Raw genomic sequence first — 72,089 nt, forward strand, 5'->3', positions numbered from 1 at the left:
TGAAAACATTACAGATGGACACAACACAGGTTTTATAAAATAAGTATTATTTTATATAGACTTAACACAAGACCCAAACGACAAAAAACCACAATACAGTAACAAAATGATTTTAAGATGGTAGAAATAACTAAGTTCACTTTAGATGGTAAATGCAACACGTTTCTCACAAAGTACCTTTGGATGCGTCACGCAAGATACACAAAAGGTTCGCAGGGAGAACGATGCGTCGGTTCCTTGCTTCGGGGGAGGCGATGCGTCGGTTCCTCAGTGCTTGCGCAAAGTAGGCAATGTGTCTGTTCCTTACCGGAGAGGAGGTGATGCGATCGATCTCGAGTGCGTCCCGGTTGCGATGCGACGATCTGGTGTGTTGCAAGAAGATGGCACCCTTGATGCGATGCGATGACGTGAAGACGATGCGTGCACGCCCGGCGGCTGTGCGGCGACTCTGTAACCTTGGAGCCGCGTCAGGCCCTGCAACACGCTTCTCCGATGATGCGACGGCGACCCTTGTGGTAGCGACACGGCTCTCCGGTGATGCGACGACACACGGCTGGGATGAAGACACGCTTCTCCGGTGATATGACGGTGACCCTTGCTGTGGCGACAAATTCTCCGATGATGCGACAGCTGCGGATGCGACACGCTTCTTCTCGTTGAGTCGCGCTTCCAGCTCCCAACAACACGCAGGCTTCTGCAGCCAGAATTCCCAGCAAGGAAATTCAGGGGGGAGCTGGTTTTGAAGTCTTGTATCCCTCACACTTCAGCAGGAGGCAAGCACAGTTCAAGCCCTTGGAGATTCTTCTTCAAGATGATGAAAGTTGCAAATAAAAGTCTTTCTCCTTTGCTTGGAAATAAAGAAACCACCGGAGACCAACTCCAGCAATTACAACTGGCACAGGGGAAGTCAAAAACACCTGCAAATTCTCTGGCTCATCTCCTTGGCAAAAGGTCCGTCTTGATGTCCAGAAGTGATCTAAAGTTCTGGGGTCTTGGTCCCCCTTTTTATACACACAAATCTTGTCTCTGAAGGCAGAGAGTGTCTGTACCTAGTCCAAACCAGTTCTGGGTGCATTCTGCCAGTGCACAACTTCTTCCTTTATCATTGTGGGCCAGGGTCATCAGATGCACCACAGGAGGTGGAGCCAGCATTGTGGAAGGCAGGCACAGTCCTAATCAGGCCCAGGTGATACTCCTCCCACCACTCCCAATGCAGATAGGTCTATTCAGCCTTGTGCTGACTCACCCTGTGTCCTGGAGCCCCCTCAGCCCCTGTCACTCACAAACCAGACATGGAATACACAACCTAGCAGAGGCAGGCTGGATGGTTAGGCAAGAAAATACCTACTTTCTAAAAGTGGTATTTTCAAACACAGAGGGGTCGATTCCGATTCCGGACGCAAATCGTACCGACCGACATGGACTCGGACCGGAGACCGACCGACATGGACCAGCGCCGTATGACCCGTGCAGTACGATGCAACGGTGTGAATTACAACCGACACGTACGGAATACAAGCTGTACGACCGAGCCGTAGGGAAAATAGTGATCCGGCCGGAAAACCGACGCGAGTTTCACCGACCGACACAAACTCGGAATGAACCAGACCGACCCGTACCCGCGATGTCCGATCCGCGCAGTACGATGCAATGCGTGTAAAGCCAGACTGACTCGCACGGAGACCAAGCCGCAGGACCGACACGCATAGAAAACCGGGCCCACAAGTAATAGAGATCTCCGCGACCGACGCTTATGAAGTACAGAAGATAGGCAGCGTGAACGAGGCGGAGATGCCCGCACGAGCCAACACTAGCGTCTGTTTCCGTCAAAAGAACGTCTCCTTCATGCCTACAAAACCCAATGGAAAAAGACAAAAAAAGGACCAAACAGGCAATGACAAAGCCAATAAATATCAAATAAAACAAGCATTGGTATAGCCAATAGGTCTCGCTTTTGGGACCTTATAAGTATTTAGTTATGCAACTGTTGCATGGCTAAACATTTATAAGGTCCCAAAGGCGAGACCTATTGGCTATGCCAATGCTTGTTTTCTTTCTAATCGCGGCACCGGTGATATACTTTTAACATTAAAAGTAAAGCGCGGATGCCATGATTATAGCAAAAGTAAAGAAATAGATGTCTGTTTCTATTTCTTTACTTTTGCTATAATCGCGGCACCGGCGCTTTACTTTTAACATTAAAAGTAAAGCGCGTGTGCCGCGATTATAGCAAAAGTAAAGAAATAGATGTTTGTTTCTATTTCTTTACTTTTGCTATAATCGCGGCACCGACGCATTACTTTTAATGTTAAAAGTAAAGCACCGGTGCCGCGATTAGCAAGCTAAAAATGCTACTGCCGGCCACAGTTTGCAGTGCATGTGCGTGAGTGGTGCGCGCGCAGCAGTTATCACGCCATATGGCGCCTCTGCTGAAGCGCGCGCGCCCGCGCACGTGCACTGCAAGCTGTAGCCGGCGGTAGCATTTTTTAAAGCCCTTACTAAAGTCTCTCCAAGCAATGCAGGCGCGCTGACTCAGCGAGACCTAAAAAACCTGGGACAAAGACACACCCACAACTCCAATTATATAAAGGACTACAATCACTACCATGATCCCTTGCAAACAGGAGACACAGCCAGCAGCAAACACCAACACACAGCAACCACAGACACACTCACAACTCACCCATCACACAACTCACACTCCATCAGCACCTCACCAAAAGCACTCACACATACAACTAGCTAAACCAACACTAACCCACCCTCACTTGCACCCTCACACACACATCACTCACCACCACCACCCATCACCATGTCCCCAAAGAAGAATCCAAAGTTCACAGATAGTGAGGTAGAAGTGCTGGTAGACGAGATCATCAGAGTAGAGCCACATTTGTTTGGTACATTGGTCCAAAGGACCCCCATGTCACAGAAAACAAAGATGTGGGCGAGGATTGTGGACAAGGTGAACGCTCAAGCACCAGCAAGGCGCACAAAGGAGGTGTGATGTGCGCAGGATGGTCAAGAAACTCATCGAAAAAAATCATGCCCTGAGTCAGTGCACCGGCGGTGGCCCTCCTGCCAAACCAGTCTACTTCAGGACCTGGGAGGAGAAGGTGAGGGACATCCTACCACCAGAGAGCATCCATGGCCTAACAGACATACCAGAGCCTGGTGAGTACACAAACAACATACCCAATATTGTGTGGCAAGGGGACAGTGAAACCATGCACTGCAAGCAAAGCCACAGTAACCAATAGATAATCATCCCAAGATGTGTATGCCAGTCAGACAAACACAATACCTGCCATCTCATAGTGACTTGGAACTGTCTCATGACATGCACCAACCTACAAACAAATAGAGCAAGGCAGTGGCACAAAGCTAAATAAACACTGCCAGACAGTTTGCCACCACAAACACACTATATCACAGTGCAGCTGACTGATAGGAAGGAATAGTTGGGATGCAGGTGAAGTGAGTGTATCCAAAAGCATGATGGGCTTTGTAGTCACAGATGATGCTCCCCCTCCCTCCTGATTGGCCCATCAAGACCTCTCTGAACCATGCCCACATCACAGGGAGTGGAAAATGACTGACAAGATGGCTGACACTGGGTCCTGCTGTGGGGAGCACAAGGCCCTGGTAGGGCATGTGCGCAAATCAGAAGCAGGACACCACTGACTGATATCCTGAAAGACAACTTACACGCCCTCCAATTGAAGCACGTTTCATGGTGTGATGTCTGGCCGGGTGGGAAGGAGGACTGACGGCTCTCACCATACTTACCAGCATGTTGAGACACCCCCCCCAACACAAACTCCACACAACCCACCAGGTAGAATGCATTGACCCACACCTCTGAAATATCAGCAAAAGATACCCCGTACTGTGTGAAGCACAGGGGCTCTCTTTGGACTTGTAGCCAAACAAACACCAGGATTTCACAGTCAGCCATCTTGCCATTGCTGTCACACCCCCTCACAGGGAGGCAGAGTCAAGAGGGAGGAAGTATGGGCATGCTAGGAAGGAGGTGTAGCCAAGAGCATGATGGGAGTTGCAGTCACAGACAATACACACACACTCACATGGCCCAGCAAGCAAACACTGAACCATGCTCGCCTCACAGGGAGTGGGAAGGGACTGACAAGATGTCTGACACTGGGCTCTGTCGCGGGGAGCACAAAGCCCTGCTGGGAACTTGGCAACAACAAACACCAGGACTTCACAGTCAGCCATCTTGCCATTGCTGTCACACCCCCTCACAGGGAAGCAGAGTCAAGAGGGAGGAAGTATGGGCATGCTGGGAAGGGGGGTGTAGCCAAGAGTATAATGGGAGTTGCAGTCACAGACAATCCACACCCACCCACATGGCCCAGCAAGCAAACACTGAACCATGTTCGCCTCACAGGGAGTGGGAAGGGCCTGACAAGATGTATGACACTGGGCTCTGTTGTGGGGAGCACAAGGCCCTGCTGGGAAATGGGCAACAACAATATCAAACTCTGTCCGTGACAAGCTTGAAAAAAGCAGTGTACAGGCAGGCATCTGTTCGTACAGTAGAAAATGTCATGTTTGTGAACCATTGATGCCTGTAGAAACTTAACTTACATTGTGTGTCTCTTCCAAACACAGGTGGTGCTGGAGACCCAGCACCAAATGAAAAGGATTCCCAGTCCCAGACTCTGGTGGACACTGAGCTCTCTGGTTTGACTCTGTCTCTGTCCTCTTCGGATGACGATGACCAACCTGGCCCCTCCGGTGTGAGTCATCATGCAGCACCAGCAGCATCAACATCTGCACCCCCTGTACCCAGCATCTGGAAACCGACAGGGCACCCCGCCAACATGGACAGACCAAGGCCACTGAACACCCACAGTACAGGGACACAGGACCCCCGGAAGCTACAGCAAACACCACCAGCAATACCACCCAAGGGGTCCCAGTGTCACCTGTGCGTCCCGCCGCTGGTCCTGTCCGTGTGGATAGGGGTACTGGGAGGGGTGGGAGGCAGAGGGCGCGCCTTGCAGTGGGGTCTGGGCTGCATGATGACCCCCAACTGGCACGCATCATAGATGCGTACTAGGATAGCACCGGAGGATTTGGCCAGGTAGTGGGGATCCTCAAGGACATGCAACAGGAGCAGGCTGCCAACCATGCCCGCATGGAGGCAAAGTGGGATGCCCTTACTGTGGTGCATCGGGACATACTCCAATGCCTCCGCCAGATTAACACAAACCTGTCCATACCTCTCTGTGTGGCCACAACATCTGTTGCAACACCATCTGCCAGCGCCACAGGGAGGGAGGAGGACTCTTGCGGAGAGTCCCCTGCACCGCAGAGGCCTGCACCTGAGCATCCCCCCCCCAAGAAGAAGAGGGGTCCTCTGAAGAAGGACATGTGAGAGGCAGATGTCCCAGCACATCCCTCAGGGCCTCTAAACCTGTTCTGGACAATGTTCTTTGTGTGCAACCCGTTCACCTTGTTCAATCGCACACACCTCGCCCACATGACATGGAGGGTTCATGTTGGTCCAATGTAGCAGATGACTGTGGACTTTACTCTGGGCATTTCATCTACCAGCACTTCCAACTCTAATGTGAACTTTGGATTCCAAAACCAATGTACAGCACCCACCATCCTGTGCACTTTTCTCACACATGTTCGAAAATAAACTCACCAGTACACCATACTTGCCCCTGTTGTGATTCCAACTTGTCATGTGTCATGGAGATGTCGATCTGCTTCACAACACAGTGCATGCCAAATACTGCAACAATGTGACCAACGTTAGGTGAGTCATGGTGATGTGACACATGTGAGGGAAACACACCACTATGGCAACACAACACATACTCACCATGGCCATGTTACTCATCCCACACAATGATGTTGACCTGAAACACATAGGTATGCCCAAACACAACACCTATCCACAGGTGTGGTAAGCAAATGTCACTCAGATGTGGGAAGACAGACAACGCACCTAACAAAGCATAGCAGAGGTTCATTACACATCAGCAACATGTTTATTCAAAACTAGTTGCAAGACAATTGTACGTTACGGTGGACACACGGTCACAGACTGTCTGAGAATTGTAGTCCAGGGGTGTGTGGCATGTCACTTGATATCAATTGACTACTCCCACACTGGTGTCGGATTCTGGGTGTTGGGGGTCAGTGTTGACCAAACAACAGGCAAATTACCCTGTGAAGGACTGACACAAGACATAGTCAAAAGCACAGCAGAACAGGAGAAAAATGCAATACACATGCACAAAACATGTCACAAGAAACCTACATAGAAACAAGTTAGCAGTACTACCCTATTGTGAAGTACAGACCACCTGAATGGACACATCACTGCACGCATCCAGTCAAGTGGCTCACAGACACACTCAGACAGCAACAGAGCAGCCACAACACATTCCAGACTAACTCCATACATTGACATAACAACCCTGGAAACTCACATTCAGGTGAAGTTGTTGATGAGCTGTGAGCGGACATCACCCTCATCCTCATCATCACTGGCATCGTGACCCAGGCCGGGATCCTCCACAGGTGCCGGAGGTTGGTCATCGTCATCCTGGATGAGAGGCACCTTCTTCCGCACTGCCATGTTGTGTAGCATGCAGCATACAAGGATTATTTTGCACACCTTTGCAAGCTAATATGGGAGGGCCCCTCCGGTCTTGTCCAGGCAGCGAAAGCGGCTTTTCAGGAGGCGAATGTCCGCTCAATCACCCTCCTGCTCCGACCATGTGCCTCATTGTAGCGCATCTCGGCTGGTGTCACAGGGTTCCTGAGGGGTGTCAGCAACCACGGCATGTTGGGGTATCCGGAGTCACCTACACTCAAAAAAATGAACAAGTAGATGAGTTTTGTAGGAGTACACATACAACATTGACAAACACACACAATGGTAAACAATCAGTACACACCGACAAGCCAGGCACGCTGATCTGGCATCTGTGACATCAGCGTTGCAATGCGGCTACTCTTTTTGTAGGCATCGTGCGCAGAACCAGGGAACCGTGCACACACATGTGTGATACACATGTCTGCAAGACATACAACCAGAGCATTGATCGAGTGGAAATGTTTCAAGTTCCGGTATGCCTGCTCATGTGCCTGTGGTGTTATCAGGGCCACATGTGTCCCATCAATAGATTCGATGTCGTTCGGCATCCTCCCCAGTGTATAAAAAGCATCCTTTATTTCAGGGAGTTCAGCTGGGCTAAGGAACTTGAAGTACAGGTCAAGCAAATGCAACATCCCCTCCAAGACATCGCGTAGCACACGACTAAACATAGTTTGCGACATACCACCTGCTGTAGCCACAGTGTACTGGAAGGTACCAGTAGCAAAGAAGTGCAGGGCTGCCATCACCTTCACCTCTGGGGTCAGTGCTGTAGGGTATATCTGGCCAGGTAGCAGATGTGAAGCCAACTGCTCCGCCAAACTCCTCAATCAGTGGCCTGGTGAAGCGGTACCGTCTGATGCAGTCGCGTTCCAGCATGGTTTCAAGGTCTGGGAACGGTCGATGGACAGCTGGTACCCTGCAGAATAGAGATGAACAAAGGAAGATTGTCGGTTTATTCACCCATGTGGGTTGGCCAGGCTCAATATCACATGATACATCATGACATTCCACTATGTACTGAGGTGTGTGCTGTTGGGCATGGACACATATGTCACCTACATGACCATCACCTCACATCACAATTCCACATGTCCACATAAGTCCCATGTAGTGCAATGGCCAATCATTTGGCTGTGTCACCCGACCTATGTACTGCTGTGACGTTAAAAAACACACACCACAGTGACAAGTGAGGCCTGATGTCTCCCAGGCATCACAAATCTTTGCCATGCAGATACCCAGGGTCCCTGTATTGCCACATCGACACTGGCATGGACATGGCGTATCACGTACACACCACAAGGCAAGCGTGAGTCCCACAGGTAGTGGCCACTGTTGTCCCTGCAGGCCCTACATGTACGTCTCTTAGACACACACACACCATCAAGGTTGCTGCATATACCACATGGATGTGGAGACTGTCTCCCATTGGGCACATTTGATCAGACACATCTGAGACACAACATGCACACAGACTGTGGATGCACATCTGAATTGTGGCTACAGGTCTCACTGTGACGTACATGCCATCACCCCCAGGACGCAGGGTGTATGTGACATGTCCTAAACATATCCAACATGCAACTGTGTCCGTGACTCATGCCCATTACTGTACATTTGCACATCACAGTGGTAATGTGCACAACACACAAAGGATTCTGCCCCCATGTACATGTGCACAGCCTGGGAGTGGCTAAACAAAAGTGCCACCCAACAAACCAAATGTTGCCCCCCCGCCAACACACAGGGAACGCAGCCTTTCATGCCATGGGACACTGTGTGGACAATGCTGTAGTGTGGTAGGTGTGCACAGGTGTCCCTGGCAAGTAATTGTGTGTTTAATCCGTCAAATAGTCACACCAATGAGGTCCGACGCGGGTGACAATGCGTACGCATTGCACGGTTCATGACCGAGCCGTGCATACGCTTTGCCATTGACTGCAATGAGGTCTGATGCGGGTGACAATGCGTACGCATTGCACGGTTCATGACCGAGCCATGCGTATGCTTTGCCATTGACTGCCATGAGGTCCGACGCAGGTGACAATGCGTACGCATTGCACGTTTCATGTCTGAGCCGTGCGTACGCTTTGCCATTGACTGCAATGAGGTCTGACGCAGGTGACAATGCATACACATTGCACGGTTCATGACCGAGCCGTGCGTACGCTTTGCCATTGACTGCCATGAGGTCCGACGCGGGTGACTGCGTACGCATTGCGCGGTTCATGACCGAGCTGTGCGTTCACTTTGCCCTTGACTGCCATGAGGTCCGACGCAGGTGACTATCATGCATGCGCGTCAGGCAGGCATGGTCCGAGACAGGCGTACGCCTTGGCCATTGAATCGTATGGAGACGGGTGCATGTGTATTTTAAAAAATACGCGTTGTACAGTCAGTTGACCGAGCCGGGCGCACCCATTGGCTCTGGACTGTCATGGAGACGGATGCGGATTCAAAACTTGTACGAGTTGTGCGCAGGAAATTCAGTTGGATGCCTACAACAATGTTGCAATTCCTAGTGTTTCATGAAGGTGAAGATTTGAACGATGCAGAAGACGTGTACGAGTCTTACATTTCCATGGATTGGCCAGATTCATAGAATGCAACCGTGTTGGACCTATCACTGGGGACACATGGCACAGAGTCTGCCTCTGCAGCACAGATATAAGGCTGGCTGGACCCCAGGGAGCTCACTTGCCTGCACTACATGCTACTGGACCACATCCCTGCTACCACTGCTGCTGTCTCTGCATCCTCTGGCTCCTGCTATGGCACGTACTCTGGAGAGGGCCCCAGCCTTCTCTGAGGAGGAGAACCAGGCCCTGCTGGACCGGCTCCTTCCACAGTACAGCAAGCTGTATGGGAAACCAGGGGAGCAGGTGAGTGTGCGGTCCACTGCCTTCCTAATTGTGCATGTTGTCTTTCATCCCCCAAAGTGTGTAGGTACATGTAATGAACAGGAGGTCTGCTGCTAAAGTGCATTAGTGCAAGCTTAAACTTCCCAGGCATTGTTAACTTGTCAGACATGCAGGTTATTTGTCCTTTCCCATGGTTGCACTACCTGTGTAACTCATTTTCCTTTGTGATGATGACATGTATATCCAAATGTGTGCAGCACAAATATGGGGCATGTGTGTTAATGGACTTTTAACTTTGTCATCCTCACAGGTTGATGCCCACCAGAAGCAGGAGATATGGCTGACCATCGCCCAGGCAGTTCGTTCTGTGGGGGTCTACAAGCGCCGGATCTGCAACTGCCAGAAGAGGTGGCAGGCCCTTCGTGGCTGGAACCGGAGGATCGCTAGAGTCCAGCTGAAGCTGTCACCTCCACGCAGGAGAGGCGGACACCGGACCCTGACCCTCCCACATGCTCCGGATCCTGGCGGTGGTCTTCCCGGACCTGGATAGGCAGCTGAAGGCCAGACAGCAGCAAGGAGGGGGTAAGTCCATGCCTAATCTGTGTACTATGTCTGACATGCTAATTGCAGTCTTTTGGCCTAGTCACACTTCCACATTACGTAGGTCTTGTAATCCAATACTCAGGTCCCTCAATTGTGTGATGCACCCTCCTCATCTGTTCCACAGGTGAGGCCCCTACAGTCTGTTGCTTGTGTCAGTAGGGCACTGTGTCCCTACAGTCAGCTATGCTTCAGCTTCCGGACAGCATCTGTTCCCATGACTCTGTTGTGTGTTTCATGGGTGGTTCAATTGTTAACCCCATGCCTGGGATCTGAGATGTGATCTGTGTGTGCCCTTGATATGTGTTCCAATTGCTGGTCTGACTCGCCACATGTGGCTGGGGTATGTCAAACAAACCCATGCAGCAGGGGACTCCAATTTGTGGGCCTCAGGAGTATGTATATAAAGTATGTCACACTTGCTTAGCCACCTGACAACTACTGTCCAGGGCCAAACACTGTTTCACGTAGACCTGGGCAGTCATGCCTCCTCAAGGGCATTTAGAAACACTCTGTAATCCCACTCCTGTGTATCAACTTACAGGTTATGCTTAGTGACATGTGTTTTCAGGTGTCTGCCTCTGTGTCATTATGGTGTGGCTTCCTGTTACGTCCAACTGGAGTGTCCATGATTTTGAGGGTCAAAAGGACATCTGAGATGTGACTGTGAGAGACAAGACCTGTGTGACATATAGGTGTGTGATCATCTGACAGCGCACAATGGTGTATGCAACTGTGTACTTCAGGCAGCTGGGTTACATGCATGGCAGACTGTGATGTGCTAATGTACAGGGAGTTGTGTTTGCAGAGACTCATATGTCTGATTTGCATGATGTGGGGTCTTCTGGGTCCTGGATATGTTGGTTGCAGGGGATGGGCAAGTGCACTTGTCATCTGCAGAGTTTGCTTTACCCCTGAGCTATGATTGTGACACAGTGCATACTGTTGTTGTCTGGATGCCCTGTCCCTGTGACAGGAGACAGTGTTGACTGACTTTCCAGGCTTGCCAGTGCCATGGCACTTAACTTGCTATGAGTGATCCTGCATTGTGTTCAAGTGTGCACCATGCACCCCAGTGTGGCATTGACTAGCAGGACATGAGAACATCATTGTGTGTGTTGCTGGCATGCATCACAAGCATGTGAAATGAGTCTCTGGCATCCCTTCATCCGTACACCTGTACTGAGTCAGTGGCAAGAGATGTGCTGTGTGTATAGTGGCATACTCCTACATGTTCACTTGCATGTCCGACTAATGTGTGGGTGGTGCATGTCGGCACATTGGGGTATTAGCATCCAACATGCAACAGACATATGGGTGCAAGTCAAGGAGGGATATGTTTGCCATGGTTGATGTTGAGAATGACAATTGGCTTATTCTAAACAGTGTTGGCACTTTGAGCAGTGTTCAGCTGATGATGCCAGGGCTTGCCCTGTGATGTGATGTACTCACTGTGGTGTGTGCAGTCAGTGTAAGTGACTGATGTTGTTCTCTTTCTTCCTGTTCCTATCCAGATACATCCACGGCCACAAGAGGGGACAGCTCCACGGACCAGGAGGAGCCACAGAGCCTGACAGGGACAGAAGGAGAGGAGTCGGGGGGACCCAGTGGCACGGAGGGCGAGTGGAGCCACACGAGGATTCGTCAGCACCATCCTCCCCAGCTGAGGGCCACAGCAGCTTTGAGGATGACTCCCTTGTGGAGGCAGGTGTCAGTAGCCACCAAACCCCAGCTAGTGAGGCTGTCCCCGCCACCGCCCCACCACCACCATCACCACCTTCCCATCGGCACCCATCCCAGAGGTCCGTGGAGGATCCCGTGTTCGGGAGAATGTCTCCTTTGTGCCAGGCACCGCACCCCCTGCACCTGTGTCCCCTGCTGCCCTGAGTGAGGAGTCTGTGGATTTACTTAGACAGATCCATGTAGGGCAGACATCGATGCTGAGTGCCTGCGCCTTTTCATTATTAGTACGGAGTGCCTGCTGTAGTCTAAAGATACCTTCGCTCAATGCCCATTTGAGGAATTCCGCCCTCCATCTCCCCACAGTTGGTCCCTTCGCCGATTTCCAATGCAGTGTGATTTCTCTCTTAGCTAATACGAGACCCAGATCTATAAATTTGCTTGTCACTTTCGTTTTAGCAGTATGTGGGAACCAGTGCAATAAACAAGTACCCTGTTCCGGTTCTATAGTACAATCAGTTATTCTACATAGCAAATCCAGCACTTCCTCCCAGTACGTCCCTAACCTCTCACAACTCCACATCATATGCTGGAAATTGGCTCCCTCTAAGTCACACCTCGGATATTGAGCTGCGGCCGCACTGAAATACTGATTAATCTTAGCTGGTGTCAAGTACGCTCAATGCAGGACATAAAAGTGCACCAATTGAAATCTGTCATTCCTCGTGCTCTTCCAGGCTCTCTTAACTAACTAGGCCCACGTCTTCTCGGGAATTTCCCTGCCTAGATCCGCTTCCCACTTCTCCCGCAACTCACAGAACGTTTTTTGTGCCTCTGTCAGCATGCGCCTGTAAAGGCACGTGATAGCCTTAAAGGTCCCTGCAGTCATAGAGGTCTGCGGCTCCAACAATCCCATCCTCCCGTGGCGTTGCATTGCCGAGACGAGACAAGCGCTGAATGTAGCAAATAGTCCCCTCGCGGGAGATCATATCTCTCTTGCAGGGCCTGAAATGACAACAGGGTTCCTTGGAGTCACTAATCCATTACATCAATTAACATAGGGAGCACTTGCACTGTGGCACTGAATAGCAGTGGCACAGTACCCAAAGCATCTAGACCAGCAAAACATATAGCAAAAACACAGGAGGCAATAGCAAAAAATGGAAGGAAGACTCATGCCAATGGTACCAGGTCTAACACACACCATCAACATGTGCTGCAGCCATAGAAAGAGAGGCCCTGTCAGAGGAGCCCACAACTGCACGCACCTGTCTCAGCAGCTCCAGATTCCCCCTCTGTCAGAGGGAGGGGACATCCAGCAAAAACCCAGGAGCCAAGGATGGCAAGACACCCGCCACTGCCAGTAAGAGCCCTCAACCCTAATGTCCTCCTGTTTATGCTACACATTCACTTTGTTGGACTATTCCTGCCCACTTTTCCATATCTGATGGGAGGAGTATGTTGGTCTTTGATCCCTTTGGAATCTACTACAATGGTTTCATCCACCATGACTGAAGATTTCACTTTTTGTTTGCACTATTGAATTTTAAGTTCATTTCTTTATCTCATCCTTGTTCACGTCATTAAAAACACACGTCACCAAAGCATTGTCTCCTGTTTTAATTTTCACTTATAACAATGTAAATGTACTACTAGGTGAACTTTGCAAAGTCAAAACTAGGGTCTTCCGGAAGCGCCGATATGTTGTATGTAAATGGTGTTCAACTCACGATCACTACCATGTCACAAAACACATACATACAAGTGTCTGGCTGAGAACATCTTTATTCCATTGTTCAAATCATAGACTCACATGATGTCAGACACATAGCAAATAAGTCATGACTCAGTTATTCTGGGTCACTTATCACATAATCACTTGCAGATTTTCACAACATGGAAGGAGGGGATACATCTGACAATATCTCACACAATAGGCAACAATAAATTAGGTCTACATCATCAGCTGGAGCCATATTGCCTACCCCACAAAAGGAATCCTACATCAATTCAAGAAATAAACGGACACATGTCAGTACAACACTGAGGAGACACATCAACAGCTACATCCAGTTCATAGACAATAAGGAATCAGCCAATGTGAAGGCAGGATGACATGAATTGGGCACAACACAACATTGTGTTGGACCACATGATGGCACACATATTGAATTAGGACCAATACACCACAAGGAACCAGTCCAATGGAAGCCATGTAACTTCCATTCTATCGCTGTGCAAGCTATCTTGGTACCGGCTTTGTACACCCAAACTCTGTGACAGATATTCCCAGGACCAATTCATGCCCACTTCGTACTGAGGGGATTCATCTGACAATATCCCATACAATAGGCAACAATAAATTAGGTCTACATCATCAGCTGGAGCCATATTGCCTACACCACAGAAGAAATCCTACATCAATTCAAGAAATAAACAGACACATGTCAGTACGACAGTTTCTGACCACAGGGTAATTTCAATCCAGTGTTGCTTGCATCTGGTGGAAAGTCACAAAGAAATGTCAGTGATTTGCTATAAGCACATTGGCCTACAATGAGGAGACACATCAACAGCTACATCCAGTTTATAGACAATAAGGAATCAGCCAATGTGAAGGAAGGATAACATGCATTGAGCACAACACAACATTGTGTTGGACCACATGATGGCACACATATTGTATTAGGACCCCCAGTCCGGTCCAGACATCTGAATCTGGCTTTCTGGAGCCCAAAAGACCGCCTCACTGGTGCTGTGTTCTCCTATCAATCAATCAATCAATCAATCAATCAATCAATCAATCAATCATTTGCAAAGTGCACTACATACCCGCGAGGGTCTCAAGGCACGGGGGGGCTAGGCTCAGTGGGAGGGTGTTCCATGTCTTGGCAACGAGGTGGGAGAAGGATCTCCCGCCGGTGGTTGTTCTTCGGATGCGCGGGATGGTGGCGAGTGAGAGGTCGGCGGAGTGTAGCTGGAGGTTGGGGATGTAGAAGGAGAGCCGTCTGTTGAGATAGGCTGGGCCGGTCTTGTGGAGTGCTTTGTGTGCGTGGATGAGGAGCTTGAAGGATATCCTCTTGTTGACTGGGAGCCAGTGCAGGTTTCTCAACTGGGGGGGTGATGTGGCTGTGTCGTGGTACGTCGAGGATCAGTCGCCCTGAGGCGTTTTGGATGCGTTGTAGTCGTTTGATGAGCTTGGTCGGGGCTCCCACGTAGAGGGCGTTTCCGTAGTTGAGTCTGCTGTTGACGAGGGCCTGGGTGACTGTTTTTCTTGTATATGTCGGGATCCATCTGTAGATCTTGCAGAGCATGCGGAGGGTGTTGAAGCAGGAGGAGGAGACGGCATTGACTTGCTTGGTCATTGAGAGCGTTGAGTCGAGGATGATTCCCAGGTTGCGTGCGTGGTCGGTGGGTGTCGGGGCTGCCCCCAGTGCCGTCAGCCACCAGGAGTCGTCCCAGGCAGAGGGTTTGGAGCCGAGGATGAGGACCTCCGTCTTGTCCGAGTTCAGCTTCAGGCGGCTGATCTTCATCCAGTCGGCGACGGCCTTCATTCCTTTGTGGAGGTTGGCTTTGGCGGTGATGGGGTCCTTGGTGAGGCAGAGGATCAGTTGAGTGTTGTCTGCGTAGGAGATTATGTTGAGGTCGTGCTGTCGGGCGACGTGTGCAAGCGGGGCCATGTAAATATTGAACAGTGTCGGGCTGAGGGAGGATCCCTGGGGTACGCCGCAGATGATCTTGGAGACTTTGGAACGGAATGGGGGGAGGTGGGCGCTTTGGGTTCTGCCGGAGAGGAAGGACGTGGTCCATTCCAGAGCCTTGTCTCAGATCCCTGCGGCGTGGAGTCGTGCGTGTAGTGCGCGGTGGCAGACAGTGTCGAAGGCGGCGGAGAGGTCGAGGAGGATGAGTGCTGTGGTCTCACCGTTGTCCAGCAGGGTCCTGATGTCGGCGGCGATGAGCGCAGTCCTGGTGCTGTGGTTGCTGCGGAACCCTGACTGGGAAGGGTCCAGGATTCTGTTTTCTTCGAGGGATCGGGTTAGCTGTCTGTTTTTATTTTTATTTTTATTTTTTTAAATATCTTTATTGTTTTTTTTGTTCCATATTTGTCCATTTTCATATAACACATGGCAAGACAGATATGTCAGCAACATTGTACCAGTAGTACATTACAATATCTCGACAGTACTATCATAATTCGTCAATAATATAGCAGAACGTTTTTGTGTTAGCACTCCAGTGTGCTACTGATAGGTCGCTTCTTACAACATTTGTGTGATTACCCGACCTCCGCACCATCCCACAATGTCTAATCGATATTGAAGGAAGGATTTGACAAAAGAGGAAAGGGGGAGTCGCCAATATCTTTTGACAGCATTGTTGGTATCCTTGAAGCCATTATGGAAGAACTACCTAAACATTAGCAAATGGTAAAAATAGGCACATGTGGCCAACGCACTGGGCCGATGAGCGGATGTGTCCCAAGATAAAAGGAATACGGAGATACTTACACACACCAATAAAGTATAAAATATTATAATAACCATATCAAACAACATATTGAAAGAGCTGCCATACAATTTAAAAAAAAAATATTAAGAAATTCAATCGAAATAGCCTTTACAGTACTGGGTGTGGGTCTGTGTAGTGTATTAGACACAAAATGCTAATATACTAGGGTGAAGCTCAGACTCGTGTGAGTGTTAGGGGCCGGTGTCACTAGGGGGGTGCCAGAACAGAAGGGGGCAGGGGTTTATTGCAGCAGACCTACTGTCCAAAGTGAGCCCGACCAACTGATTATCTCTGGGGGTCTGCCAGCCCCCACCGCTTTGTTATCAAGCGTTTGGCAACTATTAGTCCTAAGTCTCTGAACCGTGAGGTAACTCTGTTTTTGTTGGACCTAACATAGACCACTAGAATGCAGATCTCCCATGTGGGCGGCAAGTACGTGTCGGTGCAGGTCTCCAATGCTGCAGCAACGTCTCGCTAGTAACGGTGGAGGGAAGCGCAGGACCACAGCATGTGGAGCAGATCTGCATCGACCTGCTGACAACGAGGACATTCAGATGTAGCAATATTAAAATATCTGTTTATTTTGTCAGGAGAAAGATACGCCCTTTGTATTATGTACGTCTGTATTAGCCTGAATTTAGAGCTTCTTGGTATATAAGTGGCACCAGCTAAGATGGTTGCCCATTCCTTGTCTGTCCAGGGTCGGCCTCTGTCAGCTTCCCAGTGGGCATGGAGCGCCAACATGGGTTTCAGCGTATGTGTGAGCAAGGCCGTCACCAGCCAGTGCACTATGTGTGATCCTGCCCCCATTATGTGTAGATACTGCAGCAGCTCAGTCGTCAAATCACCCAAGAATGCCGAAAGGGCTCGTGTAAGAGAGGCATGTAGGAGAAATTGCCCAGCAGGTAAGTCAGTGTCCTCCGCCAGTGCCTCGAACGTTAAGAGGGCACCGTCTCTGTAAAAGTCACCCAGAGTTTCTATACCCACTGTGTGCCAGTGCCTAAGAACGACTTTGGAAGTACCCGTGTTCCCTCTGGGCTTCCCCAAGAGCGGTAATATCGGGGCATATGGGAGCGTCTCACGTGTAAGATATAAGCTCCTCTTGTAACATCTATGCGCTAGACCCAGATGTAGTTGGAGCGGACGGGGGGACCTGATCGGGTTAGCTGTCTGTTGACGATTTTCTCGATGACCTTGGCCGGGAAGCAGAGCAGAGAGATGGGCTGGAAGTTCTTGAGGTCTCTTTGGCCTGCCTTAGGTTTTTTGAGTAGGGCATTTATCTCGGCGTGTTTCCAGCTCTCTGGGAAGGTCGCGGTCTCGAGGGAGAGGTTGATGACGTTGCGCAGGTGGGGTGCGATGGAGCTGCTTGCTTTGTTGAAGACGTGGTGCGGGAATAGGTCTGACGGAGAGCCGGAGTGGATTGTGCTCATGGTCTTGATGATGTCATCGACGCTCACGCTGGCCCAGGTTAGCAGGGGGTCGTGGTCGATGGTGTGCGGAGGGTCTGTTGTGTTGCTGTCTGTTGGGGCTGTCTGGGTGTTGAAGCTGTCGTGGATGTCTGCTATCTTGCGGTGGAAGAAGGTGGCGAGGGAGTCGCACAGGGCTTGCGACGGCGGGATGTCGTTGGTGTTGGAGCTGGGGTTGGAGAGTTCCTTCACGATGTCGAAGAGCTCCCTGCTATTGTGTGCGTTGTTGTCGAGGTGGTCTTTGAAGGATGTCCTCTTGGCTGCCCTGATGAGGTGGTGTTGGTTGCGGATGGCGTCCTTGTGTGCTGCGTGGCTGTCCGGAGTTTGTTCACTGTGCCATTCCTTCTCTAGTTTCCGGCAGAGAGCGAGGTTTGCATGTAGTTGGTCTTCGGTGATTTTGCTCCAGCAGCGACGGGGAATCTGTTGGGTGCGGTGGTGTATGGTGGGCTTCTGGAAGGCGAAGTGGATGCAGCGGTGGTCGGTCCAGAGGAGTTCGGTGGTGTGGCTGACGGAGACGTGCGGGCTTGAGGAGAAGACGGGGTCGAGCGTGTGGCCGGCGGAGTGGGTGGGCGTTGTGATGAGCTGCTTCAGCCCGAGGTTGGCGAAGTATTCGATCAGGGTTGTGGAGTTGTTGTTGTTCTCAAGGTGAAAGATCAGGTCTCCGAGGAGGATGTAGTCGGTGGAGGTCAGGGCGTGCGTGCTGATGAAGTCGGCGATGGAGTCGCTGAACTGGGGACGGGGTCCGGGTGGTCGGTAGACGAGGGTGCCTCTGAGGGTGGATCTGGAAGTGCATGTGTTCGGCGGTGCTGAGCGCATCATTGGTGCTAGTCGAGACCCTGATGCTGTTCTTGTGGACAATGGCGATTCCTCCTCCGACTCTGTTGGTGCGGTCTCTGCGGGTGAACTTGCAGCCGTCTGGGATGGCTATGGCGATGTCGGGTGCGGAGGAGTCGTTCAGCCAGGTCTCTGTCAGGAAGGCGACGTCCAGGGATGTTGTGTTGAGCAGGTCCCAGACCTCGATGGCGTGTTTGCGTGTGGAGCGGGTGTTCAGTAGTATGCATCGGAGGTGGTCGGGGTCTCTCTTGGCGGGTGGTTCGTCAGCTCTGAGGCTGGTGTAGCTGCAGTTCCGGCAGGTGAAGAGACCGTGTGTGCGTTTCGGGGCGGCCTTGAAGCATCTGTGGGTCCGTCCGGAGTTGAGAGCGTGCAGAGTGCTGGCGTCGTAGTGGTGACGGTCGTCGTGGCGGGTGCGGGGGCCAGGGGTTCTGGCGCTGGGTGCAGTCCAGGCGCTGGGCGCAGTCCAGGCGCAGACGGGTTTGCCTTGGGCGCGCCAGCGGCGTGGCCGCGCAGCGGCCGGCATAATGGGGAGGTGGGAGGGAGGAGCAGCTGGGAGGTGGGAGGCGGGGGCAGCGATTGGGCAGTGGGCAGTCAGGGGGGCGGGGCCGTAGGGGACGCAGCGGCAGGGGCGGTGAGGGACGATGAAGGGAACAGAAAGCAAAAGGGTACAAAAAATGAGGGAAAACGAGTGTCACAGAGGGCAAGAGGGCACAGAAATACAGGAAAAACGAGTGGCACAGAAGGCAAAAAGGACAGAGAAATACAGTAAATACGAGTGTCACCGAAGGCAAGAGGGCACAGAAATACAGGAAAAACGAGTGGCACAGAAGGCAAAAAGGGCAGAGAAATACATGAAAAACGAGTGTCACAGAAGGCAAAAAGGGCATAGAAATACAGGAAAAACGAGTGTCACAGAAGGCAAAAAGGGCAGAGAAATTCAGGAAAAACGAGTGTCACAGAAGGCAAGAGGGCACAGAATTACAGGAAAAACAAGTGGCACAGAAGGCAAAAAGGGCAGAGAAATACAGGAAAAACGAGTGTCACAGAAGGCAAAAAGGGCAGAGAAATACAGGAATATCGAGTGGCACAGAAGGCAAAAAGGGCAGAGAAATACAGGAAAAACGAGTGTCACAGAAGGCAATAAGGGCAGAGAAATACAGGAAAAACAAGTGTCACAGAAGGCAAGAGGGCACAGAAATAAAGGAAAAACAAGTGTTACAGAAGGCAAGAGGGCACAGAAATACAGGGGCAGCTGAGAAACAGAAGGCAAAAACGGGCGGAGAGGCACGGGGGCAACGAGGGGTACAGAAAGAATAACCGGGCAGAGACACAGGGGCAGCGAGGGGTACAGAAGGAAAAACCGGGAAGAGACACGGGGCAGCGAGATGTACAGAAGGAAAAACCGGGCAGAGACACGGGGACAGCGAGGAGAACAGAGGGAGGAAAACGTGCACGGACCACGAACAGGCAGCGGGGGAAGACAGAACAACAGCAGTCACAGACACAACATTGAAATACAGGCAATACAATAAAACAATAGAGCGGAAGATGAACAAACCTACGGCCTACCACTGGCCACCAGAGATGAGGCGCAGGTGGTAGCCTGAGGGTGGTGGAGGGCCTCGAACTTCCTCAGTAGCAGCGGCAGCTGGGGCAGGGACACACAGGTGGTGCTGTGCGGAGGGGGAGCGACCTACCTGGTGGGGTCAAGGGTCGCTCAGGACCACATTGAAGCAGATGTAGGATTCCTTAGTTGTGCCAACAACAATGGCCGGTTGGGATACGCTGAGTCTCCTAGATGGAAGATAGACAGAAGAGCAAAATTTTAGTTACACAGATGTACAAATCCGGTAGGCAGACAACTTGCACGTTGATAGATTGGAAGTGCTTCCGGTTCTGGTAGATTTGCTCCCTATTGTGTGGTGGTACTAAGCCAATATGGGTGCCATCAATTGATTTGGGATGTGACCATATCCACAGAAATCCGCCTTCATAGTGGCTAAATCCTCAAGTCTGGGGAACTGGATGTAGCTGTCCACATGTTTCAAAAGTGCTTCTAGCATCTCTGTGAGGACCCAACTGAAAATATCTTGTGACATTCCACCAGAAATAGCAACAATGGATTGAAATGAGCCTGTGGCAAAAAATGCAAAACTGACATGAGTTTAACAAGTGATGGTATTGATGCAGAATTATTGAGGTGAGGTAGGGAGTCAGGCTCCAACTGATGTCATTGATCCAGGATTTCAAACAAAAAGTTACCAGAACGATTGTGATATAGTTTTGCCGCACTCTGTATAGTTTCCCCATTCAATAGGTGCTCAGTGCGGGTGCACGCTCTGCTGCTGTGAACGGGGGTCTTCACATGTAAATCATGATGGTACTCCCGATTAGAGTTGAAATTTAGGATCTTTTTTAAATTTGATGCTTTTTCAACCTGTAGAAAGAAGAATTTGATTGCTGGGCTTGCATTTAGGCTGGGAATATATGTTGCATGGGACACTTGTTTGTGAAAATATTACGGGAACGTTTCTGGCCCCCTTTTTATAGGTCGAGCCTAGACAGCACTTGCGCTGTATGGAAGATCTGTTGTATGTAATTTGTGGGATCTGGAAATCAGCCCTAGGACTTGTCTGCTTCGGCCTTTGCTGAAGGACTTTATTTACCTGTTCAACTGCCTCTATTTAACTGTCTTGATAGAAAACGGCCAGCAGAGGTCAGTACAGTACCAGAATTGCTTTCTGCTTGTTCAGCTTCTTCCAAGGATCTGTCTTGATAGAAAACTACGAGGAGAGGTCAGTAAAATACCAGAATTGATTTTCTGGCAACTGCCTCTATTTAACGTTCTTGATAGAAAACAACCAGCAGAAGTCAGTAAAATACCAGTGTCACTTTAGCATTCCCTAGATTCCAGGCCATTAAAACTTGTATTCAACGAGCACCCATTAAAATATTGTATTTTCAGTGATATGACTATGAAGGGTTGATTTTATATTAAAAACAGAGCTTTGGACAATACAATTTCCAGCTGATAGGCAGTGTTTCTCTCCATGTGTTCCCATAACTGGCATGTTCCTCAGTTTGGTTTTTACTTTCCCCTCCATTTTAAAGAACAGTAGATGTTTCAGCACCCAGGCTAATGTGCTGCATAGCTAAATACATATAAGATCCCAAAGGCAAGACCGATTGCATTGCAAATGCTTGTTTATATTTTGGCCCTGGGATTCCACACCTTTCTGCCCTGAAAAAGATCCTGTATTTGGGGATGAAACACGTTGGCCGTGTTTTTGTCCCTGTTTTTAAAGTGCAAGAAAATAAAATAAAAGATGGATTCGGGAATCCTTAGGTCTGTTTTTTGTGTTATAATGTTGTTGTAACTGTGCTTTAATATTTTTGGAATTTTTTTTGCCCGATTTGTAAAAAGATGTATTGTTTGTGTATTCTCCTTGTTTTCTCTTGCAATAGATCTGGATATGTCGTTCTTCCATGGTGTGTAGGTCTGGAAATGGGTGGTACACTGGAGGCTGGCATCTCCTCCCTCTCCCAGGGTACCTCTGTAAGGAGTAACAGTGTACTGAGTAACATGAAGGCAAAAGATATGTGTCTGAACATCAATACTTTGTTATGCAGTACACATTTTACATCATCATTGTCAAATCTTGAACATCCACCTGTCCTCCCCAGGGTGGCCTTCCCAGGACTGTAACAGAACTGTGCACATCATCAATTCTGAGAATTAAAATTGCCACGATAGTGAAGGTAGCATAACATGTATTACTGCCAACTGCGGGGTACAGTTTGCCGCGCAAATGTTGCCTATGTACAGTTGCCCAACCGCTAACATGGCGGATGCCTGATCTTGCTGAATGGATATGTTGAACGTGTGGCGGTAGTCGACGGTGCAGTGCATGGTCGCAGGCACGGCGGTCACAACCATAGGCTAACATTATGGATAGTGAGGGTTGTAGCCCAGTAGCTTTGTGCGCCGACGCTGATGACTGCGTACGTGGCTTATATATATGCGGCGGGGAACATCCTCTACACCGAAGTATAAACAACGACTTACTTTTACAACTAAGTCTGAACAACGAACCACAACACTTATACGAAGTCCCGAACCAAGAAGTCTGGAACCACGAAGTCTGGAACCACGACTTTTCAACGAGGTCCGGATCCATGCTGTCGTCTTGTTTGTATCCGGGATGAATGTTAGGCACGTCACTTCTTTTCGCCCCCATACACCTTATCTGCACTTTGATTGGCCAGTGTCAGAGTATAACGTCACTCATCTCCGTCCCCCAACTCGTCTGTATTGAACAGTATTGAAACTGCAAATGGTAGCATGTCGTGGGAATAGCGTCTTTCGGAATTAACTGGCATTATCAGGTAGGTCAAAAAAATACGAAGAAAATTAATACCTAGTTAATTTTATTTTACAGTAATTATATTATTATTGAGATAAATAAATATATTATTTGTTGTGAGAAATGGGTTGTAAACTAATTTAAACCCTCATTACATTTTATTACTCTTTTGTTTTGATTAGTAATAAATAATATCTTTAATATATAATACATTGAACATAACCTTGAAAATATTGTCAAACCGCAATATATACTCATTTTAATAACATTATTTTAACATTTTATCGGTATTTAATAATATTAACAGTCATTTTTGCTTGAAAATTATATTTATTAATATTGCAATCAATTTTAATTTAAAAACAAATCAATAATGTAATTATTAAAAACTGATGCTGTAGTGTTTTTGAATTAAAATAAGTTTCAAAACAGTAATATTACATTTTTCCACACATTGCTATAACTTGGAATGGAAATCTTTGTCCGTCTTCTATTTTTCTCGAATCTGCTGCTGTATGCTCGAGATAGTTTTACATCGTTTTCAGGACTGTAAACCTTCCGGTGAAGAAGAGATGACGGCGCTTTTGCAGACAGGTAAGATTAAATTTTGGTTATTAAGAGATTAAAATATGGTGGACACCTCTAATGTAAAGTTAAAAGTGAGGGAAGTGCTTTGCTTAAAAACGGGTTTAGTAAAACTTAATGTAATGCTCAGTTTTCACGATATAATACACCGATGCATGTTACAAGTTGCATTTCCTCCATGTGAATGGTTTCTAAAAAAAACCAATTTGTCTGTGTAATGTAATGTTAAGAGAATGCTTTTCGTTTTAATATTAGAATAAAATTGCATGGAAAGTCTAATTCTGGTCAATCTTTTTTTTCAGGTTGTCGTGTGCTGGGAGTAACTGGGCCTTAATACTCGGATGTTTGACATTATTCATAAAATGTAGAATAATAGAAAAATTCAGCTTTGCATGATGTTTTTGAAGTTTTATTTTTTTTAAGCAACAATGCACATTTGGATTTTGGCAAGTGAAGGCCATCGATATTTTAAAAATTTAAAAGGAATAAGGCTAATATAGTTGCCTTTCTTTAAAACTCATAATCTTCTAAAAGCATTCTCTTGTTGGATGTTGGAAATTAAAAAAGACAAATTTACAAATGTACATTGCTTATTTTATTGGTTGATAAAAGGAGTTTGCACTTATGCAATGCATTAAGGCTAACGTAGTTGCCTATTTTTTCATATCTTCCTAGTTTTTGAATTTTAAATGAAAAAAATTGATATTCTGGGATTCTTTTGGGATCAAAAGAAAAATTGTTTTGGGAAAAGATTGTTGCTTTTGGAGTTGTTTACCAATGGTGACTCAATGATTATTAAGCAGTCCCATTGTGTTGAAAAAAAAGAAGACATCTAAAGGTAGGAACCCCAACTTTCCTTTTTTTGTGAAAAATAATTTAAAAAATTCCAAACGAATTGTTGTTAGAAGAAAAAATGTCAAGTAATTCCTTAATGATGTTAGTATTTTTAATTTTTAATTTTCAGTAATGTAAAACGTAAGCAATACTGTCAAGGCAGTCTGAAACCACCATCAACTAATTTTAGCCAATAGTCTCTCGGACATTTCTTTGCTTTTTTTGGAAATCCGTGGATTCAGACTACCTGACAGTGATTGCGCTAGTCTAATTTCCTGGAAACTTTGTTCCTTTTTCAAAATTTCCAGACAATGATATATATTAGGATGATGTTTACCAACAGTTTTATTAAAAGAATTATGCCATCCCTCAATCGCATTGTTTGTTTTGGCACCACCTTCCAAGCAGGTTGAATAGCAGTTCCACCATTCAATAGGATACTTTGATTTCCTTCTGCGGCCCGACCTGCTTAGACGGCCAATCCATGTATCCTCAAAATAATTTAGAATTGGAGCCAATTTTTCTTCATTTTGGGTAAAAAAATCTGATTCAGTAATTGCAGTGTAGTACTCATCTACACTCTCAGGTGGTACAAAACACAACGCTGTTAGTTTCCTTAATTCGAATTGTATTTTGCTGCTTGACAAATATTCCTCAACCAAGGATGATTTCTGAATTTTGCGCCTATAAGCCTGCGAAAAGTGAAAGAAACATCCTTGGATTTGCGTTTCAGGGTATAATTTTGCGATTGTAGTAATCATCGCCAATTCAATATCAATTATTACTTTTGCAGGACTTTTATTCATGGTTTTTGCTTTTTCATACGGACAAAAATTCAGTGTACGTAGAAGAGTGTTTGTCAGGCAGCAAAGCATACACTAAAGGGACTGTAGTGTTATTTTTATTAGCATGAACAGTGTAAATTTGAGAAAATGGATGGGGTGTTGATTTGAAAGTACCATCCATCATCCAAATTGGACTGTTCTCAAGGGTTAAAATGTTATGGTTAGTGTTAAAAATTAAAATTCTTTTAAGAACGTCTCTATTATCATATAAAAGAAAGTTTTCATTAGAGAAAGTTATTAATAAATGACGGGATGTTAATATCTTCAAAATTACGGGGTGTTATTTGGTGTGGATTACTTGACACTTTTTCTCGTTGAACCATCCGCCTAAGGTTGGGGATGGAGGGCATGTTACCTGCAACATGCAAAGGTATGTTCTGAGCCACTTCCCTCAGTATTGTACCGCAGTTTTCTTTGGAGGTGTGTGCTAGAAGTTTGATCTGTTGGACATTTTCTCTAACTTCTATTTCCATTGCAGAGGCAGAGTGCTTATGGTCTGTTGTCCTAACCACGGTTTCTTCCAGAGTAACCGCTCTGCCTGTGCTATGGGACGAGAAGTATTGTACACACCTCCAATGACATCTGGGTTCAACAGTTTTATCTTTACAATAGAGGTACCCACCATACTTTAGAAGGTTATTTCCTGTCCAAGATTTCACATATGTTGCTCGGTTACTGCTTGACATTGTTGATATATCTGTTTTAAAGAAAAATAAATATTTCTTTCAGCTTCTAGAATGGATAGCAGCTTTTCAAATGTGCTTTTTAACTGGTTATTCTTTTTCCTACGCATGTTGGTTAATGAACATAGGTCTTTACAACATGTTTCAGGGAAGATTGGGGGGTGCGGTGGGTCACCCATCACAATTAACTATGCTTTTACCTGGAAATTATGGGTAGATGGGGAGTGTAGGGGGTCCCCCCTCAAATACGAATGCTTTTTAAACGTTTTTTTGGGTAGATTGGGTGTGTGGGTGGTCTCCCCAAATAAATACGCATGCTTTTACAACGTTATTATGGGTAGATGTGGGGTGGGGTCTCCCCCCACAAATACGCATTCTTTTATCATGTTATTATGGGTAGATGGGGGGGTGTGGTGGATCTCCCCCCCCCCACAAATACATTAGATTATTTTTTTTTTTAAATTGTTCGGTAAGCTAAGCGTTTTAAAAGTATGCATAAACCTAAAAACGTGTTCTGAAAGAAAACCCATGGTAGTGGCATGCAAGGTTTTTAAAACTCATTTCTTACTTATTTTTATACAAGTTGCATTTCAACACAGTCTCTGTAATTTTTAAAGACATTTAGGGGGCGATTCCGATCTGGGTCTGAAAGCTCTCCGACCGAGCCGGATCTGGAGTGTTTTCCGACCGAGCCGGACTCCTGCAGTCCGACCGAGCGAGTACGATGCGGCCGTATGCTGTCGGACTCGGTTCGGTCGGACTCCCATAGAAGTCAATGGGAGTCGGTCGTACGACGCGTACATGAGCTCCCATTGACTGAATGGGTACGTCGTGCACAAGTGCGCCCCCTACAGTGGGTACGCGTTGGTGCCATCCGCACCGTACATGCCTCTGTTGGGGAGACCCATGGGTCTCCCCGTGTCAGAGTCTTAAGGCTACGGATGATGGGGGGTCCGACGCGGACCCCCGAAGTCCGCCTCCGGGATCTTATGAGTGCCGGACGCTCCGACTCGATCCGGCTGTCCGAATCGCGCATCGTGCTAGCTCGGTCGTGATACTTCTCCATTGCGCGGCACGGTTTGCTTGCGACCGAGTCGTACGGAGCGGTTCGGAGCCGGAAACGATTCGGACAGAGATTTCGCGCTTGTTCACATCGTACTTGGACGTCCGGACCTGTGTACGACTCGGTCGGAAAATAAGCCTCCGAATCGGAACCGCTACTGCCGAAACCGATTCGGTGCCCTTCCGACCAAGATCGGAATCGGCCCCTTAGTGGTACTTACTTTGTATATATGTTGGATATTTTGTAGATTCTTGTAAGATGCTGCTTGGTTGTTGTAATTAAGGAGATGAAGATTTTTTATTTAGGAGTAGATATCTGTGAATAGAATAATAATGATAAAAAAAGTTTTTTATTTTTTACAGGTGATATGTGTTGACTTTCGGGGTGATTTACTTTATTGCTTTGGTTTTTAGTCACTATATATTTTCAAATTTCATGGTTGTAAAGTCTTAGTACATTCTCATGATATCTTTTTTTGGCTTTCTAAACGCTTGAATTATATTGCTTCAGAATCACTGTTACGCACTTGCTTCTTTAGTACTCACTCTTTTATTCTGAAATGGAAAGGTTTTTTTTTAAAACCTGTTTTATCACACATTTTTTTTTTTACAAAGCATGTTTTTAACCCCAAGCATTCTTTTACAATGCATGCTTTTACCACGATATTAAGATGAAGATTTGGGGGTGTTAGGGGTCTCCCCCACCAACAAGTTGGGTTTAAAAAAAAAACAAATGCGTGGCAATGGCATGGCTTGTCAAAGCATGTTTGAGCTAAAAAAAAAACTGAAAAGAAAATAGTCATCGTAGTGGCATACAATGTCTTGGTTTATCAAGTTGTATTTGATCACAGTCTATTGAATTTTTTAGAGATTCACTGGTACTTACTTTGTAAATCTCTTTGTCTTTTTGTAAATTCTTATAGGCCGCTGCTTGGTTGTTTGAATCAAGGAAACGTTGTTTTTTTAGGATTCGATTTCTGTAAAAAAAATAGACATGGTACATAAAGACATAAGTGATGTTATTCATAGCTGTTCTATGTTGCTTCTGTAAAGGAAATAATCTTTTTCAACCTGTTTTTTCACACACCTTTTTTTATTTTTACAATGCATGTTTTTTTCTAAAGCTCGCTTCTTCAATGCATGCTTTTACAATGTTGTTAAGGGAACTTTGGGGGGTGTGGGGGTCTCCCCCCACAAATACGTTGTTTTAAAAAAAAATAAAAACAATGCGTGGTAATGGTATGCGTTGTCTAAGCATACTTACTTAGTTTATTTCTTTGACTTTTTTTCACAGCTGATCTCAGTTGACTTTCTAAGTGTTTTGCATTTTTCTTTTGGTTCTTAGTCGCTGTCCAAACTTTTCTCTCTTTAGACTGTCTAAAAAATCATAATGATTTTGATTACCAACCATCTTCCTTTCAAATGATTTTTTTTTCCCAAAGTATACATATTGATCTATTTTTAAAAAAAAGTGAACAATTTTTTTTCTTTATTTATTTTTTTTCTAAAATATTTAAATTAAATAATTTTAAAACATACTTGTGGTTTATAGTTGTCTTTATACTCCTCAACGTCTCAAATCATTTGATTTTCAAAGAAGTATATCTGTAATCGGTAAAAAAAAAAATGTTAATACTTTTTTTGGAAGAGGGTGCAGGATAATATGAGGATGAGCGCAGATCAATGATATTCCTATTTTTTTCTGATTACTATACACGTTTTTTACCTTCAAAATAATTAATGTTTTAAACATTAGATTTTTATTTGCTAAAAATTATAGATGTCACTTATTAATCCTGTTTTGATAAGCTATTTAGTCGGATTCTGATTGTCTACATCATATTTCTAAATATAATTTTTCTAAATAAATAGTTCATTTTCTAATACAGCTAACGTTGTTGTTGTAATAGGTTTAGAATTCATTTACCTGTTTATGCCAGTAGATGGCAGTGTTGCTTTGATTTACACTATGGTGAAGTCTTTCTCTCCTCGATGCGTCTCAACTCTGGCTGTCACAGTTGTAATGACATCAAAATGGTGGGTGTCCGTTTTTTAGGTCTCGCCTGAACCAGCGCATGCGCTGGTGTGGCGAGACTTATTGAGAGGGCTCCAAAAAGTGCTACCAGGCCAGCCTAGAGAGACAGTGCATGTGCGCGGGCGCGCGCGCATACTTTACCGAGATTACTTTAACTTTCGTGGCCACACGGCTGCTTGTTTGTTTGTGTGTGTGTTTGTTTTCGAAAAACCCAGTGTACCCATCTTCACACTTAGAGTGAATACATTAGAGGGTTACTTTCTAAATGTAAATCTGAGGGAATACATGCGGTGGATGCGCAAAAGAGTATTGTCTTTCCTAAAGGATGAAGTTCCTCTCGCATACCCCCACCCCCAAATTCTTGGGATATGTCCCATATCAAATGGAAATCTGCAGTGACGACAATAGCTCCATTGGCCCATTCCTCCAGTGTTTTGAGGAATTTAATCAGAAACTAGTCTGGTGCCCTATTAGGGGAATACACCAAAGCTATAGCGAGTGCCCTTCCTTCCTACTCTGCTCCATAGTATAACTTATCTTCTTCCCTTGTCTATTTTGGTGTCTTGTGTAGTTAAAAAGGAGTCTGCATTAAATGGAGGCCCCATACTGAGTATATGCACTGGATAAGTAATAGGCAATATTGTAATAAGGTTTCATCCTGTTCTGGTCCTTCCTTATGCGGTGCGTTTCTTGGAGGCATACATCTGGAAGGGAATTTCTAATAGAGCTGCATCTTGCCTGTATTGTGACCAGCGAATTGAGACGTTCCCATTTTGTCCTTCATATGAGCATCTTCTTTTGCTGACATGTGGGCCGTTCTCTTCCAGAAGAGGTTGGTGAGTTCCCCTCGGGGAAGAGTCCCAGCCAGTATCTCATCATAGGTGTGAAAATGTGTCTTTGTCAAACCGAACAAATGCAAATAAAACCCTCCTTCGTGCAAGTGCTCCAATGTTTTGAAACTTCACTGGGAAGCTTGGTTTAAATGAGACACTGAACGCCATCACCGATAATAACTAAAACGTGCTAACTCCCACCCTTGGTTTTACTATGCCAGGTCAGTCCTCAAATGACCAAATTCGTCCAAACTGATAACCTGTGTAACTACTGCACTGGGTACCCACCTTGCTTTCAACCACCTTTTGACAGGTGCCTGGTTCTATAACCTGTATGCCCTCCACACATCCCACCCACCTCAGTGAGCATGTAATAATGTTAGCCTGCCATATTCCCAAGGCCTCCACCTGGGTTAATAAGATGCCCCCCCTTTCCCAGTTCAGATAAGACTAAACAATGATTTATTTTTGATTACTCTTGTTGTATTGTGGGAAGCAGACCAGCGCCCACACCATGCCCATCTCCAGTGTTCAAGATCTCCATATGTCAGTCCTCCCACCCGTCCATTAATCCAGTAATTAGTGATCGCTTTTTCAGACGCTGTCATCAATTTCAACTCTTCACAGGCGGCCTGGCCAGATTACTAGACAAGACTTATTTAGCATCAGGATGAAACATCACCTATAAAGAATAAACGTTAATCTCACCTACAACATTCAGGAAAACCGGTTTAGGCAAAAGAAAGATGCCATAAAAACCAACATACATGTCTGATCCTCTGTATGCACGTGAATGTTGTCAGTTGATGAGCATGTTTGTGCTTATGTGTTCGTATGTGCGTATATGTATGTGCATGCTTGTCTGTGTGTGTCTGTACGTGTGCTTGCATATTTACATGTGTGTGTGATTGGGCTTTGGTGTGTGTGTGTGTCTGAGTGTGCATCTGTAGGTTACTATGTAGAACTGCGTGGGTGCATGCGTATGTATGTGAGTGAGTGTGCGCATATGTATGTCCATGCTTGAGCAAGATGGCAAAGCCAGAGCCAGTAGAATCCAGGCCTGCTGGCAGCAACAAGGCTGCAAGGCTGCTGTCTTCAACTAATCTTCTGCAGACCCTGAACTGTACAAGAAAAGGCCACTTACTCCCTGAAAACTGATCTGTTTTGCTTTAAAAATGAAAGCTAGACGCAGAGCCCCCTGAAAATCCAAACACAACAGTTAGTCTGGTCTCATATCATGTCCCAACAAACCTGATGACACGATAATTGTGTGTGTGCGTGCATGCCTGCACATGTGTGTCTGTGCACAGGTATGTAGGAGTGTGTGTATGTGCTTGTATGTGTGCATTTGTGTGTGTGTCGATGTATTTCCCCTTGGTAATGTTGTATATGTATGTGCTTGCTTGCTTAAGTGCATGTCTATGTGCATGTGTGTCTATTTGTATGTATGTGCTGGTGCCTGCAAATGTGTGTGCATGAGTGTGTGTGTATGTTTGCTTGTGTGTCTGCATGTATCTGTGTATGAGGCTGTAGCTGGCTGTGTTCCTGAATGTGGGCATGTCTGTGTATGCATTTGTGTGTGTATACGTGTTTCTGTGAATCTGTGCCTGCACTTTTGTGTGAGTCTTTGTGTGCATCTATGTTTATTGACACTTTTTTTGTAGCACATAAAAGGCCCAGGCGGTGGGTGAGAGCGCTTTACTGAGAACAATATCTGTTACAATAACTACTATTAAACATATGAAACATCGAGGAGCTGAAAACACAACAATACAAACAAAATGGGGCCGTTACACACCTGAACGTGTTGTTATACTCTGCTGTCCTCCTTTGTTTTACCCGTGTCTACTTTGTATTTATTGCTACTTGTTCTATGTTCGTGCTTTGACGCTGATGTCTTGGCATATCAGCACTATATACATTGGATACAAGTATTCTAGTATTAACAACAACAAAAACATATTCAATAAGTGAAACAAAACAACATATGTTGTAATATGTCAAGTTTGTTATGGGCTGCGTTTTATGCCAGGAAGACATTTTAATTACTTTAAACTGCCAATCAGGATTGGCTAGTGTTTTATTATGGAAAGGACATTTTTTTTATAGCTATGTTAATAGTACATAAAAACATACACAACTGAGTTCTTAATTTTATTAAGGTGAGGAGGGCATATCTGTTGCATAGGTAAAAAACTTTGACATTTACAATACCAATCGCTCCAACTCGAACAAATGCGAGACCTATTGCATTTCTAATGCTTGTTTAATGTGCTTTAATGTTATTGAATAATAATGACAATGAAAATATGTTTTGTAATCCTTTTTTAAATTAATGTTTAATTATGTGTGTATATGTGATTTATTTTATCGTTTTTAAAAGTGCTTTTCATTACCTTTTTAAAGTTCGTTATGCCGCCATTTTAGTGATCATTGCAGTCAGCTGTTTAAAAATAGATGATGGACTTTATAATTCGTGACACTGTGAATTATTGCCTTTTTTCTTGCCCATCCGGTATTTTGCAGTATGTCTTTTGAAAAATATGTTGATTTACAAAATCGTTACTTAAAAAATATGTTTTAAATATGTAATTATTTTTTACATTCTTATAAAGAAAATAATTCAAGCTAATCCTCATTTTTTTATTAAGCAAATCGAGTCAAAAGTCCTTGATTGTGTAAGCGCAGAGGTGCACAGCTTGATTTTTTTGTTTAACATGAGAGATGATTTAGCAGTAAAGCACAGCCTTTAATCTCACTCTGCTTCAATGTGCTCGTTATTGGACACAGCCCTTATCAAGTCTATTCAAAACAATATAATGGCCTTAAATGAAAATGGGTAATTAAATCTTTTTTTTTCGTGGTTTAGGAAGTAGTTGATAAAAATGTAGTGGTTAAGTACTGTTCGTTGTTTAGCTTTCGTTGTTCAGGAAGTCGTGGTTTAGGCAGTAGTTGTTAAGTCATAAAATCATACGCGGCGGTTGGAAAAAAATCTTTCTTGCCTCCAGACATTGCTGCTAACAACACATGCTCCATTTTATTTATTTATTTATTTATTTATTTATTTATTTTAACACATGCTCCATTTTAGGTGCTGTTTGCCACCTCTGGGAGCAATCATGGCACAAACTACAGGAGATAGGGCCCTGTATTCACCCATCTGTGGCTCCCCAGTGGAACAGGTAAGTGTCTCAAATACATATCTAACTCCATTTCACTGCTTCCTCTCTATTCCCATAGGCTACAATATGCCGCTGAGTATCAGAGTGTAATCATTTCGTCGCTTGCATACATTGTGTGTCCCCTACATAGGGCACACATGTAATGAATTTTGGGGCCCTGGAATTTCTGGAGAGAAGGCCACCATTGGTATGTGTGATGAGAGCGATTTCGACTTTTGTTACATACATATCCCTATGCACGACTGAAGTTCATAATAGCTACAATGAGATCTCAAATCACATTATAGTATATATGCATTGTTATGTATAGGCTTCACACCATGAGCCATGTCTGTATACTGTTAGAAGCATTTGAAGGTGATGTTAGCCAAATGTTCCATCTCATTGATCACTCACCAACTTCAGACTCTGTAAAACAGTTGTTTGGGAGGTTGCTATACCTCACAGACCCCTTCAGAGTGCCAAACGACCATATGTTCACATGTGAATGGCCAGCAGTTTGATTTTTCAGTATTGAATAGGTGAAACAGAAATAAGTAGCCTCATCCTGCAAAGAACAAGGCCTGTCATTGATATGTGGGCAGGCTGTGCCATGGCCCAGCCTGGGCCAGAGTCACTGTGGCAGGAGAACGGATGCACAGAGTAATGCCTCTGTAGACCTACTGATCCATGTAATTTCCTAGAAAGAGTTGTCTGTCTCACTAGTAGCCCTGATAACTGTTATATGGATAAACTGAGGCATGGTGAATTGAGGTGATCGCTTGACCTGGTACTTCTTTCCATTGGCCCACAATGTCAATGTGTGTCCGTCACTAATGACTGTCCCCTTACTCACACAGTTCTGTTGACACTTTTCTAAATGTAATGCTTCCAGTGTACAGGCCTATTGCACATCTGAGACATGAACAGTGTAGATAGTGGGTTACTTTTGAAGAGGCGTAGAAATGTGAATCATCTGCTTGGCTTCAATATTCTCCATCACACAACACATACATTGGTATGTTGATTGTCATCCCTGTTACAGTGCCTCATATGGCAAAGGGGAGTCTGTGATGGCTGTACAAATAACACAAACCTATGTTGATTTATTAGTATACTCAAACAAGTAGTCCACATGTCCACACAGCCCCCAGAAAGGTAGCTCTCAGTGTCACACATACCAGTCCATACCTTGTGACCATAGTCTTAGGATATTGTGTATACTGTGGTACTTGCCTCTATGAACCATATGCATTAATGCAATGGGCCTAGCAGTAAAGGTGTCTGGACTGTCATACACAGATAGTTTACCCTTCAGAAGATACCAAACTGGTGTGTCATGATGCTTCACATCATATTCCATGTAGGATGGGCTTGTCCTACATGACGTTAGTGTACTGCCACAGTCCGTTTAGGTCATTACCAAGGTTGAGGTTAGTCATCACATGACCACAAAAGTGTGTATTCATGCTTTAGTTGTGTGTAGCATGTGACGTGGACACATGTAATATGTTGACATTTGATGAAGGCTTGTGCTAGATGTCAACCTAATGTGTATCAAGCTGACAGTTAGCCTGAAACTTCCAGTTACAATCTGTTTCTACATCTATTGCATCCATCAGAAGAAGGGCATTTAGAAAGCTATCGCCCAGAAGGTACAGACTCTGGGGTCTTCAACCATCGTAGTGCCCACTGCAGAAAGAGGTGGGAGGACCTGCAGTGCTGGACCCGGAAGATTGCGGAAGTACAACTGGGGAAGCCTTCCCAACGAGGAAGGGACATGCACCGGACCCTGACTGCCCTGATGGCCTGCATACTGAAAGTGGCCTACCCGGACCGTGATGGGTAGTTGAGGGCCCAACACAGCGACATGGGCTGAGTCCTGGCCAGAGTCATACATGTCATCTTGCCAACTTGGAATATTACAGACAAGCATTTCACCAACTATATTAGTGGTGGCCCATGTGCCACACACAAGATAAATCATTGTTATTGTAACCGTGACAGTATGCACATGCGAACGTGCTGTGCCTGTTGTGTTTCTGAACTGGAAGAGAGCAGAGTCCTGTCCATTTCCAATTCTCTCCTTTTGAACAGACACCTGGCTGAGTGAAGTGAGTAATAATCTCATGTTCTCAGTAAATCTAGGGGACAATTGTACTGCACAGGCAATTGGTCATGCTTGTGTGAGGAGTGGAGTACCCTCACTACTGTCTTTCATGTGATGTGGCCCAATTGCATGTGACATGACATAGAGTTCATAGTACATGCAGTGACTGTACAACTGTTCCCATTGGTAAGTACTGGTTACACATTGAAATGAGAGAGAGGACATCACTGGTGCCATCAGCATTAGTGCCTACATGTTGGCTAGTGTGTATTTGCCAGTTGGTTCCCTTGCAAAAGTGTTTCAAGACACTCATTCACTAACTGGTGACATGCATGAGAGAGTGAGATATAGAACTGTGGGGATCATATGTGATCCCCTACACTGATCCTTACAAGGCAATCGAGGAAGCAATACCAAAGTGTGGTGTGATGTGCCTGCCCACTGGGACTCCAGTGATCCCACATCTTCATGTCGTGGATGTTCAGGGACACCCAAAACCTTCAAAGGTGTATTGGCCTGTGGATATACATTCTATGACTGGCGTCATTACCAGTACCACGCAGCACTGGGGATGTTCTTATGGCTATATGGTATCATGTGCTATGTGAATTCACCCAAATATTTGGACCTCAATGTTTTCAGGGAACTTTATCTTCTAAATGTGACATGATGTCTGCCACAATATTAAATAATACTTCATTGGTGGAGAACTTGACCTTCATGACATCCTGATGTGTCATGAGTAATAGTTAGATTTGTTTTATTCTGACCCTTGTGTGAGCATTTTGTAAATCTCACACTTGGATCCATCCTATCTGATTACTTCTCTTTACAATGGTATGGAACAAGTACCAACGTATGCAAGGTGATCAACTATCCTAGTATGGGTATAACAATGGTGTGTATAGTGTTCCATTAATGCTTATGTGCCTTTCTGGGGTAATGACATGAGTGGACCCAATGGTCTGCAGGTCATGTAGCATGCATGCATGCGCTCATGCTCCATTTGAAGCCTGTGGAGTTAACCATGAAGGTGTTGTGATATGTGGGCTTCTTCAATGTTTTCAGTGCATTTGTGATGGTCAGGTGTGAAAACACAGTTGCAATAAACCCATGTTATATGTCATTTCAGATACATCCAAGGTAAGTGGAGGAGAAGAGGTCAACGTCAGTGGAGACATAGATGGTCACGGCGGTTCCGGATGTGATACATAAGACACAGATGGACCCAGTGACCAGGAGGATTTGAGGAGTGCCCCGGAGAAGATCATCTCAAAATCATCATTATCTGAGTCGTCCTCCGGTGGACAATCCTGAGTGGTGGCAGACCCAACAGGATTAGTTCCACCTTCATCCTTGTCTGCAACCCCCAGTTCCATCACCACCTTCCCTGTTATCCCCCCACAAGTTGTCCGTTTCCACTCCCCTAAGAGGGCAGTAGTCTTCTTTGCTCCAAGTACCTCAGCCCCTGTCCCTGTTAGCCCCACTACCCTGAGTGAGGAGGCTATTGACCTCCTAAGGAGCATTTCTGTGGGTCAGCATGCAGTGCTGAATGCCATCCAGGAGCAAGGCAGCAAGCTGACCCAGGTGGTTGCCTACCTGGAAGGCATTTGCAATGCTACGTATGCCCTGAAGAGATCTTTTCAGGCTCTGGCCTCCTCTCACAGCAGCCCTCCACCCAACCCAACCTTCCACTGCCTCCTGCCCCTTCCCCATCCACATTCCTTATTCCCCTTCCTATCCCAAGCACACGCACACTTAAGCATTCACACACTTCAACAGACACAAGCTCACCACACAAACGCAAGACTTAAAAAAACCTCAAACACACATGCATACACTTACCTCCCTCACTAGTCCCACCACACCCACCATCCCCCATGCATCTCAACAACACATACACAGCCATCCACAGACACACCCATACCCGCAGATACCACACTCACACCCACAAACTCCTCAACATCCAGCATTCATGCATACACCTTACCATCAGCCACAAACCCCTATACAACACCCATATCCCCAGACACTGCATCAACAGCCACAGACCCCTCCACAATACCTTTATCCCCAGACACCGCACCAACACTGCAACAACGGACCACTAATGAGTAGCCTACCTGAACTGAAAAACACATCAGAGAAGACTGGAGGAAGAACCTGAAGAATCACTCCCTACGATCAAGAAGACATCTGGGAAGGACGGGGGGACCCTCCGACTGAGGGCAATCTACTATCACCTCTCCTGGGATCATCGAAGGTGAAGTCGTGCGGAGGTGAGTGAATCAAAGCCTTGATCGAGAGAGCGACCCGAATGCGGTGGGTGCAAGCTCTCCCTGCAACGATCCTCACAGTTACCCTCTGAACGAGGCTAAAGCGCTGGCTGGTCAATGCAACGACCCTCACGGTTCCCCTCTGTATGCGCCGAAGACGCCGGGCTGGTCAATGCATTACACGACCCAACTGCAGTGGATGCGAGTTCTCCCTGTAACGGCCTTCACGGTTCCCATCTTTATGCTGCTAAGACGCTGGGCTGGTCACTACACTACGCGAAAGCCTGGTAGCGTGCTGGGAGAGCTAAAAAGAGAGGACGCCAGTCCCGGAAAAGGTGCAGAGACTTCTCCAAGGGTCGGATGACCCGGCATGGCTCAGAGGCGAAGCGGACTCTTAAACAGGGAACAAGGCTAAAGAGGAGACGCTATGGGAGGCACCAGGAACAAGGCGAAAGAGGAGTCAGTGGGGGAGGCACCGGGAAAGACTAGAGGACAGCAAAGTTTGCGCACAAGGCACAACCATGTCGAGGCGGGAAGAACACATGAGAAGCGCGCCGATCTGGAATATAGAAGGATCAGCCAGAGGAGGAATGAATAGAAAATGAAAATTGCACTCAAAGCATAAGAACCGGAAGAGATACAGAGAGGACACATGAAGAAAGCACCGTTCTCTTAAACAGAGGGAGCCTACTGTGACAAAAATAGAACAGCCAGAGAGAACACTGTCACAAGGCACATGTTAGGGACTCCCGGTCTATTCAGTAAAGGTATTTGATGCCTATTTTATCTGGCATTTTGACACAGTCTTCTGGAGCACCTGAGTACAACAAAATGGCAGAGCAATAATCTAACCCCTCCAACAACAGACACTGAAAAAGGACTAGTGAGAGTGGACAAATATACCTCAGAAGTAAAAACAGGACTGGCACCAACAGAATACTGAAAACAAGGTAAACAACGATAGACACAAACAATACTAGGGAGAAGGGATAAGGAATAAAATAATGCAGAAGAAAGAATAGAACTGTCACTACCAGGATTCGTAAATCATTGTAAATTAGTATAAAATAATTAATTAAATAAATTAGATAAGATCAGCATTACAAAAATAATTCATTAAATAAAATAATTCATTAGTAAGTAAATTCATCCAACATCTCCAGAAAGTTACTTATACTAGTATTAATTAAATAATTAAAGGTACGGAAGGAAAAATAGGACTGTCACCACCAGGATTCTGAATTCAGTGTAAATTAATATAAAATAATTAATTAAATAAATTAGATAGTAACAGCATTACAAGAATAATTAATTAAATAAATAATTCATTAATAAATAAATTCACGCAATATTACCAGAAAGCGACTCATACTAGTATTAATTAAATAATAACAATTAACCAGCATTCACAGATTGACTCAGGGTATAATTAATTAATTGAATAATTAGATAGCCTTCATTCCCAGTTTTACAATTTGCCAGCACTCACGGAATAACTAATGGTATAAATAATCAATTAAACAATTAGATAGCCTGCTTTCCCAGTTTAAATAAACAAGTGTTAAACACACTACTAATCTATTAACTAAGGACTGGCATTCATCACCAACATAAAGAGAAAGGTGATCTAATAAATAAGTGAATATTTAGAGCACAAAAATACTGACACTAAGAACAAACTTTAAATACAACCTACTAAGGAAAAATTCCAAAACACTTATCTTAGACCCCTCCTATACCTCAAAAACCGGAGCAATCATTAACAATTTAATTTTTTACACCAGATCACTAGCTAAATGGCGTACCGGAATGTCAAATTTGCTAAACATCAAAGAATCAAGAAATATCCCTTACAGAACAAAGTTGATTATAAAACCCTCTAAAAATCTAAAGGCCACACTAAATATAACCTTCTACAAAAATGGCACGGGACTCATCCAAGCAGCCAACAAGGATCTTGAGCTATTTGATGATTACTTTGCAACGCTAAAAGATCAGGTTCATAACTTCCCTAACTCAGCTCACTAACAAGACGACAGCTCAGACACCTTCATTCATACTCAGCTGAGGGTAATCGAAAAGAGAGACAGCAAAACAGATCAGGAGAATCGACTCTCTAGATCCTCTAGGACTAGTCAACACACAAAGACACACGTTACAGCAAACAACCAAAGAATAAACATACACAAACCAATCAGCAATAAGCCCATAGAAGCACTCCAAGTAAAAGATATCAAGCATCCCAAGCTACGCACATCTGATGCTAAGTCCTCCACAACCTTACAAATCGCGGAGGTATCGGATACAGAACCCAACAATCAATGCCCGGAGATGACAAATCACATGACCGATATCAACTCAGGACCTGCCCCACAAAGCAAAAAAATGACTACTGAGAGAACGAAAGATATGTACAACCGGCCGGAGGATGAACCTTCCAACTTAACGATCCACACGTCGGCAGTCCTGTTGCAAAAACACCAACACCAACTCTCACCTCCATCAGGGAAGAAACTAGAAATGCTCATGGCCTTGACAGATAGGATAGCTACAGACATGCACAACGCTATTAAGAACATGAAGAATACTCTATTGCTCTCAGAAAGCTATCCCTCCAAAATTACCCAGAGTCAGAAATCAGCACACAATCTCCACAAAAAGCCCAACACAACCCCACTGCCTCTATCCAATAGGATTTACCAGCCACGTATCTTCCTTAGATATCTGTCGGACACTGAAACCCAAAACCTACTACTCTCCTACGATACGACTCCCAACTTCCCGATAAAATAAGTGACCAGAAGATTACGGTGGTACCAATTAATTCCAACAGAATAACTCATACAAATCACAGAAAACCAAACACAAATAACCTGAAAGAAATATCACTAAGCCCAGAGGGGCCCGACTCCAACCCAGACCTAGAAAACCCTACAAAAAAGATCTCATGCTTACTTATCAACTGCCGTTCAGCAAGGAAACATGCCGCTGACATTGCCGACCTAATCTCGAATCAAGATACTGACCGGCGATCCTAACTGAAACGTGGTTATCTGAATCATCCTCCCCATGCGTAGACCTGCTGGTGCCTCTGAACTATAACATTATACGACTAGATAGACTAAAAAAAATGGGAGGGGGAGTGGCCTGTATACACAGATCAAACATCACCATCTCTAAAATTCTCACAAACCCTATAGACTCTTGTGAATACCTGTGGCACACAGCACGTTTCACAGACAACCAAGTGTTCAAACAACACGCATTCTACCACCCCCCAGGCAAAAACCTAACTTTCATAGACCATCTAATGGAAATTATTACAACTAACTCAGAACCTCACTCCAATGATATTTTTCTAGGAGACTTCAATTTTCACTGGAAGGACATCCAAGATAATCAGGTCAACACTCGGAAAGAATTCCTAGCCAACCACTCGCTAGTACAAGAATGTGCCCTACCAACCCATTCTAAAGGAGCTACTCTAGACTGGAGCATCTCAAAAGAAAAGTTGATCCAAGCAATGTCAATCATTCCTTGTGACTGGTCTGATCACCACTACATCACCTTCCAAATATCAGACAAAAGAAAGAAAGCAATATCCCATCCAATCAAACCCAAACATTGGGTGAGAGACACTAGAGATCTGAACTCTGGGATTCTAACAATATAAGGTGAGAAAGATCTCCAACCCCCTTCTGAAATAACAGACGTCAACAAGCTTACAGATCACTACAGTCAGACGATATCTAAAATAATTGACGACATTGCCCCACTAAAACTTAAAAGAATACAGATCAAAGATAAAAATCCCTGGTTCAACGGATCTCTTAATGAAGAAAGACGTAAACTCAGAATAACAGAACGAAAATGGAGATAAACTCCATCATCCCCTCACTTAAAACAACTAAGAATGACCAGAAAAACTTACAATAAAAGCGTACTTAAATCAAAAAAAGAATTTTTCAGAAATGAACTTGAAAACACAAAGAACAGACCAAAGAAACTCTTTGATCTACTAAAAGAGCAATTAAACAAATTAGCCACATCTTCCATATTAACATCTAAATCAGACCTGAACTGTGAAGATTTCTAAACATTCTTTACTGTCAAAGCCAGCTCATTGGAGAGAGAACTCAAGAATAACGCTGGAAAAGCCTCTGTCCTAAGGAGTGAACAAGGGAGGAACCATGCCCTATGCCCAAAAATAACGCCCAGTGATCATCCTTCAAACTATATGATCAACATGACATTATCAAAATATTACTATCTCTGAAACCAAATAATCATTACAATGACCCTCTGCCATCTAAATGCTGGCCCTCCTGCAACCATATGGTCATTCCATACTGGACTAAGATAATTAATGAATCACTTACCCAAGGATCCATGCCGGACTGCCTAAAAACAGGCCAGGTGGTCCCTCTCCTGAAGAAACCTACAGAGAACCCATCGGACCCTAACAACCTTCACCCGGTAACAACCATTCCCCTACTAGCAAAAGTACTAGAAAAATGTGTGCACAATCAATTAAGTCAACACATTACTGAATTTGAACTACTTATAACTGCCAATCAGGGTTCAGACTAAACCACAGTACAGAAACAGCAATACTTCACATAGTAGATGATGCTTTGCTAGCCCTCGACCGTAATGATACCTGTCTCCTGATCCTTCTAAACCTATCATCTGCATTTGACACAGTAAACCATCCCAAATTATTAGAGCGCCTGGAAAATAGGATGGGCTTATCGGGAACTATACTGGAATGGTTCCACTCCTTCCTAGAGAACAGATCGCAAAGATTCCTGGTAGACAACAAGCTATCCCCACCATCACTGATTCAAATAGGGGTCCCACAAGGATCCACTCTATCTCCTTCACTATTTAACCTATACATGGGTGTGGCGCCGCGGCCAGGGCGACTGACTCCGGAATCTGGGGATCACGGTTCGATCGCCGGCGGCAGATTAGCCGAGCACCATGTGACTCTGGGCAATAGCTTGCTTAATCTTCCCGACGGCCCCCAGCGCCTGGAGACCCTTATGGGTGATTGTTCGCGCTTTACATATGTCGATTATTATTATTACATTGAACCATTAACTGAAGTACTACATAAGGCTAACATTTCGTTTCACATGTATGTTGACGACACCCAGCTGTATATGAAGATATCATCTCCAGAAAAGATCAACACTATGAACCATGCACTCCAAAAAACTGTTGAATGGCTAGCCGACAATCGTCTTAAGCTCCACGCACAAAAAAACGAATTCCTTCTGATCTCCCCTCCGAAAAGTTCAACCAAGAGCAAAGAATGGACCAAGATGATCACAGAATTAAACGGTACCCCGACTAAAGTTGGCTCAACCAAATCCCTGGGTATAACACTGGACAAAGCTCTAAACATGAGAGCATACATCAACACAATGGCAAAAAACACTTGTTTTCATCTGAATTACCTCAGGAAACTGAAGCCACTCATCGATCCCGGTGATCTGAAATTGGCAGTCCAAGCACTGGTCATATCAAGAATTAAATATGGATGCACAACTCTATCAGGGCTCCCTAAGATCTCAACAGCACCCCTAAAAGCTTGTCTCAATGCAGCAACTAGACTTATAACAGGAACAAGAAAATACGACCACATCACTCCTTGTCTGAAAGCGCTAAACTGGCTACCATACGAAGCAAGAATACAGCGAAAAATTACTTGTACCACTCACAAGGCAATACACCATAAAACTCCACATTACCTAGCTCAGAAAAGTACGCAATCCGACGGTACTAGACCCTCAAGAGGATCGGAGGATTTTCTACTGAAATCAGCATTCTGCCATAAGAAAAAAACATACAATAGAGCATTCACGGGAGCAGCATAAAGGATTTGGAATTCGCTCCAACCGAATATCAGAAGGATCACCTACGCTCCTCGATTAAAAAAGAAGACTAAGGCCTCTCTGATGGATACATTTCTCCCATAACGACCAACAGGGACATCTAAGTCGTTATGGAAATGGACTGGCAATACGGCAATCCTAACGCAGATGATCAATTTAACTATTGGGAGCAGGAATACTACCCTGCTTGGCACAGATCGTAGAAACTGTTCACCTACCGAGTCAAGATACAGTCATTATCTGAGCTTGAAGGGCTAGCATCTACTCCTAAATTGAAGTACGACAAGACAATCTTGAATGTAATCTAATGATTTCTATTATTCCTCATTATATAATTGTGTATGGATAAATATTTGCCAATGTTAGCGGAACACATAGACATGTTATTGACGTGAAAAATTGGATATCTGCTGATATCGAAGTGGTTGGAAATGTAAAGCGTTCTGACACCCAACACAGGGTCTGGTTCGCTCTATGGAAAACACTAAATAAATACCAGCCACAGACCCCTCAGCAACACCCATATCCTCATTCACACCACCAACAATCACAGACGCCTCTACAAGACCCTTATCTCCAGACACTGCACCAACAGTACAGAACCCTCAACTACACCCAGCACATCTACAACACTCCCACCAAAAAAACACAAACACTCACAGTCTCCCACAACTGACACCAATACACAGTGCAGACATCGGACCCAGCTCACTTTTCCACTCCCCTTCCTCCCAAACTGAGCTCTATCCTGAACACCCTACCTGTTTTCCCTGTCACGTTTGCCCTAGCACTTACCCCTATGAAAGCCAGCCCCCCAAAGTCAAAAAAGCCCTCCCATACCCAAACCCACTTCCTACTCCACCCCTGAAAAACAGCCTACCCACCCCCTGTACCCTGCCTAAGAAAGAAAAAAAAGAAACAAATCGCTTTAACCTCAACCCATCTCCAAAGACCCCAAACCCCAAAAGCCTCTTCTCAAGGACAAACCCACCCCTCACTAAACCTCTGCCCCCATCTTCTCCAATACCATCTTCTAGGTGCTTGCTATGCCCAATGAATGCCCCTTTGTGAGGAGGTTCCCTGGCAGTGTCAGTAAGGGCATGTTTGGTGTCACAGCATTGTGCTGTGGCATATGGACAATAAACAGACTGGCCATTGGCCTTTGTTTCTTTTTTGGATTGCTTTAAATCCATTCAAAACTATCACAGTTTGGAAGACATTAGTCCTGCCATTATTTTCCTATTTATTTGATTATATGTTATAGTTAGTGATGTGTGAGTACAGTTGTGTTTGTTCGATCTCTGATGGTTGATCCAGGTGGATTGGTTAGTATGATGTGAACTTGGAACCAGTGCTAGAGTTAGACAGGACAAGGGGAAATGTTGGATGGATGTCTATGTGGGTTGACATTCTGATGGGGCAGACATTGCATTGGGTGACATGTTATGTGGTAAGTATTTCAGCTTGGCCTGGCCACTGTCAATGTCATTCAGGTTGCACTTCTCCCTATGATGTAAGTTGGATTTGTGGTTGATGTGTTGAAGTTAGATATTTGTGTATCCACACATGGAGGGTGTCTACTTGTCATACCTTTGTGGAGTTCTGCATGGACATATGTCAATTTTGCAGTGTGTACCTTACAGCTACTTCATCTAGATGTGTGCCACATGCTGTTAGTGCTGTGTTTGCTTCCATAAGTTGCACTTACTGTAGGAAGCTGGCTCTGTATATACTATACCGAAGTAAGGTATAGTGTGCAAATAGAAATCATTGGGGTGTAACTGTTCCTTATGGAGAGAGGAGCAGCTTATTCTGGTTGCTGTGATAAAGATTCAAGAGTGTGGTCTCATTTGCGGTTAAGGATGGATATCAATGAAGGTGGGGGAATTTCTCATTTTAGAAAAAGTGCTCTCACACACCCATGCCAGTGTCATGTTTCATCATCGGGCATGTGCTCCTCGTGGGGGTGGCGCTGCTGTCCCCCATGGGCCCTGAGAGCAAAGATGGGCACACCTCTGTTCCTAGCTTGGTTTTCCAGCCGATTCTCCCACCCAAAGTGGGGGGCAGAGCTGGTGGGAACCAGTTGCTGTGGGCAGCAAAAGGCAGGGACACCTTTCCAAAGGTGGGAGGCCTTTGAAGCTTCCTCTTCGTGGAACCAGTCCATCCTGGCGTAGGAGGCATGACACCCCTGCCCAGGATGGGCATTGTTTCTGGACCCAGAGAGCGGAGTCTCTCTACCTAGAGGTCCAGAAACCTGTCTGGTGGTGGCAAATGGCGGGCAGCCATTCAGCAACCACACCAGAGCTGGTCGTTTTTCAGGGGGCATCTCTAAGGTGCCCTCTGAGTGCATTTTACATTAAATCTCACACTGTCACCAGTGTGGGTTTAATGTGCTGAGAGGTTTCCCACCAAACGCCCCCATATTTAGTAAAGCCTTTATGGAGCTGTGAAATTTTTAATTACCAACTCTCAGACCATATACTCCTTTTGGGTTTGCTACATTTACAATGTCTAAGCATGGAATTAGACACTGTAGGGGTACAGGATTCATACCACTATACCCTCACCTGAGGGCTAGTGCACCCTGTTTGAGGGGTGACTTACCTAGTCCTCATGCAATGGGTTGTAGTTATGACACACAGGGATGTGCACCTTGCTGACTCTTCACTTTTCTTTGCACCAAAACACACAGCCTGCAATGGCAGTGTGTGGGTGTTAAAGTACAGGCAGGGCCATAGCCACGATTTGGCCGAGCGGGGCCTGGCCACACCTTATTCTGCTCCCCCCACTTTCACCCCCACTTCTGCTGAAAGACCTTGAGTTTCTCGTATTTAAATATCTAGTTAACTTTGACATCTGTAAGAGATCTGCCGCCTGGGTCCTGCATCATTACAAATTGTGAATCAATCAATCAGGGAATTGTAAGCTTGCTACTCACCCATGAGGGTCTCAAGGCGCTGGGCGGTGGGGGGCAGTGTCCGCATATCTGTTTAGCCGAAGAGCCAGGTCTTGAGGGTCTTCCTGAAGGTGTTCACGGAGGGGTGTGTCTGATGTCTGCCGGTAGCTCGTTCCAGGTCTTGGCTGCAATGTGAGAAAAGGATCTTCCACCTGCTCTGGCTCTGTGGATGCACGTGGTTTTGGCCAGTGCGAGGTTGGAAGATCGGAGGTTTCTTTTGGGTATGTGGAAGTTGATTCTGTCGTTGAGGTATTTGGGTCCGTTGTTATGTAGGCATTTGTAGGCGTGAGTGAGGAGATTAAAAAGTGACTTTTCTCCACGGGGAGCCAGTGGAGACTTCGTAGGTGTTGGCTGATGTGTTTGTGTCGGGGGATGCCGAGGACGAGTCTGGTGGCGGTGTTCTGTATTGTCTGGAGTTTGCGGAGTAGGGACTTGTTGATGCTGGCGTAGAGTGCGTTTCCATCGTCCAGTCTGCTGGTGATGAGTGCATGGGTGACTATCTTCCTTGACTCAGGGGGAATCCACTTGCAGGTCTTGCGGAGGATGCAGAGGGTGTTGAAGCAGCTGGCGGTGATGGCGTTGACCTGTCGCTTCATGGTGAGTGATGAGTCGACTACGATGCCGAGGTTCTTGGCGTGGTCTGAGGGGTAGGTAGGCTTCCTAGGGTGGTCAGCCACCAGGTGCTGTCCCATGCTGTCCCATGCAGAAGGGGTGGTACCGAGGACAAGGACTTCTGTCTTCTCGGCGTTGAGCTTCAGGCAGCTGTTGTTCATCCTTTCTGGAAGTTGAGTTTGTTAATGGTGGGGTCTTTGGTGAGGGAGAGGGTGAGCAGGTTGTCATCAACGTAGGATACGATGTAGAGGCCATGTTGTCGGACGATGGCTGTGAGGGGGCCATGTAGATGTTGAAGAGGGTGGGGTTCAGGGATGAACCCTGTGGGACTCCGCAGGTGATTTTCGTGGGGTCGGAGAGGAAGGGTGGGAGTCTGATCCTTTGACTTCTTTCAGTGAGGAATGATCAAATCCAGTCCAGGGCTGTTCCTTTTATGCCTACGTCGTGTAGTCTGGCGACTAGTGTGCGGTGGGAGACGGTGTCGAAGGCCGCTAATAGGTCGAGTAGGATGAGGGCTGGGGAGTGGCCTTGGTCCAGGAGGGTGCAGATGTCATCTGTAGCGGCGAGTAGGGCGGTCTCTGTGCTGTGGTTGCTTCAGAATCCGGACTGGGACGGGCCGAGGACGGCGTTCTCTTCAATGAATCGTGTCAGTTTCCTGTTGACGGTTTTCTCTGCAACTTTGGCTGCGAAGGGGAGGAGTGAGATGGGCCGATAGTTCTTGAGGTCGGTGGGGTCAGCTGTGGGCTTCTTGAGCAGGGGTCTGACTTCTGCATGCTTCCAGTCGTCTGGGAAGGTGCCTGTTTTGAAGGTGGTGTTGATGGTGCATTGTAGTTCAGGTGCGATGGCGGCCGTGGCTCTGTGGTAGATGTGAGGGGGCAGGGGCCAGTGGGGGCCCCCGAGTGGATGCTTTTCATGGTCGAGGTGGTGTCTTCGGCTGTGATTGGTGTCCAGTTGGAGATGGTGAGCTGGCTGGTGTTTCTCGGGGGCGGGGGCCGTCTGTGGCACCTGGTGGATGGTCGATGAAGTTGTCGTAGAGGTTTTAGATCTTGAGGTGGAAATAAGTTCCAAGCTTGTCGAAGAGGTCTTGGGATGGGGTGATGTCTGTGGCTTCGCTGTGTGGGTTTGTGAATTCTTAAATTACACTGAAAAGTTCCTTGGAGTTGGTGGAGTTGGCCAGGATTTTGGTGGCTCTGATCTGGCTCTGATCTGGTTGTGGTAGTCCGTCATGGCGTCCTTGTAGGCGGTTCGGTTTTCGGTTGTCTTGGTGTTTCTCCAGTTCTTCTCCAGGCGTCTGCAGGTGCGTCTGGCTTCTTGGAGAGCGGTGGTGAACCAGGCGGCTATCCTGGGACGTTGTCCTAGTCGGGGTTGCGTAGCGGGGAGAGCTTGTTTGTGCAGTTGGAGATCCAGGTGTGGCGTTCTCTGGCTGCGTCGTTTGTGTTGGGTGCCCAGGTGTGGTTGTCTCGGGTGAAGGTGGATTTAAGATGCTCGTCGGTAACCTTGATCCAGTTCTTTCGTGGTGGGCGTGGGGCTGGTTTGGATGCCTTGGGTTTGTTGATGGCGAAGTGTACGCAGTGTGGGTCGGTCCATGGCGGCTGCATTGTGTGGCTGAATTGGACGCTGTTTCCTGCCTCGAAGATGGGGTCGAGGGTGTGTCCTGCTCTGTGGGTCGGTGTGTTGACGAGTTGTTTAAGTCCTATGCTGGCGAGATTGCCATGAAGCATAGTGGAGTTGGGGTCACTGGGGTTGTCTAGGTGGAAGTTCAGGTCTCCAATGAGTATTTAGTTTGTTGAGGCGATGGCATGGGGTGTGATGAAGTCGATGATGGTGGTGGCGAAGGGTATTCGGGGGCCTGGGGTCTGTAGATGAGGATTCCTCTGAGTGTGACTTTGAGGATGGTCTGGATCTGGAAGGGCAGGTGTTCGGTGGAGGGGAAGGTTTCGCTGGAGGTGGTGAGGCGGAGGGTGCTCTTGTGGGCGATGGCGAGGCCCCCTCCTGGGTGGTTGGGGTGGTCTCTCCTCTGGATCTTATATCCGTCTGGGATGGCGGTGCTGATGTCGGGGGCGGAGGATGTGTTGGTCCAGGTCTCTGTGAAGAAGGCTATGTCAGGCGAGAGATTCAAGTAGGTTCCAGATTTCCATGGCGTGTTTGTGTACGGAGCATACGTTGAGTAGGATGCATTTTCGGTTGTCACAACCTCATCACCCAGGAACAATGCACAGACAACATTCCACAACACACACAAGAAGTGCACCATCACAGAACAACACAGGCAGAACAATCACATAGCAAACATAGCATGACATCAGGGGATGCACAACAGGCAATCACATGGCAACATACTCACAGCACAGCAGGCACAACAAGCTGTGTGTGCACACCAAGCATACCAGACACACACAGACATCAGTAACAGAACAGCAACCCACACAACACCATACAGCACAGCACAAAGACAACAGCACACCCAGGAAGTGAAGCAATAACACAAACAACACACATACATCCAACACAACATCCAATAGATGCACAAGTCTGGGACACAAAGGTGGAAACAACTTGACCACAGGACTGGGCAGCACACACAGTTGAACTGCATAGCAGCAACCATGACTGACAAACAGCGCCAGTACATCACACATGACCCATTGGGGAAATTCACAGAGTGACACATTGACCCTGGACAAAGAACTGCACCACAAAGCACAGTGGCACAAATGAAGTCATGGGGAAGCACACACACATACAAACCAAGGGGACAGCTCACACCAAAGTGAAGTGTACTGCATGTCAGTAGGGGACATGGCAGGAGTGTACCATACACAAAGAGAGGGAGTGCAGCCCCACAATGGGTAGACAGCTGAAGCACAGATAGGGGATGGCATGACAACACACTGGAGGCAAGAAGGCACCATGGGACAGTAAGGCATGAGAAAACACACCCACAATGGCAGTGTGGAGCAGCAGGTCTGCACAGACCCCACAAACAGCCACCAGACACAGGGATGTGCAACAAAACACAACACTGATTTGACAGTTTCACCCTCTGCATACTCACAAGTGACAAAAACAACAAGTAGGAGTCAGACAGAACTGCAAGGACACACCAACACACTGCACAGTGCACAACATACAACTCACACATGGGCATATAACCACATCCACAGGGATGAACAATCAAAACAACAGGCACACAACTCCTGGGTGACATGTGTGTAGTTGACATTGCAGAGGCATGCACACATCAACACTCCCCACAAACTCACCCCCTTCACACTGCACAATACCTGGCTGTCCAAGAGCACACATGGAAAGTAAGCCATGGGACTAGGATGACTGGCCATCACAGGATGACCACACACATACACCACTGGGCACACATATAGGAAGAACACACACATGATGACCCTGGAAAGCCTGCCTGAAATACTGTGTGCAGAAACCCACCCTGTGCTGGCAGTGCTCCCCAACCTGTACAATAGAGCCAACATGAACTAATCAAGTAAATGACTACTGCTAAACATTCGAAATTGACACCATTGCCACCACAAGTATCTGGGCCAAGAAGAACTGAAGCCCCTGTCACACCTGGAAAAAAGAGAGCAAGTGAGCCCAAACATTGACCATGTAGAAGTGCCACACAGACCATGTGGCACAGTAAACCATTTACACACAGCAAAATAACTTTATTCAGTAAGGACACTGACAAAATAGACAACTGGAGCAACTGTTTTTATTCACAAATTGCACAGATAGGCACCATGAGAAGAGAAGAGTAAGGCACAAAATGCAGAGCATGTCCATGAGAAGCTGCACAGGCAAGGGCAAAACAGCAGTGAACAACAAGGCCAGTGACCAGGGCAGGGTGCAGAGCATGTCCATGAGAAGCTGCACAGGCAAGGGTCCAACACAGCAGTGAACAACAAGTCCAGTGGCCAGGGCAGGGTGCAGAGCATGTCCTGGAGAAGCTGCACAGGCAAGGGTCCAACACAGCAGTGAACAAGGCCAGTGGCCAGGGCAGGGTGCAGAGCATGTCCATGAGAAGCTGCACAGGCAAGGGTCCAACACAGAAGTGAACAACAAGGCCAGTGGCCAAGGCAGGGTGCAGAGCATGTCCATGAGAAGCTGCACAGGCAAGGGCAAAACAACAGTGAACAACAAGGCCAGTGTCCAGGGCAGAGTGCAGAGCATGTCCATGAGAAGCTGCACAGGCAAGGGTCCAACACAGCAGTGAACAACAAGGCCAGTGGGCAGGGCAGAGTGCAGAGCATGTCCATGAGAAGCTGCACAGGGAATGCATGCGACTGTACCTTTCCATGGCAAGCAACACAGTCAGGGGGAAACAATGTGCAGTACAGGCCCTCCTGTGTGAGACACAGGTGTGTGAGGGTGACTACAACTCAGACTTGGCTGTCAGGCAGACTGGGAGCTGGCTGTGCCTCGTGGACTGTCGGGCCACTGAAAGGGGGAGAGAGCGGAACAGCTGAGGTAGAGCGATCAGTGTCTTGGCAGGCTGGAGGGCTGCTTGGACCAGGTGGTGTAGTGGCACGTGGAGGTGTAGTCATGCAGACGGGAGTCACTGTGTGGCTGGGAGATTGTGGAGGGGTGCCCTTCCACTTCTTGGGGATCCTAAATGGCTTGACTGACTGTGGATCAATGGGAAGTGGTGTGGGCACAACAGGCACACTCACCACCACTGCTGCAGCAGGTGCAGGCGCTGGCTGCCCCTCTGGTGATGTGCTGGACCCAGCGGAACGATTTGCCTTGCTTTGCCTCTGCCCCCCCCCTCCCCTGTTTACTAGGTGTCACCCCTACAGTCCCCTCCGGTCCCTGCTTCAATGGGCTTGGAATGGGAGTCGAGGTGGTTGGTGATACTGCCTTTGAGCCCTTCCCAGGTGTACCCTTGGCATGCACCACCTCCTTGGTGGGCACAGACACTGTACGATTATCTTTGCGCGATACCTTAGGGGCAGGAGAGTCCTTGGATGGGGATGCCACTGAGGCATGTGTGCCTGAGGTCTGCTGCTTTGCTAATTGTCCCCTGGTGTCGCCTGATGGGCTTTTCTCCCTGCGCTCTGGGGTGCCTTTGGTCTTCTGTGGGGATGGTGTCTGCGCACGGGACCGCTTGGGTTGTTGCTGCTGTGTGCTCCGTGTGCTGTATCATGACTTTGAGGTATGTGGACCGTGGTCACTATCGTCAGATGTGGCCACTGCCAGGGGGGTGGAAAAGGGACCGGAGCTGGACTGTGAGAATGTGCCTGTTGCAGGGCAGACGTCACTGTTGATAACAAAGCCTGGACTGTCCGGTGCAGCCCACCCACTTCGGAATGTATGCCCTCCATGAAGGCAACCACCTGGGCCAATTTCTTGTCATGGTCAATGAAGGCATTTGGGAGAGCTGTCTGGCCTACACACAGCTGGCGCAAAATGTCCACAGACTCAACACTGATGGCAGCAGGGGGGACAGGGGCAGGGACAGCAGTGCCAGGGGTGAAGAACACTTCCCTTCTTACTGAGGCGGACACGGGCAGCACCAGAGGAAGTGGCTGGGAGGGTGGGCAATGGCCTCTGTGTGGTGGAAGTCGATGAAGAGTCCCCGTTCCCTGTGCCCTCCAACATGGATGCATCCCCACTGGCATCGGATGATGTGGTGCTTTGCGTCTCAGGCTGGGACTCCTCCAGCAGACTCCTGTCCCCCTCTGATGTGCTGGTGACATCTGTGTCACTGGGCTCCTGGGCAGCTGTGGTGCTAGTTTCACCCCCACTGGTGTCCGTCTCCTGTCCCTCTGTAACCACAGGTGATGCTGCATGGGAGAGAGAGATGTAGGGTCAGGTCAGTGGCAAAAACAGAACAAACATATGCAAGCAATGCATGACAAAAGTTGAGCAAATCTAGATGTTGCACACCACCCTGTGCAATCACATCGTGCCAACTCACTACATAGACTCACGCAGTGCATGGAAACTGGAAACTCGGGCATGAGTGAGCCATGTGATGACCACACAGCACAATACCCTGCTTGTGGATCTGTTCAAACAGACACACAACTAGTTCTGAGCACACCTAGGGACATGATGGGGCACACACCTTATTGCCAATGACAGAACTGGATGTAACAGGAGGGGACAACACAGACCCAGACTACAACATGACAGTCCACAATGGACATTAGCCCATGCCACCCACCATGTCGTACCTTGGGGACAATAGAATGCTGCACATTGCTGTAAGATGTCTAGCCCTCCCCAATATGGGTGCATGCAATGGGCGCATTGATGTCAGATTGGGCACAATGCCGTTCACTCCCATGGGATTCCCAAGACTACACCAATGCTGAAGAAACCTGAAGAGCACACCTCAGAATGTAATGTGAAGGGACAGCTTCCAAATCTACTTTGTAAGTACAGGTGGGGCAAATGTATGCCACAGGCACCCAGGCCAGCAGCCACTTACATGCCACAGCATCACACTACCAACATCACAGAGGCCAGTGCTGGCGCAGGCTCTGTACACATGCAGCCACTCTCATCCAAAGTCAGACTCTCCAAATGCTCACCCCTGGCTTGCTGCTGATGCTCCTTCAAACGTGCATCCAGCTCAGGCTGCATCACCGCCAAGATGCGCCCCATTAGTGGTGTCATGCTGCGCCGTACCAGATGCCCAGTGCGAGGAAGCAGCCCCAGGGTCATCTCTGTCACATTCTTTGCCCGCCGGCTGATGTCATCCCATCTCCTGTGCCAGTGGGTGTGCTGTCGGTTTGTGACCCCCAGGGCTCGCACCTTCGCTGCAATGGCCCTCCACACGGCCATACGCTGGTGTACCTTGAGCTGCAGGCATGGGAGGCAAGAGGGAGAAATGATCAGGTATACAGTGCCATGTAACGACATCTATCTGTATAGCAGCAAAATACAACCAAATCACATATCCAACGATAGATTAATCAGAGACTATAGTACAGCCCACATGTGACCCCTGCATGGGAAAAGCTGATGTTAAAGCATGCAGGTGTGAGGGGGAACACAGTCCCTGCACATCTCACACACATGCAGGATGCCAGCACTGAAACCTGCCTGCCCACATCTCCAGTCAATTGTTGGGTTGAGCAACACATACATCACATATCAACCTGTGTTCGGGGGGGTGACCCACTGTGTCCAAGAATGCGCAGCCCTCAATGTCCCTGCCCTGTGAATAGATAACTGTGTCATGGATGTCACATTGAGGGACATGATCTCACAAATACAAAATGCGCTTCACAAGGGCGTTTGTGTGCAATCTACAGTGCTGAGATGGGCCACAGCTGGAGTGCAATGTGAAAAGACTGATGTTATACTCTGTAAGTGAAGTGATGCGTCCTTGTCTTAGTAGACGGGTACTGTGCAGGCCATGACTGAAAAGCAGTGTTCCTGCCTATTTACTTGGGATCATCATCTTGCCCTGCCTATGACGAGCGGAGACTTTCTTCCCGGCCATACCTCGTAACTGCTACTCCTTGCCGGACCCGCTTCGCGGGTCCCGCTTCGCTGCCTTTGCCTCCACGACTGCTGCTGGGCTTGCCTGCCTTTCTAGGACCTGCATTGGCGCTGCTGCCGTGACGGTGTGTCTGTGAACGGGACCACAGGGCTGCGAGCTGACCCGCAGGGACTCGGTGTACCAGGAGTCCCTGCGCGAGGTCTAGACCCGTAGCACCTGGGTCGCTCTCCCTGTCTGCCCCGCCCACGCCACAGCTGATAAGTGCCGATATCCTGGAGAAAACCGTTGGGATCATCATCTTGCCCTGCCTATGACGAGCGGAGACTTTCTTCCCGGCCATACCTCGTAACTGCTACTCCTTGCCGGACCCGCTTCGCGGGTCCCGCTTCGCTGCCTTTGCCTCCACGACTGCTGCTGGGCTTGCCTGCCTTTCTAGGACCTGCATTGGCGCTGCTGCCGTGACGGTGTGTCTGTGAACGGGACCACAGGGCTGCGAGCTGACCCGCAGGGACTCGGTGTACCAGGAGTCCCTGCGCGAGGTCTAGACCCGTAGCACCTGGGTCGCTCTCCCTGTCTGCCCCGCCCACGCCACAGCTGATAAGTGCCGATATCCTGGAGAAAACCGTTGGGATCATCATCTTGCCCTGCCTATGACGAGCGGAGACTTTCTTCCCGGCCATACCTCGTAACTGCTACTCTTTGCCGGACCCGCTTCGCGGGTCCCGCTTCGCTGCCTTTGCCTCCACGACTGCTGCTGGGCTTGCCTGCCTTTCTAGGACCTGCATTGGCGCTGCTGCCGTGACGGTGTGTCTGTGAACGGGACCACAGGGCTGCGAGCTGACCCGCAGGGACTCGGTGTACCAGGAGTCCCTGCGCGAGGTCCAGACCCGTAGCACCTGGGTCGCTCTCCCTGTCTGCCCCGCCCACGCCACAGTTTATTGCTGGTCACTGCCCCCGCTGCGTGGGAGCGCGCGGGAGCGCCCCGGGCTAAGCCCGGGCAAAGGGCGGGCCGTCTGAGGCCGTCCGAGGGCGCTCGAGGACGGGACGGGCCATTCTACTAACCCTTGCGGTGTGATAAGAACTACATCGTCTCTTTCCCTTCATTAAATACAAATCCTGGACTGTGCACTTTCGTTAATTCGGACTTGTTTAAGCAGGCTATTTTTGCTATACTGCCTAGTAGCGAATTCAACATGTCCACCAAAGAGGGGAAATCACGTACCTTAACTGTGAATACTTCCAATGGTCCCGTCTCCGGGACAATAGATCAGTTTTTTAAACGTGTAACTACTGTCCTGGAGAAGGAAATCGCGGACACAGAAAAGCGTTTATCCTTGGATTTGCTAACTGGTAAACGCTCTTCCTTGGGTACTATTGGGAAAGCATTTTCCCCGGGGGCGACAATTGAGGGACGATGTCCCACCCCTGAAACGGAGGAAATAATCCTTCAGATAAACCCCCCAGGTTCTCCTATCCCATCAGACCACCTAATCACCCTAACTACATCAGGGCTATCAGATTCACCGAACCTGGTTATTTCGCCCTCTCGGTCCACAGGGCCCCCAGAGAACAGACGTGGCCCAAAAAGGAGAAGACCTCCTTTCACCAGAGCACCTGTAGTAAAAAAGAAGAAGACCAGACCTTTAGCATCAACTTCAACTTTTACTGGCTTTCTGGCGACAAATAATTCTCCCCCTATCTCAAACATCATAGAGATACCTATTGACCAGGCGTCCGTGGGTGACTTACTTATGAAGATAGAGACAATGGTTAAGTCTCTTTTACTCCCTCTCTTTGAGAGGACAAGACTAATAAGTCAATACCTGGACGACCTGGGCAAACAAATTCAAGGGAATAATTCGACTTTATCTGAATTTCTAAAATTACAGACAAAAGGCTCTACTGTCGACCAAGACACCTCCCTTGTCATCTTGCCAGGACAACCATTAACTAGTGGTATCCAAAGTAACAAGTATACCACACAAAGGGAAAAATTAGCGGGAAAATCATTAAAAATAAGAACAGGCATAGGTGGAAATAATTCTCATCCAAACGACAAAGAAACAGATAGGGAGATAGGGGTGGTCAGCAGCACTAAATCTGGAATTGGAGGAAATTCCCAAGATCCTAAAAATAAAAATATTCCTGGGGGTTTAAACACCCAGATGAGAAAAGATACAAAAGAAAATGGGAATAGTGAACGGATATTCCAGCCCCAGAACACTCCACTAACCAGAAGGGTGGACCTACCCCCAGAATCAGCCCCCTACACGATTATCATGACAGGAGTACCCGACCTCCCGGAGGGCACTAGAGAGGACTACTATGCCTTAAAAAATAAAACCATTTATTTGCTAAATCAAAACCGTCCCCTACCAGCACATATAAATGGGGAAATCTTAATGGTGAGACGCACGAGCTGGGTGGGTACTAGACCAAAAGAAAAGAAGGGGGATGTGGTAATTATAAATTTTAGGGATCATAGAGCTGTCAGATGTATTGGAGACTGGTATGAAGCAAGAGGGGGGAATTCTATTTCCACACATTATGTCAATTATTTTTATCCCCGTGAATTGACCTCTCATTTTAAACTTCACCCTGTAAAAGATCGTCCCCAAGACAGGAGGGAAGTAGACCATCAAATTCCCCATCAATATGCTTCTAACCATTTGTTTAACCCCCACTTTACGGGGAGGCGTTTGACCCATAACCAACATCCATTCCAGCCCCTAAATTCTCCACCTCAGAACAATTACCCCCAGTCATATCAGAGGTTTATTATACCCACACATAACCGTTTCTCAGCTCTGTGCGATCTGGAAAATGTAGATTGACTCAGCGTAGGGCAGGCTCGAGTTCAAAAATCCACCATGGCACATAAAACCACCCCCATTGATACTGTTTTTCCATGTGATAGTGTAGAAAGGCAAGTTGAGGCTGTTAGTAACTCCTCCCTAGTACCCAGTGATAGTGTAGAAAGGCAAGTTAAGGCTGATAGTAACTCCTTCTTAGTACCTATTGATAGTGCAGAAAGGCAAGTTAAGGTTGATAGTAACTCCTCCCTAGTACCTATTCTAACCCCATTGAGAGGACCCGATATTATTATCCCGGGGAACACTTGTATCCATCAATTTAAGATGAGGGGAGATGAAGGGCAAAGAGCCTTAGTGCATCCACCAGAGACAGAGGTAGCCAGACCAAATATATACATTGCCGCTAGAAAAAATGATGTTACAGTCCAAATTATGTCCTGGAATAGCGCAGGCCTACGTAAAAAACTAATAAATGGGAGCGCTTCTGGTTTCATGCAGGACTATCATATAATTTGCTTACAGGAGACATGGTCCACTAACGAACTCCACTTGAATGGCTATAAAACCTATTTCTCACCGGCAGTTGCTGGCCCTTATGGCAGAGCTAAGGGGGGTCTGACGGTGTATATAAAAAACACCATATTGGGCCTAAAAGTAACACCTCTTTGTCTACATTCAAATTACCAGATATTGAAGCTCTCACTTCCGAAGAATGGAACAATAATTTTGGTAAACATGTATGATAATTTTCCAGAAAGTGAGAGAATAAACTTACTTGGGTCTATCCGTAAGAAACTTTCAACCCTGGTAAAAAAAACGTTTGGATCAGATGTCCCAAGTATTGTCTGGGGTGGGGATTTTAACCACCACCCCTGCGAAGAAAAAAACTCCAATATCTGTGGTCTGGCAGAGGAAATAGATAACCAGATGACCCACTTCCGCCACACTAAGGTAGGAGATTTATTAAATGAAACACTATCGGAGTTAGGCTTAATGATTTTAAACGAAATCAATATCGAATCTGGGCAGCTGCACCCCACATACTTAGGCAGGGGATGGGAGTCGACCATCGACTATATATTGGTCTCATCCACACTTGAAAGTAAGGCCCGGAACTTTAGATTGAAAGCTAACACCTTAAGTGATCATGTTGCATTGGCTTTCGACCTGGATATTGATCAGGGGCAACTTACATCTCAATTGTTGATGAGTGCACTTGCCCAGGACAATATCTATCTTACAAAAACTAATGGTTATGCCCTAGGATGGGGAAAAATAGATCCAGTAGTCATAACAAACAAGGCGGTTCAGGCGGTATATCCCGCGATTGTGAACTGCCTGGATATTGATATTGGCGAAGAAGAACTTCTATATAACTTCTCCCTAATTATGGAAAAGATAAAGGACCTTCTAACGTGTAACAAGAAAGGGAACAAAGGCGGGACAAAAGGGTGGTTTGGCCACAACTGTACCTTGGCCCACAAATCTTTAAAGAAAGCATTGACCAAACCCGAAAGAGATCAAGAGGAGATCCGTAGATTAAGGAGGTCTTATCGACTAGCTTGCAAAACTAGAAAACAAGAACTGAAAAATGCGCTCTGGGACCAACTTCATGAGAGTTCCCAGAACAGAAACAGCGAGCAATTCTGGAAGGTTGTGAAGACCCCCTTTCTGAATGATAATGGCCTCCTGCCTACAGTAGAAGCAGCGATTGAGGGCCCAACATGGGTAAATCATTTTTCTAAAGTTTTTGGCCAAACTTCGACAGTAGAATTGGTAGAAGAGAGTGGGCAGAACACACAAGAAAGTCCATTTCCGATCCCCTTAAATTTTGGATTGAATGAAATTATAAACGCTGTTAAAAAGAGTAAATGTGGAAAGGCACCTGGCCCAGACGGTGTACCGGTTGATTTTTTTAAGTTTAGATTAGATTTGTGGGCCCCAATCCTAAAACGAATGTTCGATGCAGCAATGAAGTGTGGGCTAACTAAAACCTGGACAAAATCGATTATGGTTCCCATTTTTAAGAAGGGAGACAGAGAAGATGTGACCTGTTATAGGCCAATCTCATTACTGGATTCGCTTGGTAAAGTCTTGGGTAGAGTTGTCCTTCAGCGTCTCCAGGAATGGGTAGATGATCATAATATATTATCTGACATCCAATTTGGCTTTCGAGAGGGCTTTGGTACAACTGAACAGGCACTGAATTTAGCCCTTTTAATGGGAAAATACATATCTGTTAAGCAAGGAAGGTTATACATGGTCTATGTTGATCTTTCCGCAGCATTCGATTGTGTCTCCCATTCGAAACTTTGGACAGTGCTTATTGATATGGGTATAGATCTAGACCTTGTACATCTCCTCCGTGCACTATATTCCAACGCCTCATCAAGGGTCTGGAATACAGGGCGAACTATCTGACTCCTTTAAGGTAGAGCGGGACGTGAGGCAGGGTTGCGTGCTGGCCCCCTTCTTATTCTCTCTTTATACTAACAGTCTAGAAGTAGAGATGTTGAGAGGGGGTCAGGACCTCCCACGAGTAAAAAATCGCCTCGTGCCTGCGCTTTTATACGCGGATGATGCCGTAATATTGGCACGCACTCCGCGAGAGTTGCAGAAAGCCCTAGATAGATACTCAAAGTTTATGGGTACTCTGGACCTCAAAATAAATATTAAAAAAACATATGTGATGGTGGCGGGAAAGGGAAAGAAACGGGGAAGAATCACCATCTCCCTTGATAAAGAGAGAGTTGACTTGACTACACAATATGTATACCTTGGGGTAATGATAGATGACAAACTTAACTGAAAGGCGGCTATTGAAGCCCGCAAACATCTCCTTTTGCGAGCAATAATAGGTCTTATAAAATTCTCCCAGAAGCTGGGAAAGCGGCCACCAGTAGAGCTTCTCCGCATCTATAAAGCAAAGTGCCACTCTATTGCGCTCTATGGGGCGGGTCTCTGGGGACATAAAAACACCAATGCTCTGCAGGTAGCAGAGAATACCTTCATGAGATTTCTCTTGATGGTACCAAAGCGAACTTCTATCTTCACATGTCATGCAGAACTCGGTATGCCTCATATCGAAGATCTGGCCAAAATCCAACCTCTCTTGTTGTGGCGCCGCATCTGGACGTCAGAAAAAAATTCATTCACAAAAGAGATACTGGCTGACTGCATGTCCCTAGAACACATGGGGAGAATTGAGTGGCTGCTTTATGTAAAAAAAATTCTTACAGACTTGGGGTTTAGCAAATATTTTGTTAATCCCGAAACAATTGTAGAGATCTCGAAGAAAGACTTAAAAATAAAGGCCCTTAGCTATATGGAAGAATCCCGGCTGAGTAAGGAAATAACCAAAATTTCTGTTCAACACTCTGTACTAGTTATGACAACACTAGAAACAGAACCATACCTGGCCTATGTTGAATCACAATTTGATCGTTTTTTGTTGACAGGTTTCAGATTGAATGTCTTCCATAAGCTTGTATCCTTTCCCAAAAATCCCAACTGGAACGAGCCCCTAATGGTATGCCCCTGCGATGAGACGTCGGAACAATCAACTATGCACACTGTATTGTTTTGTAAATACTATTCTTCCCATCGCAACCTTTGGCTAATTCCATTGTTGAGAACTCTGGGTTTTAGAAGGTGTCGCCCTGCTATGTTGTATTTGCAATACCTGAACACTACATTGATCACGAAATATGTCAGTACTTTTTTAAAGTGCATTTTTAAACATAGAGCGAATCTCGGTTAAAGAAATTTTTATAAATATAAGGAGTTTTTATAATTTGTATATTGTATGTGATATGTTTTGTATGCTCTTTTATGGTTATTATTGCTTCTTATAACCAAATAAAGATTTACTTACTTACTTACTTACTTACTTACTGTGCAGGCCAGCTGGGCTCACACTGAGATGGACTACAGGGGCACACACAGACATCCAGCCAAGCAATCACTGTCCTGAGTACAGCATGAACAACCTTCTGTGTCACTGTATGGCTGACAACACAACACAGGTCACTCATACTTACATGTGCAGGGAGGGAAAGCTGTGGCATTGAGTACACACACCCTCCCACTGGAGACAGCATGTCAGACAGTGCATTACACTACCCCACACTCCCAGGCACATACTGCATCTGTCCACTACTTGTGTGGCCCCCCTGCCCTACCACAACACTGTTTAAGACTCACCACAAAATTTGGGGCACCATATAGCCTTGGGTACTGTGTGAGCACCTCGTCCACCTGGACCTCCAGCTCCTCTCTCGTGAAGGGACTGGCACGGATCTTCTCTGTCCTTGCCATCACTGTGGACGTGAGACAACAGCAGGGGATTTTGGTGGCGAGGGTCCCCAGGCAGCAGTCCCTGGAGGCAGCAGCAGGTGAGGGGTGTCAGGCAGCAGTCCCTGGAGGCAGCAGCAGATGAGGGGTCTCAGGCAGCAGTCCCTGGAGGAAGCAGCAGGTGAGGGGTCTCATGCAGCAGTCCCTGGAGGCAGCAGCAGGTGAGGGGTCTCTGGCAGCAGTCCCTAGAGGCAGGAGCAGGTGATGGGTCTCAGGCAGCAATCCCTGGAGGCAGCAGCAGGTGATGGGTCTCAGGCAGCAATCCCTGGAGGCAGCAGCAGGTGATGGGTCTCAGGCAGCAGGCTCTGTGAGCAGTGGCAATGTGAGGCTCACTCCCACATATATAGCCCCCTGGGGTCGTTTCAAAGGTGCCAAGCTGCAGCAATTGGTGGTCCATGTCTGCCTCTTTCAAATGCATCCAATGACCACCTCTGCGGTGGCGGAGCACGCCTACCACGATCTTCAAAATTGCATCATGCCACCGCTATCGAGCTTCCCATTGGCTCTAGGGCGAGCTCCATGGCGGTGTAACATCGCTGGGGCCCGGGGTGCGCTACCGCGATGGTGCATCTTTCAAATGCAGCCAATGATCGCCTCCGCGGTGGCGGAGCACGCCTACCACGATCTTAAAAATTGCATCATGCCAACGCTATTGAGCTTCCCATTGGCTCTAGGGCGAGCTCCATGGTGGTGGGGCCCGGGGTGCGCTACCGCGATTTTAGTGGCAGAGCATACCAACCGCCATTTCCACGTCTCTCCATGCCTATGAGTACTGCACTGGTGTGAATGGGGGTGCTGGTGACACACCACCAGTGCCAGGTGGTAGCTACCGTGATATGGATGCCATGCATTGACACGAGGCACCACCAATCTGGCGGCGGAGCATGCCAACCGCCATGTCCACATGTCTCCATGCCTATGAGTACTGCACTGGTGTGAATGGGGGTGCTGGTGACACAGCGCCGGTGCCAGGCGGTAGCTACCGCGATATGGGTGCCATGCATTGACACGAGACACCGCCATTCTGGGGGCGGAGCATGCCAACTGCCATGTCCACATGTCTCCATGCCTATGAGTACTGCACTGGTGTGAATGGGGGTGCTGGTGACACACCGCCAGTGCCAGGCGGTAGCTCCCGCGACAAGGGTGCCATGCAATGGCGATGTCCATCTGTCACACATCAACAGTGCATAGTGCCAACATGTTCAATGGCACATCATTATGCACACGATGCCAATGTTCAATTTACTCCACTGATGGCTACACATGCCATGTTTGTGTGTGTGTGTAACGTACATTTGTCTGTACCCACTCACATGTCACTTGAGGATTTTATGTTGGTGTAGGCAGGACAGTGTAGTCCTGGAGTGTACAATGTGTACACATGTCAATGAGTTGAGGTCCAGTGCCAATCACAGCAATGCTCGTTTTGATGAATGTTGGTCTAATTAGCATTGCCTCTCATGTCTGCTCATGAACACATTCATCATTCCAGCGCCGACTGTGGTCATTGTGTGGTGGATGTGTGCCAGGTTGTAATGACGCATCAAGGTGTGACCGGTAGAGCAGCTAGGTAGGAGACAGTGGTTTTGATTAGTTACACATATGCTGGATGCTAGACTCCCAGGCGTGCACATGTGTACTGTGGCCATATCCCTATGTGCATTCACATAGCCAAAGGTGGTGTTTGAGGTACTTGTCTTGTGTAAGTTGACAAGTGTGCCCCTTGTGTAGCTGAAGGTGTCCCTCCATGTAAGCTGGTCTGTTAGTCACTCTAGATGTCAGTCATTGTTGTGTCATCATGAACGTGATATGCTGTGCACATCTCTTGGTGTATTGTTATTGACATGTGTCCACTATCCACTCCAATAGGAGGAGGCCAAATTTGATTTGTCACTTGACGGTGCTGGAGGACATGGAGGATGTTGCGATCATATGCAAATGCCGCCTGGACAGAGCCACCCTGAAAACCCTTTGTGATCTGTTGGAGCCCCACCTGCAGCCACGCAGGACATATCCAACAGCTTTCACCCCTACTTATAAAGTGAAGGCAGCCCTGCATGTTTTTGCTACAGGATCGTTCCAGGAGACTGTGGCCAGTGCTGGTGGGATGTAACAACCGATGTTCAGCATGGTGCTGCGTGATGTACTGTTCGCCATGATGCTATACAAGGACAGATACATCCATTTCCCCAGGGGTGCTGAATTGCCAGCTGCTAAGGGAGTCTTCTATCCCCTTGGACACATCTCCAATGTTGTTGGGGCCATTGATTGCACCCATGTCGCTCTTGTGCCACCACAGGCAAGTGAGCACATTTACCGCAAGCATTACCACTCCATCAATGTGCAGGTGGTGTGTCTGGCAGATATGACCATCTCGCAGGTGTGTGCCAAATTCCCAGGCTCGGCCCACGACTCCTACATCCTGAGGAACAGCATAGTGCCCCATCTGATGGCTAATCTTCTTCCAGAGCGTGCATGGATTGTGGGTTGAGTATGCCTAGTCGTGTGGCGTGCTGTGTGTGCTCCCCTGAGACTCTGCAACACTGCAATGTCTATTTGTGTTTGTCATACCTAGGTGACTCTGCATAGCCCAACCGTCCCTGGTTGCTGAGCCCACTGCGGAATCCCAAGTCCCCGGCTAAAGTCCGCTACAATGAGGCCCATGGGAGGACACGTCGTGTGGTGAAGTGCACTTTTGGCCTGCTCAAGTCACGTTTCCGGTGCCTGGACAAGACCGGAGGTGCACTGGCATACTCGCCCAGGAAGGTGTGTCAGATTGTTGTTGCATGCTGCATGCTCCACAACCTAGCCATTCGCAGGGAGATTCTCCTGCTCCTGGATGATGGTGAGGACCCAAGGCCCCAGCCTGCAAACCAAGCCGTGTCCAGTGATGAGGACAGTGGAGAGGAGGAAGGTGTTGACCTGCGTGAACAGCTCATCACCCGCTACTTCACTTGACAGTGGGTGGCAATATGCAACATACCCATTGTCTGATGAGATTGCTGATGTCGTGAAGGGGCATGTGAGAATTGTAGCATCAGCTAGTTGTAGACTCAGTGGTGGTTGGAAATGTTTCTAGGACATGTCATTTGGGAACATCAACGGGACGTGTATGTTGACATTTGGGGGCCATTGTGACATGTGCATGTTGGGTTATCCTGTTGTTAGGGCTTGTGTGATGTCTGTGATGCCACACCCAGACCAGTGACAGTTGTTCTGTTGTGTTTCCCTAGGTGCCTTCGACTTCTCCTTGCCTACATACAGCCCATTGTCCGGGTACATTGTGATCATGTTGAAGACTGTACACCCTGCAATAAAGATGGAGCAGACACAACAACATGTGTGTGAGGATATTTTATTTACTATGGTGAGATACAAGGTGGGTGTACATTTCCATTTGGGGGGAGTGAGTTGACAGTCGTGGTAGATGAGATGGTCGAGTAGTCACCACATTGCTGTGGTGACCCAGTCCAACAGGCAGATGCCATTCACAAGGCAGTGTGGGGTAGGGCAGTCCAAAGGGTCAATGCAGTGGTGGAGAGGGTTGCCATCATGGCTGGCTCTGTGATTTGCGTCTGGCAGGTGCTTTGCCTCCAGATACTCCCAGGGTCTTCTTGGGACGGCCCCTTGTCGTTTGGCTGGGGGGGGGCCTGCTGCAGAGCCAGTGGGGTCCGAGGACTCACCCCTCTCTGTGGGCACAGGGGAGGATGGTGAACTGTCAGTGTGCAGTCCACCAGAGAGAGGCGGAGGTGTTTTCTGGGGCGCATGCCTGTCCATCAGTACCGCCACTTGCTGGCCCAAGAGGTCCACGATTTGTCCCATGCGTCTGTCGATGGACCTCATCAGCAGGATGAGCTCATGCAACAGATCGTCCGACCGGCCAGTTCGTCCCTGGGCCTGTTCGTATGCGCCCAGGACTCTGGTGATGTGTTCCAGGGAGTGGGTCCCAGCCTCCTGGTGTCCCTGGGTGACCCTGCCCCTTCTACCTGACCTGCTGCCACAGACCTGTTGCCTCACCACTGTGGGCACCGGCATCCTCTCCCTGCCCTCCTCCATGGTTGGTTTGTGCGGGGTATCCTCTGGGACAGGGAGGGTGTTGCCGGCAGCACTGGTGGTGGTGATGGCTGTGGCTGCACAGGCCGTGACAGCAGGGGTCTGCTGTGGAGTTGTTGTTGCCGCAGATGTGGTGGGGGGGACGCTGGGGTCCTGGGACCTGTTGCTCCCTGGCATACCAGATGGGCCGGCCTCGAGCTCATCATCCACGGAATCCTGGGAGTCAACATCCGAGAGTCCTTGTACCGGGGGTGGAGACTGGCTCTGCAGGTTGCTGGTGTTGTCCTCTGCAGTGAGTTCTTGGTCACCTGTGGGTCAGATGGGAAATGGTCATTGCAGTGCACCCGGCAAGCTGTGGGTTAGCTGTGTGTCATTCACATTTTGTACACTGCACAATTGACATATCTTCACATTGTTGACTGTGTGCAGTACTGTGCTCCCTGACATGATACAGTAGTACAAGCATTACTTGTCCATGGTGCGAGGTGTCAGGGCATACCATGCGAACCGTGTCCAATTGAGGTTTCCTGGGACTTGTTGCCATCTAGGGCCTGGCACAACGTGTGTTTAATTGTGGACTCATGGTTTAGTTGTCTGAGCTAGCAGACATCACATCTGGCCATGGACTGGCCATTGTCATCTCCTGCATCCCTTTGTCCTGTCATGAGCATATCTTGATTTGTGCCACCACACATGCTTTTATATTTTGAGAATGGTCCTTGTTGCACTTGCCCCATGGTGATGCACATGTAACTAGTTGCTGTGCATGAATGGGCCCAGGCTTTCTTCTACTTGTGCATTGGTGTGTCACACTTTGGTGGTTGTGACAGTTTCCTTGGCTTACCTGTGTGCACACTGTGCTTGGCAATGGGGTAGGTATGGCTCTTTGTGCAATGTGAGGGCTGGTTGTTGCCATATGGCACCATTTAATTTGGGGAGAATGTGTGGGTGCACGTACTGGCTACCTACCTGTGAGTTTGTTTGTTGTACGGCAATGGCTTCCAACTGCTCCTGGGTGGGGTGGGGGAGGGATCCATCCTGCTGAGATGTGGGACACAGGGAATGTTGGGAGTAGTAGTGCAGCACTCCCAGCCACACATACCCTCATTGTGAAGATGGCTACCTACCTGTAAGTTTGATGAGGTTTGTGTAATGGCTGACACATGCTTCTGGGTGGGGTGGGGAAGGGATCCATCCTTCTCAGGTGTGGGACAGGGTGCATGGTGGGAGTAGTAGTGTAGGCCCCTCACCCCCAGATACCCTCATTGTTAAGATGGCTACCTACCTGTAAGTTTGTTTGTTGTACTGCAATGGCTTCCAACTGCTCTTGGGTGGGGTGGGGAGGGAGGCATCCTGCTCAGGTGTGGGACAGAGGGCATGGTGGGAGTAGTAGTGCAGGCCCCCCACCCCCAGACACCCTCATTGTGAAGATGGCTACCTACCTGTAAGTTTGTTTGTTCTACTGCAATGGCTTCCAACTGCTCCTGGGTGGGGTGGGAGACGGATACATCTTGCTAGGCTGTGGGACAGGGTGCATGGTGCTAGTAGTGGTGCAGGCCCCCCACCCCCAGACACCCTCATTTTGAAGATGGCTACCTACCTGTAAGTTTGTTTGTTGTACTGCAATGGCTTCCAACTGCTCCTGGGTGGGGTGGGAGACGGATACATCTTGCTAGGCTGTGGGACAGGGGGCATGGTGCTAGTAGTGGTGCAGGCCCCCCACCCCCAGACACCCTCATTTTGAAGATGGCTACCTACCTGTAAGTTTGTTTGTTGTACTGCAATGGCTTTCAACTGCTCCTGGGTGGGGTCGGGTAGGGATCCATCCTGCTCAGGTGTGGAACAGGGGGCATGGTGGGAGTATTAGTGCAGGCCCCCCACCCCCAGACACCCTCATTGTGAAGATGGCTACCTACCTGTAAGTTTGTTTGTTCTACTGCAATGGCTTCCAACTGCTCCTGGGTGGGGTGGGAGACGGATACATCTTGCTAGGCTGTGGGAGAGGGGGCATGGTGCTAGTAGTGGTGCAGGCCCCCCACCCCCAGACACCCTCATTTTGAAGATGGCTACCTACCTGTAAGTTTGTTTGTTGTACTGCAATGGCTTTCAACTGCTCCTGGGTGGGGTCGGGTAGGGATCCATCCTGCTCAGGTGTGGAACAGGGGGCATGGTGGGAGTATTAGTGCAGGCCCCCCACCCCAGACACCCTCATTGTGAAGATGGCTACCTACCTGTAAGTTTAGTTGTTGTACTGCAATGGCTTCCAACTGCTCCTGGGTGGGGTGGGGGAGGGATCCATCCTGCTCAGGTGTGGGACAGGGGGCATGGTGGGAGTAGTAGTGCAGGCCCCCCACCCCCAGACACCCTCATTGTGAAGATGGCTACCTACCTGTAAGTTTGTTTGTTGTACTGCAGTGGCTTCCAACTGCTCCTGGGTGGGGTGGGGGACGGATACATCTTGCTAGGCTGTGGGACAGGGGGCATGGTGCTAGTAGTGGTGCAGGCCCCCCACCCCCAGACACCCTCATTATGAAGATGGCTACCTACCTGTAAGTTTGTTTGTTGTACTGCAATGGCTTCCAACTGCTCCTGTGTGGGGTGGAGGAGGGATCCATCCTGCTCAGGTGTGGGACAGGGGGCATGGTGGGAGTAGTGGTGCAGGCCCCCCACCCCCAGACACCCTCATTGTGAAGATGGCTATGTACCTGTAAGTTTGTTTGTTGTACTGCAATGGCTTCCAACTGCTCCTGGGTGGGGTCGGGGAGGGATCCATCCTTCTCAGGTGTGCAACAGGGGGCATGGTGGGAGTTGTGGTGCAGGCCCCCCACCCCCAGACACCCTAATTGTGAAGATGGCTACCTACCTGTAAGTTTGTTTGTTGTACTGCAATGGCTTCCAACTGCTCCTGGGTGGGGTGGGGGAGGGATCCATCCTGCTCAGGCGTGGGACAGGGGGCATGGTGGGAGTAGTAGTGCAGGCCCCTCACCGACAGACACCCTCATTGTGAAGATGGCTACCTACCTGTAAGTTTGTTTGTTGTACTGCAATGGCTTCCAACTGCTCCTGGGTGGGGTGGGGGAGGGATACATCCTGCTGAGGTGTGGGACAGGGGGCATGGTGGGAGTAGTAGTGCAGCCCTCCCTGACACAAACACCCTCATTGTGAAGATGGCTACCTACCTGTAAGGTTGATGAGGGTTGTGTAATGGCTGACACATGCTTCTGGGTGGGGTGGGGGAGGGAGCCATCCTGCTCAGGTGTGGGACAGGGGGCATGGTGGGAGTAGTACAGCCCCCCACCCCCAAGACACCCTCATTGTAAAGAAGGCTACCTACCTGTAAGTTTGTTTGTTGTACTGCAATGGCTTCAAACTGCTCCTGGGTGGGGTAGGGGAGGGATACATCCTGCTCAGGTGTGGGCCAGGGGGCCTGGTGGTTGTTGTAGTGTGTCTGCCTGTACACATGCCCCCATGGTTATGTTGTTAGCTATGTTTTTGGTGAATGGGAGTGGGTGAATGTTGGATCTGTGAACCATGTTTTTGTGAGTGTGGGGTGCAGATGGATGGTGTGTGTCCTAGGTGATGTAGCTTTGTAGTTGTGCAAGGCAGTACATAGCAGAGTGGCGGTAGTCATTTGTTTGTACTTACCAGCCTCCACACCCCCGACTACTCCTGTGAGACTCTCTGGATGCAGTATGGCAAGCACCTTCTCCTCCCATAGTGTGAATGTTTTATAGTGTAATGGGAGGGCCACCGCCAGTCCTTTGAGCCAACTCACGGTTCTTGCTCCTCCTCTCCTTGACCACCCTCTTCAGGTCATGCCACCGTTTCATGATCTTTTTTGATCTTCGGGTGGTCCCTACTGCATTGACCCTTTGGACTATCCTAGCCCACATTTGTGTCCTTGTTATGTTATGTTATGTTACCTGTTTTGTAGAGCGCAACAGCTGCCCCAGCGACGGGGCGTCCCGGCGCTAGAACCGTAACACAATCTACTGGATGCGAAAGAGGGACCTACGGGGCGGGAAATAGATGGGTTTTAATCGCTCTTCGGAAGGCTAGCAAATCATCCATGCAGCGGATGTGGAGAGGGAGGGAGTTCCACAGTTTGGCCCCCAGTAGCTTGAAGGAGCGACCTCCGATGCGACAGAATTTCGTCTGGGGTATCAGAGCTAGATGTTGCCCCATAGACCGGAGGTTCCGTTTGGGTTTATAGGGGGTCAGCAGAGGACGGAGAAGCTCTGGGCCTTCATTTTTCAAGATCTTAAAGGAAAATATGAGGGCCTTGAACTGGATACGGGCTTCTATGGGCAGCCAGTGAAGTCTGTACATAGTTGCTCTCACTGAGCACCTTCTTGGAAGGCCTACTATCGCTCTAGCCGCCGAGTTCTGGATTCGTTGGAATCTTTTTATCTCAGCTTTATTAGCTCCCAGCAACAGGACGCTCGCATAGTCCAGTCTTGACAAGATAGTAGACTGCACTATGAGTTGTCGTGTCTTGGGGTCGAAATAGCCTAGGATGGGGTATAGGCTTCTCAGAAGTCCAATGCAGGTTGCGGCAACTTTTTTAGTGTGCGATTGGAAGCTCAGGGTCGAGTCCAGCCATACCCCTAGATTTTTTACTAAGTTTTTTGGAGGGGGTGCTGGGCCCAGGGACTGAGGCCACCATGAATCGTTCCAGTTATTGCTGTTTTTTCCCATTATCAGTACCTCGGTTTTGCCACCGTTCAGTTGGAGGCAATTTGCTGTCATCCACTTGGCGACAGCAGACAGTCCATCCCTGAAGTTGGTGGCTTCCGGGGAGGGGGCCTCACTAAGGCTGATGACTAACTGAGTGTCGTCAGCGTACGACACCATTGTGAGGCCCCATATCTTAGCAACCTCCGCCAAAGGTTGCATATATAGATTAAACAGGGAGGGACTGAGAGCCGAGCCCTGTGGGACACCTTGTCCTATGTCTTGGGGTTTGGAGATAAACGGGGGGGCAGAAACCCTGAATGATCTGCTGGTTAGGAATGACCGAAACCATTGGAGCGCTGAGTCCACGATTCCTATATTTTCCAGGCGTTTTAGCAGAATGGCATGGGACACCGTGTCAAAGGCCGCGCTGAGATCGAGCAGTATCAGCGCGGCACTTTTACCGGTGTCCATGATTTCCCGCAGGCTCTCAGTGGAGGTGAGGAGCGCGGATTCCGTACTATGGCCCGGCCTGAAGCCATGTTGGGAGGGGTCCAGGATATTATTTTTCGCCATATACTCACTGAGTATTTTATTTGCGTGGGCTTCCGCTAATTTAGCGACCCAAGGTAACAGTGAGACAGGCCGGTAATTCTCTGGTTTAGCGGGGTCTAGGGAGGGTTTTTTTATAATCGGAGTTACCCAGGCCTGTTTCCAACAGATGGGTACCGTGGCCGTAGCAAATGATAGATTCAGAATCACGGTTAGGGGTGGGAGGAAGAATTCCAAGGCTCCTAGAAAGTGACTAGGTCTCATTGGGTCTGTGGGTGCACCCGACTTCACCTTCCTACAGAGTTTGGTAAGTTCTTCACTGGAGATGGCGGGTAGGCACGTGAGCCTTGCGTCTCCGAAGGTGGCGTTAGGAGAGTCGACGTCTCCTGGGATGTCCTGAGTGAAGGTGTTGTAAATTTTCTTCACCTTGTCTGTGAAGAAGGTAGCTAGGTCTTCACATTGTTGCGTGGAGGTGATATGATTGACCTTGTGGCTAATGGTGTCTGTTGGACCAGGGTACCAAAAAGCTGTGGTTCCACTCTGACTATCTCATCTACCATGACCTTCAACTCACTCTCAGTGAATTTGGGCATTTTCTGTGTGGCCATGGTGTGTGGTGTGCAAAGTGATTGTGGGTGAGTGGTGTGTGTTGTGCAGGGGGGTTAGTTGTGCTGGTTTGGAGGAGGTGGTGGTGCTGTGTGTTGTGTGGCTGGTGATGTTGTGTCCTTTGCCTCTCCTGTCAGCTGGGGTATGTGTCCCTTCTCTCCTGGAGTTTTGCAAGGGATTGTGGTCAGTGAATGTGGGTGTGTCCAATTGGGGTGTTACTGACAGGTGTGTTGTCCTGGGATTTGTATTATTTGTTTTGCCATGTGGTTGTGTCATTGAGGTGTGTTTTGTGTATTTGGGAGGCATGTCTAGTTTTCTGTGTGCACTTTTGTCCTTCTTGTAGGGTTTTAGCTTCGTCCGCCATATTTTTGATGGTCGGAGACGGCGGTACGTACCGCGGGGCCGTTGGGGATATACTAATTTCCGGGGTGGTGTCTCCGCTATACTTGCGGCGGGTTGATGTTTTTCCGCCGCGATTCTGACCGCCGCGGACGGATTTTGGACATCTCCGCCCGCTACGGGCGGTTATTCTGGGACAAGAACCACCGCGGTCGGTTTTTTTTGGGCGGTTAATGCTAATTTGTCTGCCGGTTTTCCCATGGGGCCGGCAGGCGCTTGTTTTCCGCTTCCATGGCGGTCGGGGTGTTTTTCTGCCCTACATCCTAATGGACCTCTTGATGTCCCAAAGGCGAGACCTATGGCCTATGCCAAT

At 47.7% G+C, this 72,089-nt stretch overlaps 1 pseudogene; it reads right to left on the reverse strand.

The window, feature by feature from the left end:
- Window positions 1-24,505: 24,505 nt before the first annotated feature.
- On the reverse strand, window positions 24,506-25,910 carry LOC146808893 (uncharacterized; annotated as a pseudogene).
- Window positions 25,911-72,089: the final 46,179 nt, after the last annotated feature.

Source organism: Triturus cristatus, chromosome 7, assembly GCF_964204655.1.
Source record: "Triturus cristatus chromosome 7, aTriCri1.1, whole genome shotgun sequence".
Classification (NCBI taxonomy): Eukaryota; Metazoa; Chordata; class Amphibia; order Caudata; family Salamandridae; genus Triturus; species Triturus cristatus.